This window comes from Lycium barbarum, chromosome 4, assembly GCF_019175385.1.
Source record: "Lycium barbarum isolate Lr01 chromosome 4, ASM1917538v2, whole genome shotgun sequence".
NCBI classification, from domain to species: domain Eukaryota; kingdom Viridiplantae; phylum Streptophyta; class Magnoliopsida; order Solanales; family Solanaceae; genus Lycium; species Lycium barbarum.
The window spans coordinates 99,893,414-99,965,502 of record NC_083340.1 but is presented as its reverse complement, the minus strand read 5'-3'; the positions used below and the strand labels follow the sequence as shown (position 1 = coordinate 99,965,502).

Genomic DNA, 72,089 nt, shown 5'->3' with positions numbered 1-72,089 from the left:
TGTCATTCCAGCATTCAGATGGCCCCGTATGAAGCTCTATATGGAAGAAAGTGTAGATCTCCAATTGGGTGGTTGGAATAGGGGAGGTACAACTAATAGGCCCTCAGTTGATCCAACAAGCGGTGGAAAAGGTCAAGGTTATTCGAGATCAACTAGTGACAGCCCAAAGTTGCCAGAAATCCTATGCGGACAACCGTCGGCGAGACTTACAATTTCAAGTTGATGATTGGGTATTCTTAAAGGTATCACTAATGAAAGGCATGATGAGATTTGGTAAGAAGGGAAAGTTAAGTCCTCGGTACATTGGACCTTATAAGATTGCCCGCAAGGTGGGTCAAGTACCTTATGGACTGAACTTGCCTCCAGAATTCGAATCAATCCATCCAGTTTTCCAGGTATCAATGCTCCATAAGTGTGTCAGAGATCCTACTACGATCGTGCCGGCAGATGATGTTCAACTGACTAAAAAGTTATCTTATGAAGAGGTACCCATTGCCATACTAGATAGGAAAGTATGGAGACTTGGAAATAAAGAGGTAGCCTCAGTTAAGGTCTTATGGAGAAACAATAATCGAGAAGAAATGACTTGGGAAGCGGAAGAAAACATAAAGTCCAAATATCCACAATTGTTTTCACCCCCGGAAGAGATCCAAGATGAGACATCCATATCATGAGGTATGTATGCTTTCTTTTTATGCTTTTGGTCGTGTGTGACAAAAATTTATTGCTATTGTGTTGTAGCCCTGTGAGGCATTGTTATTGTGGGTTGTTGTGACATGATGGTAGCGCCATGTTACAGGGGAAACTCTGGCGAAATTTATATAGAATTCCCGAGAACTTAACATTCGAGGTCGAATGTTTTTAAAGGGGGGAAGGGTGTTACACCTCGAAAACTTTTATGTCGTCATGTGATGGCTAGACTAATGCAGGGTGATATGTATGCGATGTTCCTACAAGTAAGAAAGGTTACTTAATAATTCCCATTAAGATTCCAAACACGTTTGAGGCAAGAAAGTTCGTTGAAGAATGTTAAGTATAAGTCGTGTTTTGGGAAAGGATTTGCAAAGTACCGAGTTAATGTTGATTTTACAATGTCTTGTGAAAAAGTTATACTGCTCTTTAGGTTGTTAATGAAGTGTTAAACAAGTGCTAACAGGGTTCCATAACGATTGGAGATAAAAAGAAATGATCATACAGTGAAGGTCCATCACCGATGGAGTTAAAGTGAAGGTCCATCACTGATGGAGTTAAACGGTCACTTATACGGACCATATAAGTTACCGTATAATGGTTACAGAAATGAAGATTGTTTTTGGGAAATTTTACGGTCACTTATACGGACCGTATAAGTTTATATGGACCGTATAATGCACGACGGGTCAGATTTTTCCAATTATAAATATAAGACCCCCAAGTTATTATTTTCATTTCCTCACTTCTCCACTTTTCTCCACACCTCTAGAACATTCCACACCCTTTATTCAAAAGAAGCCAAGATGAATCAAAGATCAACTTCATTAATCCACGGAAATCAAGTGTAAGGGAGTCTCTAGGGTTGCTTGGAGTTAAGAAATCTCTTTGGATTGAAGCTAGGGTTTTATTAAAGTGAACCATTTCAATCTAAAACTCGTTTCTACATAATCAAAGGTAAGTTTTATGATCATTTCATGTTATTTAGAATATTTAGGGGTTGAAAGACTTGGATTATGGAAGAAAATAAAATATGGAGCTCCAAGGGGAAAATAATGGTATTCTTGAATAGTAGTTGAAATGAATCATGACTCTTGTTTTATTATGAGTATAATTATGTTGTAAATGATATTAAGGATATGGGAGTTGTTATATCATATGGAGGAAGTGGTAGAAACAAGGAAAATGCTGCCCAATTTTCGTTTGCTTTAGCTTAAGCTTGAGTATGTCGTCGATTATCTAATCTTAGCGCGAATTCCCTAGAAGGTAGAATTACGAACTTGGAAGGAAGCGTATAGTCGGCAAGTTAGAAAGGCATATAGGTATGTGAGGGTAGTCCCTCCTTTTCTAAAGCATGATTCCTATGACATGATTCCCTTATCTTTCCATGACTTTCTTACACCCCGGAAACTATGAGTCTATGTTTATAAAGAGCTTCTCATGAGATAAAGATAAGAGACATGTTATGAATATGATAATGATGATGATGAGTCTATGTCTAAAAATTCCAAAGCCTATGATATGATATTCATTGTTGTTACACTCACCTTATGATGCTAGTTCCTTCAAGGTGAGGCAGGATGATTATGACTACTCCATAATGGAATCGGGGTTCTCGACCTTACGTCACCCTGATAGAGTTATAACTTATCCTTTAGTTCTTATGCATGCATTATGACAAGTACATGATAATGAGACTACACCGTGCCTAGATGGCCGAGCAGACACCGCTAAGGCGGGCGACATGTACACCATGTCTAGAGGGCATGGGCAGACACCACTAGTGGGCGGCATGACATGGTTACCCTGGACGCGGGAGGCTTGGACGCTGGCTAATGATGATTACACCGTACCTATATGATCGGACAGTTTATATATGCTTACTTAATATGATGATGTTTATGATGTAAGTTAGCATGCATTGTTCCGTTTTAAGTGATCTTCAGCACAGGTTGTTCCTTACTTGATGTACCTTTATTTATTCGATATGCTATTGTTGTTCATGCCTTACATACTCAGTACAATATTCGTACTGACGTCCTTTCTTTTTTTGGACGCTGTGTTCATGCCCACAGGTAGACAGGGAGGTGGCCCAGATTCATAGGAGCTTATCAGCAGATTTACAGGAGCACTCCATTATTCCGAAGATACCATTTTGATATATTAATTTTGCGATTATACATGGGCATGACGGGGTCCTGTTCCTTCCTTATGTCACAGTATTCTATTAGAGGCTCATAGATACGTATGTATGGGTAGTAGATGTCCCATGATGACTACATTGTATTATTGTATATCATTTTGCAGCCGTGAGACTCTCGAACTATGACCCGGACCAGAATAAATGGGGCGATCAAATCTCCTGCCCGCAAATCGAGGAAGTGCACTAGTCGCAGACTGGCCCGAATATTTGGAATACTATTGCCCTGACCCCCCTCTATACTAACTACTAGCACCGGTAGATCTGGCCCTCTTGCTCTGCCTTCTATCAATATCCTGTTCATCCCGGTATGGCCGCTATTACTCCTCCAAGTTTTGGGCATGAGCCTGAATACGGGAATTGTCCATCCCCTCCTGTAGTGAAGCCGTCAAGTAATCCCTGAACAAATGCGGCCCTAAGACACTCACATATCGATGTACTCTATCTCCCATATCTGCTACCATAGTTGGGGCATACCTAGCCAATGAATTAAAATGAAGGTTGTACTCTCGGTCACTCATATTCCCTTTCATAAGATTAAAAGATTTATCATCACTAGACCGACGGACCTCGGGTGGCAAAAAATGACGGATAAAAGCATTCACGAACTCTTGCCAAACCGGGGGAGGCACATTTTCCCCGCTTGAAGAAATCCAATTGTTATACCATAGAACCGCCACATCCCGCAACCTATAAGATGCGCACGCCACTGACTCGGTATCCAAAGCATGGATGATCCTCAGCGTCCTCAATATCTCATCTATAAAGCCTTGCTCTGCCTTCTATCAATATCCCGTTCATCCCGGTATGGCCGCTATTACTCCTCCAAGTTTTGGGCATGAGCCTGAATACGGGAATTGTCCATCCCCTCCTGTAGTGAAGCCGTCAAGTAATCCCTGAACAAATGCGGCCCTAAGACACTCACATATCGATGTACTCTATCTTCCATATCTGCTACCATAGTTGGGGCATACCTAGCCAATGAATTAAAATGAAGGTTGTACTCTCGGTCACTCATATTCCCTTTCATAAGATTAAAATATTTATCAGCACTAGACCGACGGACCTCGGGTGGCAAAAAATGACGGATAAAAGCATTCACGAACTCTTGCCAAACCGGGGGAGGCACATTTTCCCCGCTTGAAGAAATCCAATTGTTATACCATAGAACCGCCACATCCCGCAACCTATAAGATGCCCACGCCACTGACTCGGTATCCAAAGCATGGATGATCCTCGGCGTCCTCAATATCTCATCTATAAAGCCTTGCGTGTCTTCATCTGGCTTTAACCCAAAAAGTTCTGGAGGATTTAATCTCATAAAGTCACGGGCCCTTGCACTAAGCGCCCGATCACCTGTGCCCGTACTCTGTCGTTAAGCCGGAGCGGTAACTAACTAAGTCAATAGCTGAATAGCCTCGGTCATCTGTTGACTCGAAGCACCCGGTGGAGGAACTGGAGGCATAGGAGCTGGAGTAGAGACACCTTCTTGTTCTCCTAGAATAGGCTGAGTGTGGGAGGTATGGGATGGAGCCTCATTATGGTATTCACCTTTTTCTATATTCGTTGGTGGCTCCCTTTCCATCCGCCTTGCTATCACAGCCTTGCCCTTCTGGGCGGCTGTGCCTTTTCTCTTTACCGACATCGCTGAAACCACAACGCACAATTAGCAAAAAGGAAATCTTATAACATAGCTCTATCTCACGATCTACGGAGAAGAAAAATGGTCATTTTTCCTAAATACCCCGCAACCTCTTGTTTATAAGTGTGGCGCGCTTCACACCCATAAACAAGACTCTACTGGACACGGCTTGTACACACACCCTAGGATAGAACTGCTCTGACACCACTTTTGTCACGACCCAACCAGTGGGCCATGACGGGTACCCGGAGCTGACTACCGAGCACCACTCACCAAGCTAACCATCACTCAACCTGTACACACATAATCTCCAAGGCAATACATACATACATATATATATATATATATATATATATATATATATATATATATATATACACACACACATAAGCCCTTACGGCTGTAAAGAAAATGACATACAAAATATACACTTGTGTATTCATGAGATATCTTCTACCCACGCAAACGTATCTATGAGCCTCTACTGGAGTACTGAGACATAAGGGTGGGACAGGACCCCGTCATACCAAAATATGAACACAAAAGAATGCAACAATAAGTTGCACCTCCGAAGTAGTGGGGTGCTCCTTTATAAGTTGATATAGCTCATAAGAATCTAGGCCGCCTCCCTGTCTACCGGTAGGCATGAACACAGCGTCCATAAAAAGAAAGGACGTCACTACGAACAATGTACTGAGTATGCAAGGCCTACACGATAACACGATAAAGAGATGCAGAAATATGAGATAAAGGGGTAACCTGTAATCGATTGCCTCGGAAGTTATATGAATTGATGAAATAAGGATTTGAGGGAAATAATCTTATGAAACCTTTCCTAAGAGTGCTCTCTTCTCTCTTCTCAAAGTTCATGCAAACCCTAATACTACAAACCCTAACCTAGCCGTAACATGGCCATTCCGGCTCCCTCTAACCTCCTCAATAATATTTCCACCCCTACCTCAATCCAACCGTCCACCTTCATCTTCATCTCAACCAAACCCTAACTCTTCAAACCCTAACGTAAACTTTTCTAAATACCCTACTTCTTCAAAAAGCTTTGCCAATACACTAACAGGTAGAGAGGAAGTCTTTACAGCAATAAAGTAGGAATGTGAGCCTATACCTAGGAAGAATCTAACGTATATTGATGGTATTCCAATGGTGAAGTGGACCGAGGCTGAAATCAAAAGAATGGAGATATTGGAAGATCTTCAACATGCAGTAATAGGCAATTTTTCTCATGGGTGGCCTGAGTTAGAAGAACTACGCAACATTATACCATCACAATGTGGTTTAAAAGGTGACTGTAAGGTTAGTTTATTTAGGCCAAGACGTGTATTGATCAGATGCTCACTGAAGGAAGATTTTATCAATCTTACGTCTAGAGGAGCATATTATTTGAAGGCTAAAGATGGTGTTACAATCAGATGAGGCCCCTTATTTATGATTCTAAGTTCAAAGTGGATGAAGAAACATCACAGGCAATGGCGTGGATTTCTTTTCCAAACTTATTACCTACTTTCTTTGTCAAAGAATCTTTGTTTACTATGGCTTCTGCTGTTGGAAAGCCTTTACAGTTGGAATTGGCAACCATAAACAAGACTCGACCTAGTTATGCTCGAGTCAAGGTTCAAGTTGATTTTCTTGCTGAATTACCTCAGTTTTTGATGTTGGAAATAGAGAATGACGATACAAAGGACATCAGGAAAATGAAAGTGAAAATTCAATATGATTTCTTACCAAAATATTGTACTGAATGTAAGATTCAAGGCCATTCTAGAGATGAGTGTAGAATCCTTTATCCTGAATTGAAGAAAACAGCAGATGTTGAGGTTACATGCTCAAATAAAGGGGTGAAAGATACAGGAAATCAAGAGGCACAAGCTGCTAAGGATAAAGGCAAGCAGGAGGCACGTAGATGGTATCATGGCAGAAATCATCATTGGTGAAGTATGTTCCAAAAACTAACATTTCTGATACGGGGAATGAAAGCAAAGTTGAGAATGCTGATGCAAAGAATAATGCTGATTCAGAAGTACAAGTGATGGTGCAAAACAAATTTGATGTTTTAAACACTGTGGAGGAAGGTGAGATACCAAATACAAGTACATCCACAGCTGAGGGGGAGAATTCTAATGCAAATGGCAACAAGGTTGGTCAAAGTAATCAGGTGGAGACTAGGCTGAATAATGCAGATACTACTCAAGTTTCCACACAAGGTTAGCTATTTGATCAGGAAGTTATGCCAGACATTATTCAGGAAAAAGAAATTCATAGCTCATGGGCTGATGAGGTGGAGGCAAGGGAAGTGAATACAGGAGAAAGTCAATATGAAGATGGAGAACAAGATAATACTGATGGAGACTCTAGTAAAAAGGACATTGTGAAAGAATCATATCATGGTGGCACCAATACAGTAGAAAAGGAATTGAATACAGGAGAAAAGCAACAAGAAGATGGAGAACAAGGTTAAACTGATGGAGACTCTAGTAAAAAGGATAGTGTGGAAGAAGGCACTAATACAGCAGAAAAGGGAACAAGTTTGAGGCAAGTAGAGAGTCCAGACAAAGAGGAAGTGCAAAAACAAATTGTTCATCCAGATCATGATGAACATGTGGATGTTGATGATACAGGATTAGATGGAGTAAAAGAGGCTACAGAGGGTTCTCCCTCAGTGATAATTCATAATCCTGAGCAAAGAGAAGGAAAAATGCAAGAAAATGTGCAATCAATAGAGGCAACAGTAATGGATGCCACAAGTGACAAGATGAAGGAGCAGGTGTATGTGGAGCAAGATGCAGATGCACCAGATCATTCTTCCTCAGAAAAGGCAATGGTGATTTCACATACTGAGCATCAACAGGTGACTTTTTGTAGAAAGTCTTCCCAGTCAAAGAACTACATGATCTGATCTCTCATTATATAGATGGCTTGGAATTAGAAGAGGATGTCAGAGATCTCCATAAAGAAGACAAGGAGGAGAATATTAAGCAAAATAAGGAAAACATTCCTAAGCAGGCTGATATATCTCCTAATAGCAAGTCTAACAATAAGGGTCAGAAGAAAGGCAGGAAGAATGCTATTGACAAGCAAATTCCACTCAGGGTGGTACCAAAGAGGAATGCTATTGAATCTAATGTTAAATGATGTTGAAGTCATTCATTTTGAACATTTGGTCACTGAAGACACAAAAAGCCTTTCATAGGGTACAAATGTTAAACAGACATCACAAATTCTTTTTGATTGCTCTCATGGAACCATTTCAACAGGTCAGGACAATAAACCATTATAGAAGGAGGTTGGGTATATTCTTAGCCAATGCCAACGGTAATGGTAAATCTGTTACTTTGTGGCTGATAATATAGATGTAGAAGTTCTGATGGATTCCCCTCAGCAGATTACTTTGAAGTTGTTTTTACAAGATTTGAATCAGCATCTTATTACTACTTTAGTATATGCTAAATGTAGTGCTTCTTAAAGGCTAGAGTTGTTGGAGCATATCTATCATATTTCCACTACCTTATCTTGTTCCTGGTTAATAGGAGGAGACTTCAATGTGGTTCTGAATGATGAAGAAAAGATAGGGGGTAATCCTATTCAACCTCAGGATATAGAAGACTTTGCTTTTTGCATAAACTCCTGTGATCTTGAAGAGGTAAACTTTAAGGGTAGTCCCTTTACATGGTGGAATGGTAGAGCAGATAAAGCATGTATATTTGAGAGATTTGATAGGATGTTGGTGAATTCACTGCTTCTGGACAACTTTGGAAATATTGAAGTTGAACATCTTGCAAGAACCGGATCAGATCATGCTCCACTTCTATGTACCTATGGTGATAAGAATCAGAATCTGGTCAGACCTTTTAAATTTCTATCATTCTGGATAGAACATGCATCTTTCCTGGATACAGTCAGGATGAATTGGTCCACTTGGGAGCATGATGATCATTTCATAAACTTCAAAAGCAAGATGAAAAAACTGAAAGGAGTGTTATCCAAATGGAGCAGGGAAGTGTATAGTGGTATATTCAAGCAGCTGATCATAAGGGAGGAAATAGTGAGATTAAAGGAACAGTTGTTTGAACAAAATCCAAGCCAAGTAAATAGAGTGTTTTTGCAGAAAGCTCACGTTGAGACTAAGAGATATTTGCATTATGAAGAAGAGTACTGGAGACAAAAATCAGGCATGGATTGGTTTGTAGATGGAGACCAAAATACTAGATTTTTCCATAATCTAGTATCGGGAAGAAGGAAGAAACTGCAGATCAAAAGAATTCAAAATTCAGATGGTTCATGGATTGAGGATGATGATCAAATGGCAGATGAGGCTGTGCACTTTTACTCTCAATAATTTTCACAAGAAGAGTTAATTGGAGATGAAAATTTGTTGTCACTCATTCCTGTTTTGATTGACCAAAATATAAATGATCTTCTTTGTCAAATGCCTAGTGTTGATGAAGTCAAAAAAGTTGTTTTCAACCTTAGTGGATCAAGTGCTAGTGGACCTGATGGTTTTCCTGGAATTTTCTATCAGACGTGTTGGGACATTATTAGCTTGGATGTATACAAGAGGGTGGTGGCTTTCTTTCAGGGTCATACTCTTCCAAAGTCAGTTAATCACACAAATCTTGTTCTACTACAAAAGAAGGAGTTGGTTCAAAGTTACTTAGACTTAAGTCCTATAAGTTTAAGTAATTTTATCAACAAAGTGATGTCAAGAGTGGTTCATGATAGATTGGAGACTGTGCTACCTCAGTTGATATCTATTAATCAAGCAGGTTTTGTTCAATGGAGAAGCATATTGAGAATGTGCTATTGGCACAAGAAATAGTGGCAGACATCAGAAAAAGGGGCAAACCAGCAAATGTAGTGATCAAATTAGAAATGGCAAAAGCCTATGATAGAGTATCTTGATCATATTTCATAAAGGTACTCAGCAAAATGTGATTTGCTAGTCAATTCATTGACATGATTTGGAGGTTGATTGCAAATGACTGGTATTCCATCCTTTTCAATGGTCAGGCCAAAGGATTTTTCCATTCAACCAGGGGTGTCAAACAAGGTGATCCACTTTCACCTGCATTGTTCATCTTATTAGCAGAGGGGTTATCAAGAGCTCTAAATGCAGAATTTGACAATGCTGAGTATGTGGGCTATGGCATGCCTAAATGGAGTCAAAATATCAATCATCTGGCTTATGCAGATGATACTATAATATTTGCATCTGTAGAAGGGGAGTCATTGAAGAGAATTATGAAGATACTGCAGGAGTATGAGGCAATTTCAGGTCAGCTGATCAATAAAGGCAAGAGTGCCTTTTATATGCATCATAAGATTTTTGGTGCACTGTTTCAGCAGGTGGAGCAGATTACAGGATTTAAAAGGGATCAATTTCCATTAAAGTACTTGGGATGTCCTATCATATATTTCATTCAAGGAGTAAAAAGGTATATTACAATGACCTTATCAAGAAGGTGAAAACAAGCTGCAAAATTGGAAAGGAAAATTGCTCTCTTTTGGTGGAAAGGCAGTTCTTATCAATAGTGTGCTTCAGAGTATTCCAATATACATGCTGTCAGCTATTGTTCCCACAAAATATACCATTAATGAGCTTATGGTCAGCCTTAATGTGGAATAAATATTGCAAGAAGAAGAAGCCTACAGAAGTGCAGTGGAAAGGTGGATCACAAGTGTGGAAAAGAATAATAGAAGCAAGGGATCAGGTGTATCAACAGATATGGTGGGAACCTAGAAATGGAGCATGTGATGTATGGGAAGATAATTGGACTAAACTTGGTTCACTCAAGTAGTTAATACCACCAGATTTTCAGATTGACACCAGCATTGAAGAAGTATCACACTTTATGAATGCAGAAGGCTGGGATATACAGAAATTGCATGACAAACTGCCAAGTAATGTGTGTGATCATATCCTACAAGAGTTGAGTATAGTGGAGTATTCAGAGGAGAAAGATAAAGCTTGGTGGATGGCTAGTACTATAGGATATTTCACTATAGGGAGTGCTTGGAATTTTCTTAGGAAAAAGGCTCAAACATCAGCTCACTTTTCAAAGTTGTGGTTCAAAGGAGTTCCATTAAAAATATCATTCTTCCTTTGGAGATTGTGGAAGTTAAAAATACCAGTGGATGATGTACTAAAGGGAATGAATATCAGCATTGCATCTTGATGTAGATGTTGTCTGAACCCTCATCAGGAGGAGACAGTTCAACATCTATTCCTAACAGGTGAATTTGCAACAGAAATTTAGCAATATTACAATGCTGCTGTGGGGATAATTGTGCCAAGGATTCAGATTCATCACACAAAAATGCAATGGTGGTATATGAAAGGTCCTACAAAACTCAAGTCAGTTATGGAGGATGCACCAACATTCATATGCTGACAATTATGGAAGAGAAGAAATACTATCATGCATGGGGGTAAGATGAATAAAATAAAGGTGATAAATGGGATCAACTATAATCTACAACAACAGGTGAAGACTGTTATACCCCGTATATTTATACGTCGAATTATTCGCAAGCAAATCGGCTCAAGTTAAAGACGGGATTACTTTCGGACATGAAATAGGAACTTTTAATTTTCAATTTTAATTAGAACACAAATTGTTCATAAATTTTATTTAGTGTAGAAATATTATTGGAGATTAGGAACTAATTAATTAAGATTTATTAAGTAAGGATTAGTAATTAATTAAAACAAATTAATTAAGTTAATTATGTTAGAGTTGGCCCCACCCGTTAAAAAAAAACCATGACTCATCCAAGTGGGGCACGTGTAATAAGTATAGGCAACATATAAGATCATTAGTGATGACTAACATTAGTCATGCACTTCACTTTCATTCTCAATTCAATTGAGAGAGTTAAGCTTAATGAAGCAAGAGCATGAGCAGCCATGGCTGCTACTGTTCACGGCCAGCCACGGCTGTTTTAAAAAAAATTACTTTGATTTAATTCCAAGGTGATTTACAAGTCCTAGGAGGTGATAGCAACATTGGATGTTGAATTGAGGAAGAAGAAATCGTGAAATTGGAGCAATTAAGTGTAGAAATTCCTCCGAGAAAAATTAAGGTAAGATTTTCTTGTTTTATAGTATAATTGTATTAATGGTGTTGTAATGGAAGGATTAAAATTGGATTGGATGAAATTGGAAGTAAGAAATTGCATGAAACCGTTGTTATACAAAATTGTTGGTTGAAAAGGATTAAAAAGGGTTATTGGATTGTTAGAGTTGTTTATGGGCTGAATTGTAAGTATTCTATATGAATATTGCTATTACTGTCATTTTTTGTATTTCTGTGATAACGGGACGATAACGGGACGATAATTGGAAGTTCGGGTTAGGCAAATATATAGGGGAAATGCTGCCCGATTTCCGTTAAGTCCTTAACTAATGAAAACCCTAATCGAGAAAGTATAAGTTAAAGAATGAGTCCTATAAGCGATGGACTACGGATTTACGAACTAGGAAGTATAGTTACTAACGATAGTGTTAGTTGTATATTAAATAGGCTAAAAGAGCGACAAAGCGAACGGGCTTGCGAATAGTCGTTAAACAGGTATGTAAAGCTGTCCCTTCTTTCTTTTGGCATGTCTTAGATTTAAGTGATGAATGATATGAGCTTTGGGGTAATCTTATTCATAAGTCTTGAATGTGATTCATGATTCTTATTCACTTCTTGATGTTAGAACTCTTAAGTGATTGAGCATCCCTCTTCAGTTTCTTATACGTTGGATAATAGTCGATATATATATATATAAGTTCCTATTCCTAGAAACTCTACGATAACTGATGTCCTTGACTTCTATAAGCTGTTTCATTCTATATTGACATATGTCTATGGTTCCTAAGTCTCTTTTGATATTGTTTATGATGACGTTCGAGGGATATTTGATATGATTGTCGCTATTGATACTCAGGTGTAAATCCCTTCTTCTTATTCTGTTTGAGTCTTGATAATGTTTTAAATTGCATATGGTTGCTCACTACTCTGCTCGTGCATGCCTCAATATGTCTTTCACCGAGTCCCGAGTCGGGTATGTTATCGTGCACAGTTTCACTGCATTGTTCACCGAGTCCCTCACTAGAGGGCCGGGTTCGGTATATATATATATATATATATGATATGTTATGGCGGCCAGGAGAACATATGATGACTCTATTCACCGAGTCCCATAATGGGCCGGGTATGATATATGATATTAACATGCATGATTTATGTTTAAAAAGGCAAGTGTTTTGGTATTCTAGGTGTTATACTTGTCTCCTGCACTCCTTATTTCAGTTATGATCCTTTTTACTGTATTTCATGCTTTATATACTCAGTACATATTCCGTACTGACCCCTTTTCTTCGGGGGGCTGCATTTCATGCCCGCAGGTACAGATAGTCGGTTTGATGACCCTTCAGCATAGGACTTCTATTCAGCTGTCTTGGAGAGCTCCGTTGTTCCGGAGTCTAGACTTTTGGTTCGGATCTTATAATGTATATGTATATGTTTATCCAGGGGTACGGCGGGGCCCTGTCCCGCCATATTTTGCTATCGATACTCTTAGAGGTCTGTAGACATATGTGTGGGTTGTGTATAAGTTCTGTCCAGCTGTGTCTATCCAATGTGCTGTGATATGATGTCTGTCTGCAGTGGCAGCCTTGTCGGCTTGCATATGACATGATGTTGATGTGTAGTGGCAGCCTTGTCGGCTTGCGTATCATTTTATGATTTTATCGGTTGTGACTCCTCAGGAGACAGTTTATCTGAATATACATGTATGATGACGTTATGAACCGTTGGAGTTCTTTTGCAAGTTTCCATATTGTTCCTAGATTCAGTTTGATTATATTTTAACAGGTTCGTATACGGGTGTCCAGCTCGGTCACTAGTCATGGCCCACGGGGTTGGGTCGTGACAAAAGTGGTATCAGAGCAGTTCATCCTCAGAGTGTCTACAGACCGTGTCTAGTAGAGTCTCTTTTATTGGTGTGTTGTGCACCACATCTGTAAACAGGAAGCTACAGGACATTTAGGATGTTACCTTTCTTTCATATCTAAGATCGTGCGATAGAGCCCAGCCATATGAAATGAAATTCCTTATACTAACCTTTGATTTCAGCTGAAGAACGACATAGACAGAAGGAAGTGACTGACGATATTGGAAGTTAAAAAGTACACAGGTAAGTAACGGTGCGAAAGAGGCATGTCGGATAAGGTAAGAATAGTGAGGTATGATTAACATGTAAAGTTGAAGAATGAAAGGGGAGGTAGATCGGAAGGTATAACAGGATAGATCGTTAAAGGATCATGTACGTCTCGAGGTGCGATATGTGAGGTAAGTTCCGACACCTTTATACCTTTTACCGAAAATTGGGAGCCCTGTGTGGCTATGATACGATATGATATATGCGTATATATGTTGGCCCTGTGAGGCATTGTTGGTATTTCCTGCGTGCAGGTTTTGGGATAGTAAGAAGTACAGAGGAAACTCTGCCCAAATTTTCCCAGAAATAGGAAAAAGAAGAGAATGAGATATAAGTTCATAATATGTCTTGAAAGTTGATACCGATATGGTTAATTTATTATGTTGGACTAAAGCTTTAAGAGGTACCCTCCGTGTCATCCGTAAGAGGCACCATTCTTAATTGGAAAATGTTATTTCGAAAAAGCATATATGAGTAGCAAGGTTTGGAATTCATTCGAACGGACCAAAATACTTTCCAACCCCATTTTGCCTTAGAAAAAGGCTTACGTTGAAAGGGAAAAATGTCCAGCAATTAAGTTTCACTCTATTGGAAGAGTACAAAGCATACAACAAGTAGTTTGTGAACTAAATAGTTCATTTATGACCCAAAAAAATATCCTGAGGGTAAACTATGTGAGCTAAGCGATGGAAGTCTTGTGGTGTTTTTCGAATTCTAGTTCTTCTTGTGTGGTTTCGGAGGACGCTTCATGGTGATGTAACCTTGGAGTGGGAGTGTTCTTGTGTTCTTTGAGTTTATTAGTTTTAATCAACTAATTGGAGATGGAATTCTTGGAAGGAAAACTCAAACTTGTGAGCTGTCATGGATCATGTGTTCCATGTGTTATTGATGAAATACTAGGATGATTCGGAAGGGCTTATGATACTAAGGGATAATTTAGGAAAAGGTGGCAAATCTTAACAAAACATTTTATTGAGGTATCGAGTGAACTGTTAAGTAGGGATAAATTATGACGAGTTTACAGTTAAAAGGAGTGATAGGATGATTGAGATAAAAGTACGGAGGAGGAAGAATTATGACAAATTATGAAGGTATTAATAAGACAGCTTGTGAGATACTAAGGGCAAGATTGATCAGAAAGGGCGAAGAGTTAAGTACGCCTAGTCCACAGAGTGTAATTAAAACATAGTAAGAATCGTGAATAAGGTTAAGGGGTGTTACGTTATAAGATGGATTACGAACATGATATAATGTGAATACCATAAGGATTGTTATAGAAATGAGTAAAGCCTAGCAAGGAAGTAACTAAAGGATATGATGTGATCAGTGTGAAACGGAAAAGAAAATATAGAACAAAAAAAAACCTACAAAGTCTTATAGGGAAGTTCAGAATAGAGATCAAGTGGTAACGAAAGTGACAGCGAGCACAGGAAGAGAAGGGGTTAATATAAAGAAGAAGATAAGAAGAAAGCGAGTAGGATTACAGTGTAGCAATGTGTTATGACACGTATAGCTGAGAAAATGAGTAATATAAGCGACAAAATTGTGAAAGACCGAACTAAAGGAAGATGAGCAACGGGACAGAATGAATGCCAGAAATGACTGGTATGATAAGAACAAACAGGGATGAATAAAATATACTTTGAAAATGAGAAAGGGGTTATGTAGAAGTAGTGTTTTCCGAAGGATACGGGAGTAGCATGAGACTCCTCGTGCACAAAATAAAAGATGGACATAGACTGGAGAAATGAAAGGAATACTAAAGGAAGCACTCAAGACAGACATAATTAATTGAGTATGAGTATAGGATAAAAGAGAAACATATAGCTACGAGCTTAAAGGTGTAATGCAACGACAAGGCGATAAGATAAGACTATCATTAAGACGAACTTGATACGATTTTGAGTAAGTTAGAAGTCAGTGTTGGGTAAACAACAAGGGTGAAAGAGCATAAGGCATAAAGGAATACTGCATACATATGACTTCACCTCGAAAATAGTGAAACCCTTAAAGGACAAGGATTGTGGATTTAAGAAACAACTGAGGTATGGTAAATTTATTAGAGGAGACAGATTATATCCGTTGGGATAAAGATACCGTTATAAGAGAGCTTGGGACACTTATCATTAGAATATAAGTGCTGCCTAATTGAGAATTGGAACGACTGCATGTACTAATTAATTATTGATTGGAGTAAGTGGAATGTGGCTTTGGATAAATTGCTACATTAATTACATTACTCGAGTACCAACCATCAGATAAGATTTTGTGCTATATATCAAGAGTTCTCATCGCTTCGTGATTTGGTTAAGGTTTCGTACGTGGGGGATCAAAGTTATAAATGAAAAAAAAAAGACATGGATATAGTATAAGTACAACCCCAAAGGGAGGAAGAGGGTGAAAGCAAAGTAAGTACGAGTGGGAACAATTGACACTATAGTATATCTAATATGGATACTCAAACTTCAAGTGAGATCCCATGCTGAAACAAATTGGTAAGATTTGAGAGCCAGCAATAAACGGATAGAAGTCAAGATGGTATTTGAGACAGTGCTGAGAATTATTGGTAAATACCTTGGATAATATGACATCAGAAGGTGGATGCTTATAAAAAGGAAGAATACGACAAGAGAATGGTAACGACTAACTTAAGAGCAAATTTGAGTAAAGGGGCAATCGAAGAGTTTGAGTCAAAAATAGAGAAATGACACGAGATAATATGTCTAAAGTATTGACAGTTAGGGTAAAGGAAATTACGAAATGATTTAACCGAGACAATCAGAACAAGCGAGTTACGGGATGACAGTGAAATTATAATATGAGGGAACTCTAGCGCTATTTGATAGCCAACCCTAAAGATCGATATCAAGAACTAAAAGCAAGTGATAGTTAAAAACCTTTAAAAGAATGTCAGAAAGTGACACATGATGCTGAGGATTCCAGAATACGGACTGTAACAGCAAAGTAAAGCAAAAATATTAGAGTGGAAAAATGTTACCCTCTGGGAAATTCCGTTTTACTCGTAGAACCTGCGAAGGGTCTACAGGTTACCAGAGGCATGCAATACTCCAGGGATATTAAAATCTAATGAACCGACGAGGGATGTCTACGCGTCATAAAAATCATATTTAAAGATTAAGAGGTAAGATGAAGGGAACGATATCTGAAGGGAGTAACTATAGAAAAAGAAAGAGTCGAGTTAAGACTAAGCGCACAAGCAAGAGACAGTAACATTTCAGCAGAAAAGCCCGCAACACTACTGACAACCGACTGCGAAATAAAGAAGAGAGTAAAGACAGACATGGAATTATTACCTCGAGAAGCAACAAAAAGAGGAAATATTACAGGAATGACTATGTAGAGATCTGGGATGCATTATAGTAAATTATAGCGAATCGACAAACAGAAGAGGTATGTGAAGGGCATAATTAAATAAGAGAACACTTAAGGAAGTATTGAGAGTTCAGGACCAGTTTAACATTCGAGGACGAATGTTCTAAAGGGGGGAGGGATGTTATACCCTGTATATTTATACGTTGAATTATTCGCAAGCAAATCGGCTCAACTTAAAGACGGGATTACTTTCGGACATGAAATAGGAACTTTTAATTTTCAATTTTAATTAGAACACAAATTGTTCATAAATTTTATTTAGTGTAGCAATAATATTGGATATTAGGAACTAATTAATTATGATTTATTAAGTAAGGATTAGTAATTAATTAAAACTAATTAATTAAGTTAATTATGTTGGAGTGGGCCCCAACCGTAAAAAATAAAAAAAAACAAAAAAAAAACCATGACTCATCCAAGTGGAGCACGTGTAATAAGTATATCCAACATATAAGATCATTAGTGATGACTAACATTAGTCATGAACTTCACTTTCGTTCTCAATTCAATTGCGAGAGTTAAGCTTAATGAAGCAAGAGCATGAGCAGCCATGGTTGATACTGTTCACGGCCAGCCATGGCTGTTTTTTTTTTTTTTTTAAATTGCTTTGATTTAATTCCAAGGTGATTTACATGACCTAGGAGGTGATAGCAACATTGGATATTGAATTGAGGAAGAAGAAATCGTGAAATAGGAGCAATTAAGTGTAGAAATTCCTCCGAGAAAAATTAAGGTAATATTTTCTTGTTTTATAGTATAATTGTATTAATGGTGTTGTAATGGAAGGATTAAAATTGGATTGGATGAAATTGGAGTTGAAAAGGATTAAAAAGGGTTATTGGATTGTTAGAGTTGTTTATGGGCTGAATTGTAAGGATTCTATATGAATATTGCTATTACTGTCATTGTTGGTATTTCTGTGATAATAAGTGGATAATTGGAAGTTCGGGTTAGGCGAATATATAGGGGAAATGCTGCCCGATTTCCTTTAAGTCCTTAACTAATGAAAACCCTAATCGAGAAAGTATAAGTTAAAGAATGCGTCCTATAAGCGATGGACTACAGATTTACGAACTAGGAAGTATAGTTACTAACGATAGTGTTACTTTTATATTAAATAGGCTAAAAGAGCGACAAAGTGAACGGGCTTGCGAATAGTCGTTAAACAGGTATGTAAAGTTGTCCCTTCTTTCTTTTGGCATGTATTAGATTTAAGTGATGAATGATATGAGCTTTGGGATAATCCAATTCATAAGTCTTGAATGTGATTCATGATTCTTATTCACTTCTTGATGTTAGAACTCTTAAGTGATTGAGCATCCCTCTTCAGTTTCCTATACGTTGGATAATAGTCGATATATATATTTATATATATATATATATAAGTTCCTATTCCTAGAAACTCTACGATAACTGATGTCCTTGACTTCTATAAGTTGTTTCATTCTATATTGACATATGTCTATGGTTCCTAAGGCTCTTTTGATATTGTTTATGATGACGTTCGAGGGATATTTGATATGATTGTCGCTATTGATACTCAGGTGTAAATCCCTTCTTCTTATTCTGTTTGAGTCTTGATAATGTTTTAAATTGCATATGGTTGCTCACTACTCTGCTAGTGCATGCCTCAATATGTCTTTCATCGAGTCCCAGGTCGGGTATGTTATCGTGCACAGTTTCACTGCATTGTTCACCGAATCCTTTACTAGAGGGCCGGGTATGGTATATATATATTGACATGCATGATTTATGTTTAAAAAGGCAAGTGTTTTGGTATTCTGGGTGTTATACTTGTCTCCTGCACTCCTTATTTCAGTTATGATCCTTTTTACTGTATTTCATGCTTTATATACTCAGTACACATTCCGTACTGACCCCCTTTCTTGGAGGGGCTGTGTTTCATGCCCGCAGGTACAGATAGTCGGTTTGGTGACCCCTCAGCATAGGACTTCTATTTAGCTGTCTTGGAGAGCTCCGTTGTTTCGGAGTCTAGACTTTTGGTTCGGATCTTATAATGTATATGTATATGTTTATCCAGGGGTACGGAGGGGCCCTGTCTCTCCATATTTCGCTATCGATACTCTTAGAGGTCTGTAGACATATGTGTGGGTTGTGTATAAGTTCTGTCCAGCTGTGTCTATCCGATGTGCTGTGATATGATGTCCGTCTGCAGTGGCAGCCTTGTCGGCTTGCGTATGAAATGATGTTGATGTGTAGTGGCAGCCTTGTCGGCTTGCGTATCATTTTATGATTTTATCGGTTGTGACTCCTCAAGAGACAGTTTATCTGAATATACATGTATGATGACGTTATGAACCGTTGGAGTTCTTTTGCAAGTTTCCATATTGTTCATAGATTCAGTTTGATTATATTTTAACAGGTTCGTATACGGGTGTCCAGCTCGGGCACTAGTCATGGCCCACGGGGTTGGGTCATGACAAAGACAATATATCCTTGGCTGAGAAATATTCCACAAGATTGGCCTCACATGGTGAAATATTTGGAGGATTACAGGCCTAGAATCGGATATAAGATGGTGCAATGGAAATTTCCTGATGTTGGCTGGTTAAAGTGCAATATAGATGGGGCCTCTAGGGGTAATCCAGGGTTGAGTTCAGTTGTTTTCTGCATTAGAGATGAGGTTGGAAACCTGATATATGCTGGGGCAAGAAGAATAGCTGATACAACTAACATCACATCAGAATCTGTAGCTATATTGGATGGAGTTGAGTTCTGTATTAAAAATGATCTGGTGCCTGTAATGATTGAATCAGATTCTCTGTCCATGATAAACATTATTCAAAGACTATGGGAGATTCCATGGAAGATCAGTATGGAATCTAATAAGATCAAATTCTTGAGGAACAAGGGACAAGTGCAGTTTGCTCATATCCTTAGGGAAGGCAATGCACTTGCTGATTTTTTAGCTAACCTGGTTTTTGATTTTGCATGTACAATTCATTTTCATTCATTTGCTGAGTTGCCAACAGGTACAAAGAAGATTCTCAAAACTGATAAGATGATGATGCCTAGTTTCAGAAGCAAGATCTACAGAAATAGAGAACCAGATTGATCATATGCATCTGATGACACAAGATTCAGTTACATAAGGAAGTAAAGGTTCATGATAACAGTTTCATAGGATTGTTGAAGTCTTGTTTAGATGACTAAGGTTATCCTTATTAGTGTGTGGTAATAACAGAAATGTTCATCCTACTAATAGGATCTCCTTAGTTACCTAATCCAGCTACAAACATTCAACATGACCTCAGGTGTAAGATTGATCAGAGACATTGGACAGCAAAGGACAGCAACCATGAGGAGCTTCATACCACACTTCTTCTTGAAAGATTTTCAGTGAGATTAGATACCATAGCACCTGGTGAGAGCTTGAGGTGACTGATAATGGCATCAATCCAAAGAAGGAGTGTTCTTGTTTGCAGTTTTTTCATTGTTACACTTGGTTGTTCAAACAAGGCTTAGACTTTACTTTCATCTCCTAGGATAGACTAGTACAGCTTTTTTCATCTTTCTTTCATTTCATTTCATTTTCATTTCTTTTTTTTCGGTAAATATCTTTGTTTATTTTAATAAAATCCAACAGCATCAGGCTGATTGGCTTTGCTTAAAAAAAAAGTAACTGATTGCCTCTTAAGGCGGAGTCAAGCATGCCAACTTATATATTAATCAACATCATATTATATAAGCATGTATATAACTGGCCGACCATATAGGTACAGTGTGATCATCATTAGCCCGCGTTCGGGGTAAACATCTCAAGCCCTCCACTAGTGGTGTCTGCCCATGCCATCTAGACACAGTGTAATCATCATCATAGTTGCCCACTACGCCTGTCGTGGTGGTGACTGCCCGACCATGTAGGCGCGGTGTAATCATACATATACATAATATAAGGCATGCATGGGAGCTTAAGTAAAAGCTATAAGTCTATCGGAGTGACGTAAGGTCGGGAACCTCCGATTACATTATAGAATAATCATCATCGCTATGCCTCACCTTGGAAGAACTAATATCATGAGGTGAGACAACAACAAGAAGTAACATCAATGAAATCATAAAAATAGAATTATCAAACTCGTGAAAACATCATTATGATGATCATTATCATAGAACATATCTCATTTCTATCTCATGAGAAGCTCTTAAGAATCTTTAATTTTCGTCTTTTGGGATATAAGAAAGTCATGGAAACATAAGGAATCATCATATAGGAGTCATGCCTTTGAAAGAAGGGGACAAGCCTTACATATCTTTGGGTCTCTTTAACTTTGCTGACAAAACGCTTCCCTCCAAGTTCACGATTCTACATTCAAGAGAATTTGTACTAAGATTAGATAACCGGAAACATACTTAAAGCTAAGCCCAGGCGACTAAGGGCTAACGAAAATTGGGCTGCACTTCCTTTGTTTCTACAATTTTCTCCGTATAATACAACAACTCCCAAACATTAATAACAACATCCATAATATCATACTTAATAACTTCTTCAAGTTAGGCATTATTTAATCCTCACAATTCTCTTTCAAATCATCCACACCCATTACTACAATACAACAACATATTCATTTTTCACATAATAATCCCCCAACGACATTAGCATCATTCATAACAAAACTATACTCATTTCATGCTAAGAATCATGACTCAATTGAAATTACTACTCAAAATACCAGTATTTCCATATTTGAGCTCATATTCTATATTCTTCTTTAATCCAAGTCTTTCAACCACTCAATACCTCTAATAACATGAAATAAGTGAAAAAATCACCTTTGAATATGTAGGAATGGTCTTTTGATGAATATTTTCCACTTGAGAAAAACCCCAACTTTAACACTAAAGAAGTTCTTGACTTGTATCAACCCTTGAGCATTCATATTCTTGATTCTACCAACTCTTGATGTTGAACCCTTGATTTCTCTTGGGTATATGTTAAAATGGTATGGAGAAGATTCTAGAGGTTTTGAGAGAGTTGGAGAAGGTGAGAAATAAAAGAAATGAATTTGGGGTCACCCTTATATAAAATTTAAAAGCTGCCCGTCGGGTGTTATACAGTACGAATGACGAAGCATCGACCGGATCAACGGGGCGACGATCTGACCGTCGAAGTCGTAAAATTTCCAGTGAGCAACTTTTGCTTCTTTACATTCTATGTTGAGAAGGACGGTCCGTCGAAATGATCGACGGAGCATCGATCTGCTCCGTCGAATGGCCTTTGCACTAAATCAATTCTACGGCACAATCGACTAAGCGTCGACCCGTCCGACGGTGCAAAGAACAACCTTCAAACCCCCCTTTCGCAGAACTGCAATGAAGTTTCATTTTGACGAACTTTCCTATCTTGCCTCAAATGTCTTTGGAATCTTAATTAGAACCATTAAGCATCCCTTCTTACTTATAGGGACATCATATACACCTTAACTTACGTCAATCTATTCACCCCTCAGCAACCTAAAATTTCGAGGTGTAACAAATCTATTACCTGATACTCAGCCAATATCCATCCCTTTTTATATAATGGCACCTGCCGAGTTGAAGCAATTAAAGGAGCAACTGAGGGATTTGCTAGAGAATGGATTTATTAGTTCTTGTACAGCACCGTAGGGAGCACCAATATTATTCGTAAGAAACAAATATGTATCCTTGCGAATGTGTATTGATTATAGGTAACTGAATAAAGTGACTATAAAGAATAAGTATTCACTTCCGAGGATCGATGACTTATTTGATCAGCTGCAGGGTGCCAAGTATTTCTCAAAGGTAGACTTGAGATCGGGATACTATCTGGTTAGAGTGAAGGCAGAAGACTTTCCGAAGACAGCATTCAGGACTACATATGGGCACTATGAGTTCCGTGTCATGTCATTCCGATTAACTGATGCCCCAGCTGTATTTATGGACTTGATGAATAGCATATTTAGACATTTCCTAGATATTTTCGTGATCATGTTCATAGATGATATTCTTGTCAATTTATCGTGAGAGACTGAACATGCAGATCATTTACGTGCGGTGCTTAGAGTTCTTCGAGATAGAGAGTTATATGCGAAGTTTTCCAAATGTGAGTTCTGGTTGAACTCTATGGCTTTTCTTGGTCATATTATTTCAGATGAAGGCATCAGAGTGGATACTCAGAAGATTGAGGATGTAAGGAATTGGCCATGACCCAAGACCCTAATAGAAATCCGTAGCTTTTTGGGTCTGGTAGGATATTATAGGAGGTTCATAGAGGGATTTGCTTCTCTTTTAGCCCCCATTGACCAAGCTGACTCAGAAATCAACTAAGTTTCAGTGGACAGATGCATGTGAGCGGAGTTTTCAAATATTAAAAGATAAATTGACCTCAGCAGTCGTCTTGACTCTTCCGGACGGAACAAATAGCTATGTGGTATATTATGATGTCCGGTATTAGATTGGGTTGTGTATTAATGCAACACGATAAGGTTGTTGCTTATGCTTCTAGATAGCATAAGAAGCACGAGAAGAACTATCCAACTCACGATCTCGAGTTAGCTGCGGTGATCCATGCCTTGAAAATGTGGCGGCACTACTTATATGGTGTTCACGTTGATATGTATACCGACTGTAGGAGTCTTCAGTACATCCTTGAGTAGAAGGACTTGAACTTACGTCAAAGGCAATAGTTAGAGTTGTTAAAAGATTATGATGTTGATATTCTGTACCATCCTGGGAAGGCCAATGTAGTAGCTGATGCTCTTAGTCATAAGTCCATGGGTAGCCTATATTATGTGCGACCAGAGAAAAGGGAGATTGTCCGCGAAGTTTGTCAGTTGGCTAGCCTTGGAGTTCGATTGTTAGACTCAGGTGATACAAGAGTTACAGTCCAAGATATAGTGATGTCATCTTTGGTGGATGAGATAAAGGAACACCAGTACAAAGATCCTGTTTTAGTTCATTACCGGGACACAGCTCCTCAAAAAGAAAAGACACCTTTCGTGATCACAGGATATGGATTACTCAGGTATCAAAGTAGATTGTGCGTTTCTAAGGTTGCAGGCCTCCGTCAGCAAGTTATGGGGGAAGCTCATTATTCTCGCTATTCTATTCATCTGGGAACAACAAAAATGTACCATGATCTCAAGAAAGTTTATTGGTGGGATGGTATGAAAAGAGATATAGCAGAATTTGTGGCTCAGTGTCCAAATTGTCAGCAAGTTAAGATAGAGCACCAGAAGCCTGGAGGTTTGTTACAGGCTATGGAGGTTCCGACATGGAAATGGGTGGGTATTAATATGGATTTTATTACAGGGTTTCCCCGTACTAAGCGGAATGGGTCATAGTTGATAGGCTTACAAAGTCATCCCACTTCTTACCTATCACGACTACTTATTCAGCTGAGTATTATGCAAGGCTTTATCTTAGGGAAATTGTACGACTTCATGGTGTTCCTACAACCATTATTTCAGATAGAGGAGCGCAATTTACAGCTAACTTATGGAAATTATTCCAGAATGGATTAGGGACTCAGGTGAGCCTTAGCACCGCATTTCATCCGCAGACAGTTGGACAAGCGGAGCATACTATACAGGCACTTGAAAACATGTTGAGAGCTTATGTGTTGACTTCCGAGGTAGCGAGGATGATCATTTGCCTCTTATTGAGTTTGCATATAATAAAAGTTACCATTCCAGTATCCAGATGGCTCCTTACAAGGCTTTATACGAGCAGAGATATAGATCACCTATAGAATGGTATGAGGTTGGAGAGAATCAATTAGTAGGCCCATACTTAATACAACAAGTAGTTGACAAAGTGAAAGTGATTCAAGAAAGGTTATTAGCAGCGCAGATTTGACAGAAATCCTATGCAGATAATCGGCGGCGTAAACTAGAGATTGAGGTAGGTGATTGGGTTTTCTTAAAGGTTTCTCCTATGAAGGGAGTGATGAGATTTTGCTAGAAGGGTAAGTTGGGCCCTCGATACATTGGGCCATATAGAATATTCGTACAGTGGGTAAGGTTGCATATGAGCTAGAGCTACCTTCTGATTTAGAGTCTGTACATCTAGTGTTCCATGTTTCCATGTTTCGTAAGTGCATAGGAGATCCGTCAAGAGTCGTACCAGTAGATGATATCCAGGTGATTGAGCAATTATCATATGAGGAAATTCCTGTGGCTATATAAGATGGGAAAGTCTATCGGCTATGAACCAAGGATGTGGTATTACACCTCGGAAAAATTTCATATCATCATGGGATGGATAGACTAACGCAGGGTGAGTTGTATGTGATGTCCCTACAAGTAAGAAGTAGTACTATACGATTCTAATTAAGATTCCAAAGACGTTTCAAGCAAGAGGAAAAAGTTCGTTAAGAAAGGCGAAATATACGTTGTGTTTCGGAAGAGTTTTGTAAAGTTCCGAGCAAATGATGATTTCATTAGGTCTTGAAAAAAAGTTATAATGCTTCTTAGATTGCTAATGAAGTGTTAAACAAGTGCTAAGAAGGTTCCATAAGGATTAGAGATCAAACGAAACGACTGAATTAATCTCGGAAAAGTGGAGTTATACGACCACTTATACGGTCCATATAACTTTATACGGTCCGTATAAGGGTCCGTATAACCCAGCAGGACGAATGTTTTCCATGATGGTGAACCACGGTCACTTATACGGACCGTATAAGTGTCCGTATAAGTCCCGATAGGCTGAATTATTTTCAAGTATATAAATGTGTTCCCACTTTTATTTTCTCATTCTTTCACTTCTCCACTTCTCTCCAATTCTCCAGAACATTCCAAACATTTCATATACAAGAATTAAAGGGAAATCAAGGATCAACTTCATCAAACCAAGAGAATCAAGTGTAAGGAGGCTCCTTAGGGTTCCTAGAAGTCAAGAAATTCTTTGGAAGAAGAACTAGGGTTTTCTTCAAGTGGAGCATTTCCATCCAAAACTCATTCCTACACAATCAAAGGTAATGTTTATGATCATTTCAGGCTATTTGGAATATTGAGGGGTTGAAATACTTGGATTATGGAAGGGGGTAGATTATAGAGCTTAAATGTGGAAGTGAGGGTGTTCTTGAATAATAGTTGATATGAATCATAACTCTTGAGACATTATGAGTATAATTTTGTTATAAATGATATTAAGAGTTTTGGAGAAGCATGATATGAGAATGAATATGATGTTGGGTGACCACCATGGTTATGGATGACTTTGAGAGGAAATTGGAAGAATTGAATAATGGCCAACTTAATAAAGTCTATTGTTTATGATATTGCGGGTGTGTTGTTGACACTTGGAAGTTGTTATATCATATGGAGGAAGTTGTAGAAATAAAGGAAATGTTGTCCGATTTTCATTAGCTTTAGCCTAAGCTTAAGTATATTTCCGACTATCTAATCCTAGCACGAATTTCTTTGAATGTAGAATTACGAACTTGGAAGGAAGCGTATAGTCGGAAAATAGAAAGGCATCAAGGTATGTAAGGCTAGCCTTTTTTTTTCTAAGGCATGATTCCTACTACATGGTTCCCTTTATGTTCCCCTGACTTTCTTACATCCCGAAACTATAAGTCTATGTTACAAGGAGCTTCACATGAGATTAAGATAAGAAATGTATTATAAATATAATGATGATGATGATTAGTCCAAGTCTATAGATCTTAAAGCTCATGATATGCTACTCCTACGAAGTAAATGATCCTTATATGATTCTTTGATGTTGCTCATTATTGTTACACTCACCTTATAATGTTAGTTCCTTCAAGGTGAGGTAGGATGCTCATGATTATGCCATAATGGAATCGGAGGTTCTCGACCTTATGTCACCCCAATAGAGTTATAGTTGTCTTTGAGTTCTTATGCATGCATTATGATAAGTATACGATGATAAGATTACACCGCGCCTATATGGCCGGGCAGACACCGCTAAGGCAGGCGGCATATACACCATGTCTAGAGGGCATGAGCAGACACCACTAGTGGGCGGCATAAGATGTTTACCCCGGACGCGGGCTAATGATGATTACACCGTACCTATATGGGCGGACAGCTTATGTATGCATACATGATATGATGAAGTTTATGAACTAAGTTAGCATGCATTATTCAGTCTTAAGTGATAGTCAGTTGCAGGCTGTTCCTTACTTGATGTCTCCTTATTTCATCGATGTAGTATTGTTGTTTATGCCTTACATACTCAGTACAACATTCGTACCGACGTCCTTTCTTTTTTGACGCTGTGTTCATGCCCACAAGTAGACAAGGAGGTGGCCCAGATTCATAGGAGCTGATCAACAGGTTTTCAGGAGCACTCCATTATTCCAGAGCTGCTATTTCTATACATTATTTTGTATACATATTTGGACACGATGGGATCCTGTCCCCGTCCTTATGTCTAGTTGTCACGACCCAACCCCGTGGGCCGCGACTGGTACCCTAACTGGGTACCCGTACATACCTACCTGACCGAATTTCGTATCATACAGGTTTTTTTTTTTTTCAAACAGATGTTACAGAAGTAGGCCGATACAGATACGGCACGCGCGCAAACATATATATATATATACCTGGACAAGCAGACATTTACAGATAAGCCGATAAGGCTAACATACAGACGAAACCCGTAACCCACACATCTATCTACAGGCCTCTACAGACATACAGAATCAGATGACGGGACAGGGCCCCGCCATACCCAGAATTTCCACACATACAGAACATACGGAAAACAGAAGGTATATACCAAAAGTGTACGCTCCGGATCAAAGGAGCTCTTCGAACAGCAGAGTCAGAAACCTACGCTGGCGGCATATCACCTGGTGCGTCTGTACCTGCGGGCATGTAGCGCAACCCCCGAAGAACGGGGGTCAGTACTAAAAATGTACCGAGTATGTAAAGCAGAAACATAACAGATACAATCATAGTCCGAACTGGAGTGACAGAAACATAACGGACAGAACCATACATCAGAGTCATGATCCAGACAGACATACAGAATCGTGGTCCATACAGATAAACAGAATCATGGTTCGGACAGACCGACGGAATCATAATCCGGACAGACGAGCAGAATCAGAATCCATACGGACATACAGAATCAGAATCCATACGGACGTATAGAATCAGAAGCCATACGGACATACAGACATAGTCGTAATTCAGACGGACAGACAGAATTATGCATGCAGAGTAGTGCAGAGTCATACTGAACCATACAGAATCATACAGAATCATACAGAGGCATGTGCTTATATAGATATTGATGGCACATGCATATAGACATACAGATTCCGGCCCTGTCTGGGGGCGCGGTAACAGAACCCGGCCCTCTTAGTACGGGACGCGGTGGACAAACAGAATCAGATCAGATCAGATCATATCAGATGCCATCCTGGCCGCCATCCCCATACACAGATCAATATATCATAATCATATAGATATAACAGATCCCGGCCCGCACACCGAGGGACGCGGTGAACAATGCAGAGGAATATGCACGATAACAGAACCTGGCCCGGGACGCAGTGAAGGAATGCATTGAGACAGCCACGAACAGATCCATGAGAAACCACATACATACAGACTAACATACCGACTCAATCAGACTGAAGGGTGCCAAATGGCGAGCCAAAATCAGAGTATCCAGATAGTATGCATAGTACGCGCCTACATTCTACTTGGGAAGGCACGACAGATCGTTATCAGAATCGAATTCTCAGATGTTCAGAAGTCATTTTGTAAGAATTTCATAACAATAGTTGTATCATAATCAAAATAATAGTTCAATTGTTTTCTGAGAAAATCGGACAAAATGGAAGTATTTAAAGTATTACAGAAGATATAGGGCGTTGTGGGCCCGCCTAGGACCAACTCGAGGCAACATATGTAATTTACCGACAATAGACCTTATGAGGTCATCCGTAATCGTTTGGAAGTGTTCCGACTCCGTTTAGGGAAGTTTCATACAAAAATTCATTTTAAAGGCAATTGTAAGAAAATAGCTTCAATTGGATTGAAGGAATTGGAGCGGTTTTCCGTCTCGAATTCCGGGGAACGGAGTCGTACTTAAGGCTCGCGGCCGAGCCTATCACATCCAGAACATGCCTAGGAACAAAGGGAAATGCTTCACATACCTCGATAGCGCCTTACGCTCGCTTGGCGTCGACTTCAATTTCGTCCAAAATCTAGAAATGGTCAAGTTTACCATTTGTTAGTTTCAACTTTTCAATAGTCCAACTTAACACATACTTGCCTACCGAAATTTCGGCAGCATTTCCTCTGTATATATGACATCCCCAAAAGTTAAACACAGCCAAACAATCAACACAACCCAACAACAATATTCATAATAACGACAAGTAGCTCGAAATACATAATAAGGCACAATTTGCCAACTTTCCGTCATAACTTAACATTTTCCGTTCCGACCTTACACTTCCAAACCAAACTTATTAATTTGATGTTCATTACCCATCAAATTCATTACAACACGATTTGGAGGCATATCACACCATTCTCACAAGATATACATAAGATATGCAAACTTACAAACTTTCCATCAAAGCCACAATTTATCCAATTCTCCTAACCTTCAACATACAAGTTCATTATACCATTCCATCTTCCAAATTCATCAACATTACTCATAATTTGCCTCTTAACACTTCCATTTCCATTTTTACATAAGCTATAACAAGGTTGCATAATTTCCTTCAACAACTTAGTAACCATTTTTCCATGACAACAAAGACTATTATTTTTCCATTCATTTCACCATAACACACTTAACATATTAACAAGATTAAATTCATATTCCATCACCACACAACACCACACGGCTACAACCTATGTTTCTCCAACTTCCACAATTCATTCCACTTTCATTTCTAATACAATTTCTACCACACTACAACTAAATTTCAACATGAATTCAAGTCACCATAATCATGCAATATATATGCTTATATTCGGCCAACATACATACAACCACAACACACAAAATTTTCATGTTTTTCATTCATTCCCACACACTACAACATATATACATATATTCCATGGCTTAAAAATGATAAAATTCTTACCTATTCTCAACTCTTCCACTTGCCACAATTGGTAGTTTCTTGCCAAAATAATTGTATCACCTTGAAGAGAATCTTGAGCTAAGTAGAAATTCCAAAAGGGATGGATTTTTGAACCAAGAATCAAGCTCCAAGAATTTTTTCTTCTTTCTCCTTTCTCTTTTTCTCCTAGGCCGTGAGCTCTTTTTTCTTTTTCTCTTATTTTCTTTTGTTCTTTCTCCTTATTTCTTGAAGCTTCTTACAAGCTTATCCAATATATATAATTAACAATATAAGAAGAATTCTTATGGGTTTGGACCCCCTATAGCCGGTTGGGCCTCACCCTTTTGGGCCTCATTTTCTAACTTATTTTTTGAGTCCAATTGTAGGCTAAATAAATTGTAATTCATGGAACAAGTTTCCAAAATTCCAATTTTGTCCTTGGTCTCCTTTCGTAATTCCACACCAACGTTATCATAGCCGACACATTCATACCAAGTAAGGTCCAAATATGGCCTCATTCATTACAAATCAAGTTATCTCGAATTTTTCTGAATATTCAAAAATGTCGGATATAACACTAGTACTCTAGTAGAGGCTCGTAGATACGTACGTGTGGGTAAATTGTGTCCCGGGATGATGTCAGTGTAAATTTTTTTATACGTACAGGCTTATGTACATTTATGTATAGTTTTGGGGTTTATGTATGTTCAGGTTGAGTATGATGAATAGGCTAATGAGTGGTGCTCGATAGTTAGCTCCGGGTACACGTCATGGCCCCCCCTAGTCGGGTCATGACAAAAGTGGTATCATAGCAGTTCCTTCCTAAGGTGTGTCTACAAGCCGTGTCCAGTAGAGTCTCGTGTATGGGTGTGAAGCACCCCACCACACTTATAAACAAGAGGCTGCAGGGCATTTAGGAAAAATGACCATTCTTCTTCTTACTAGATTGTGCGATAGAGCCATGTTATAAGATTTTCTCCTCCCTAATTGTGCGTTATGATTTCAGTGATGCTGGTAAAGATAAAAGCCACAACCGCCCAGAAGGGCAAGGCTACGATGGAAAGGCGGGTAGAAAGGGAGCCGCCAACGAATGAAGAAGAGGGTGGATCCTATAATGAGGCTCCATCAAATGCCTCTCACACTCTACTTAATCTAGAAGAACAAGAGGGGTCTTCAGCTAGGTCTCCTATGCCTCCAGTTCCTCCACCGGGTGCTTCGGGTCAACAAATGACCGAAGCCATTCAGCTATTGACACAGTTAGTAGCTGCTCAGGCACAGAGGCAGAGTACGGGTCCAAGTGACAGGGTGACTAGTACTCGAGCTCGGGATTTTATGAGTTTAAACCCTCCAGAATATTTCGGGTCAAAGCTGGATGAAGACCCGCAAGGTTTTATTGATGAGATGCTGAGAACGTTAAGTATTATTCATGCCGCCGATACTGAATCTGTAGAGTTAGCATCTTATAGACTCCGGGATATGGCGATTCTTTGGTATAATAACTGGATATCTTCGAGGAAGGAAAATGCACCTCCCCCAGTTTGGCAAGAATTCGTAGATGCTTTCATCCACCACTATTTGCCACACAAGGTCCGTCGAGCTAAAGCGGATAGATTCATAAATTTGAAACGGGGGAATATGAGTGCCCGGAAGTATAGCCTTCACTTTAATTCATTGGCCCGGTATGCTCCCACTGTGGTAGCCCATATGGGAGGTAGAGTGCACTAATTTGTGAGTGGCTTTGGGCTACATTTGTTTAAAGATTGCTTGACAGCTTCATTGCAAGAGGGGATGGATATTTCCCGTATTCAAGCCTATGCCCAGAACTTAGAACAGCAGAAACATTTGCAAGGGGGTAAGCGCGATATTGACAGAGGGCAGAGTAAGAGGGCCAGATCAGTTGGTGCCGGTAGCGACTATAGAGGGGGATCAAGGCAGTCATATTCTAGATATTCAGGCCAATCAGTTACTAGTGCACCTCCTCGGTTTGCAGGCAGGAGATTTTACCGCCCCATTAATTCAGAACAGGGTCAGAGTTCAAGAGTCTCGGGGTTTCCCAGTTTGGAGGTGATCCTAGTCAGCGGAGACCACCGGTACCACGATGCAGCCAGTGCGGTAGATTACATTCTGGTCTGTGTCGCCGAGGTTCAGATGCTTGCTATGCCTGTGGTCAGGTTGGGCACATGATGCGAGACTGTCCATCGATGAGTGGTAGAGTTGGGGTTCAGCCCACAGGATCAGCAGCTGGTTCGTCTTCGACTTTGCGCCCGGTAGGGCAGACTCCCCAGATTCCAGCAGGTCGTGGTAGGGGCAGGGGAGTAGCATCCAATTCGGATGGCACCCAACCCCGCATTTATGCTTTAGCCGGACGTCAGGATCTTGAGTCCTCCCCGGATATTATCCATATTTTCTTATGACATTTATGCATTGACAGATCTGGGTTCCACGTTGTCTTATATTACTCCTTATGTTGCTGGTCGTATTGGGGTGAAATCCGAGCCAATTAAACCTTTTGAGGTATCTACTCCGGTTGTTGATCTCGTAGTAACTAGACAAGTATACAAGAATTTTATAATTGTGGTATGTGATCGTCAGACTAAAGTTGATTTAGTTGAGCTGGAAATGTTAGATTTTGATGTAATTATGGGTATGGATTGGTTTTCCTCATGTTATGCCAATGTTGATTGCCGAATGAAAGTAGTTCGATTTCAATTTTCGAGAGAGCCCGTGCTTGAATGGAAAGGTAATATAGCGTCTCCAAGAGGTGGGTTTATTTCCTACCTTAAGGTGAGCAAGATGATAGCTAAAGGCTATATTTATCACCTAGTCCTAGTTCATGACACTGAAGCCAAGTTACAGACTTTTCAATTCGTCCCGATAGTGAGTGAATTTCCGGATGTATTTCCAGATGAACTTCCAGGCCTTCCCCCGGAAAGAGAGATTGATTTTGCTATTGATGTGTTGCCGGACACCAAACCTATTTCTATTCCACCTTACCGAATGGCTCCTACAGAATTGAAAGAGCTAAAGGCACAACTGAAGGATTTGCTTGAGAAGAGATTTATTAGGCCCAGTTCATCACTGTGGGGAGCACCTGTCCTATTTGTGAGGAAGGAAGATGGTTCCCTACGGATGTGCATTGATTATAGGCAACTGAACAAGGTGACGACAATGAATAAATATCCTCTCCCGAGAATCGATGATTTGCTTGACCAATTACAGGGTGCCAAATGGTTTTCCAAAATAGATCTGAGGTCAGGCTATCATCAAGTGAGAGTCAGAGAAGAAGATATTCCTAAAACTGCTTTCTGAACGAGATATGGCCACTATGAATTTCGGGTAATGTCATTTGGGTTGACTAATGCTCCGGCAGTGTTTATGAATCTGATGAATAATGTGTTCAGGCCTCTGTTAGATTTGTTCGTAATAGTGTTCATTGATGACATTCTAGTATACTCTCGGACAGAATTAGAACATGCAGACCATTTATGCATTGTCCTTGGGATTCTTCGTACTCGTGAATTGTATGCAATATTTTCAAACTGCGAATTTTGGCTGAATTCTGTGACTTTTCTGGGCCATATTATTTCAGCTGATGGCATTCGAATGGATACTCAGAAAAATTGAGGCTGTGAAGACTTGGCAAAGGCCTACAACGCCTACAGAAGTTCGTAGTTTTCCGGGATTGGCAGGTTACTATAGAAGATTTGTGGAAAGGTTTTCCTCTATTTCAGCACCATTGACAAAGCTAACTCAGAAGTCAGTAAGATTCCAATAGACTGATGCTTGTGAACGCAGTTTCCAAGAATTGAAGGATAGATTAACTTCAGCCCCAGTCATTACACTCTAGAAGGGCCAGATGGTTATGTTGTATATTGTGATACCTCTGGTGTTGGGCTAGGATGTGTGTTTATACAGCATGGTAAAGTCATTGCCTATGCTTCAAGGCAGTTGTAGAAACATGAAAAGAATTATCCGACCCATGACCTTGAGTTGGCTGTGGTTATCCATGCACTAAAGATGTGGAGACACTACTTGTATGGTGTACATGTTGATATTTATACAGATGACAAGAGTCTCCAGTATATTTTCCAACAAAAGGAGTTGAATCTTCGACAGATACGGTGGTTGGAATTATTGAAAGATTATGATGTGAGTACTTTATACCATCCTGGGAAGGCGAATGTAATGGCTGATGCACTTAGCCGCAAATCAATGGGTAGCCTATGTGAGGTTCCTCCGGATAAGAAATAATTAGTCTGTGAGATCCACCAGCTAGCCAGCCTCAGAATTCTCTAATTGATTCAGGCAATGCAGGAATTGGTATTCATAACCCAGCTGTTTCCTCCTTAGATGTGGAAGTGAAGGATCGTCAATATGAATATCCTCAGTTGAGTCACCATAGAGATACACTTCATGAGAAAGAGAAGTCGCCATTTCAAGTTTCTACAAATGGAGTTCTTAGGTACCGAGACAGGCTATGCGTTCCGAATGTGACGGGAATACGTCGTCGGATTCTAGAAGGAGCTCATTTATCTCGGTATTCTATTCACCCAAGAGCGACAAAGATGTACCACGATCTCAAGTTAATGTATTGGTGGGATAGAATGAAGAAGGACATAGCGGAATTTGTAGCTCAATGTCCAAATTGCCAACAAGTGAAAATCGAGCATCAAAAGCCTGGAGGATTATTGCAAGTTATGGAGATTCCAACCTGGAAATAGGAAGTGATCAACATTGATTTCATTGTAGGGCTACCCTGTTCCCGAAGCAAGTATGACTTAATATGGGTGATCGTGGACAGACTCACGAAATCAGCTCATTTTTTTCCAGTCAGAACCACATATTCGGCAGAAGATTATGCAAGGTTGTACCTTAAGTAGATTGTGCGACTTCATGGTGTCCCGATATCCATTATTACTGATAGAAAATCACAATTTACAGCTAAATTTTGGAAGTCTTTCCAAGAAGGTTTGGGTACCCAGGTAAGGCTTAGCACAGCATTTCATCCACAGACTAATGGGCAAGCCGAACGCACTATTCAGACCTTGGAAGCTATGGTACGGGCATGTGTGCTAGATTTCGGCGGTAGCAAGGATGACCACTTACCTCTTATTGAGTTTGCATACAACTACAGCTATCATTCTAGTATTCAGATGGCCCCGTATGAAGCTCTATATGGAAGGAAGTGTAGATCCCCAATTGGGTGGTTTGAAGTAGGAGAGGTATAGCTAATAGGCCCTGAGTTGATTCAAAAAGCGGTGGAAAAGGTCAAGGTTATCCGAGATAGATTGATGACAGCCCAAAGTCACAAGAAATCTTATGCGGACAACCGTCGGCAAGACTTAGAATTTTAAGTTGATGATTGGGTATTTTTAAAGGTATCACTGATGAAAGGCGTGATGAGGTTTGGCAAGAAAGTAAAGTTATGTCCTCGATATATTGGACCTTACAAGATTTTCCGCAAGATAGGACAAGCAGCATATGAACTGGACTTACCCTCATAACTTGAACCAGTCCATCCAGTTTTTCATGTATCAATGCTCCGTAAGTGTGTCAGAGGTCCTACTAGGATTGTTCCAGTAGATGATGTTCAAGTTACAGAAAGGTTGGATTATGAAGAGATACCCATTGCTATACTAGATAGGCAAGTACAGAGACTTAGAAACAAAGAAGTAGCTTCAGTCAATGTCTTATGGAGAAATAATAACCGAGAAGAAATGATTTGGGAAGTGGCAGAAAACATGAAGTCCAAGTACCCACACTTGTTTTCAACCCCGGAAGAGATCCAAGATGAGACATCAATATTATGAGGTATGTATGCTTTCTTTTTATGTTTTTGGTCATGTATGGCCATAGTTTATAGCTATTGTGTTGTAGCCCTGTGAGACATTGCTATAATGGGCCGTTGTGATAGGATGGTAGCGCTATATTACAGGGGAAACTCTGGCAAAATTTTTGTAGAATTCCCAAGGGCTTAACATTCGAGGACGAATGTTTTTAAAGAGGGGAAGAATGTTACAACTCGAAAAAATTTCATGTCGTCATGGGATGGATAGACTAACACAGGGTGAGGTGTATGTGATGTCCCTGCAAGTAATAAGTAGTAATATATAGTTCTAATTAAGATTCCAAAGACGTTTGAAGCAAGAGGAGAAAGTTCATTAAGAAAGGCGAAGTATATGTTGTGTTTCGGAAGAGTTTTGTAAAGTACCGAGCTAATGATGATTTAATTAGGTCTTGAGAAAAAGTTATAATGCTCCTTAGATTGATAATGAAGTGTTAAACAAGTGCTAAGAAGGTTCCATAAGGATTGGAGATCAAACGAAACGACGGAATTAATCTCAGAAAAGTGGAGCTATACGACCACTTATACAGTCCGTATAAGGGTCCATATAACCCAACAGGAAGGATGTTTTCCATGATGGTGAACCACGGTCACTTATACGGACCGTATAAGTGTCCCTATATTGTTATACGGAGTCCCGACGGGCTGAGCTATTTTCAAGTATATAAAGACCGTATAAGTGTCCGTATAAGTCCCAACGGACTGAGTTATTTTCAAGTATATAAATGTGTTCCCACTTTTATTTTCTCATTCTTTCTCTTCTCCACTTCTCTCCAAGTCTCTAGAACATTCCACACATTTCATATACAAAAATATAAGGGAAATTTCCATCCAAAACTCATTCCTAGAACATTGTACTTAGAAGTCTCTAGAACATTGTACTTAGAAGTCAAGAAATTCTTTGGAAGAGGAACTAGGGTTTTCTTCGTGTGGAGCATTTCCATCCAAAACTCATTCCTACACAATCAACGGTAAGTTTTATGATCATCTCATGCTTATTGGAATATTGAGGGGTTGAAAGACTTGGATTATTGAAGAGGGCAGAATATAGAGCTTAAATGTGGAAGAGGGCAGAATATAGAGCTTGGACTCATCATCACCATCATTATATTTATAATACATTTCATATCTTCATCTCATGTGAAGCTCCTTGTAACGTAGACTCATAGTTTCGGGATGTAAGAAAGTCATGGGAACATAAAGGGAACCATGTAGTAGGAATCATGCCTTAGAAAAAAAAAGGGCTAGCCTTACATACCTTGATGCCTTTGTATTTGCCAACTATACACTATCCTTATATGATTCTTTGATGTTGCACATTATTGTTACACTCACCTTATAATGTTAGTTCCTTCAAGGTGAGGTAGGATGCTCATGATTATGCCATAATGGAATCGGAGGTTCTCGACCTTATGTCACCCCGATAGAGTTATAGTTATATTTGAGTTCTTATGCATGCATTATGATAAGTATACGATGATAATATTACACCACGCCTATATGGTCGGGCAGACACCGCTAAGGCAGACGGCATATACACCATGTCTAGAGGGCATGAGCAGACACCACTAGTGGGCGGCATGGGATGTTTACCCCGGAAGCGGGAGGCCTGGACGTGGGCTAACGATGATTACACCGTACCTATATGGTCGGGCAGCTGATATATGCATACGTGATATGATGATGTTTGTGAAGTAAGTTAGCATGCATTATACCGTCTTAAGTGACAGTCAGTTATAGGTTGTTCCTTACTTGATGTCTCCTTATTTCATCGATGTATTATTGTTGTTTATGCCGTACATACCCAGTACAATGTTCGTACTGACGTCCTTTCTTTTTGGACGCTGTGTTCATGCCCACAGGTAGACAAGGTGGTGACCCAGATTCATAGGAGCTGATCAACAGGTTTTCAGGAGCACTCCATTATTCCGGAGGTGTCATTTTGATACATTATTTTGTGTACATATTTGGGCACGATGGGGTCATGTCCCGTCCTTATGTCAAGTACTCTAGTAGAGGCTCATAGATATGTACGTGGGTAAATTGTGTCCCATGATAATGTCAGTGTAAATTTTTGTATATCTTTATTTGTAGCCGTACGGGCTTATGTACATCTATGTATAGCTTTGGGGTTTATGTATGTTTCGGTTGAGTATAATGAATAGCCTAATGAGTGGTGCTCGGTAGTCAGCTCCAGGTACCCATCATTGCCCCCCCTAGTCAGGTCGTGACATGTGGTGTCTGTTAAAGTACTCTGGAGAAATAATAACGTTGGGGAGATAACTTGGTAGGCGGAAGAGGAGATGAAGACTAGGTACCGACACTTTTTTCCGTTGTCCCAGGAGGCCCAGTTTGAGACATCATCATCCCCAGGTATTGGATTTATTTAATGTTATTGTGATTGGTCCTGTGAGGCCATATTGTTTTATATTTTATCATGTGGCCCTGTGCGGAATTATTTTGGGTTGCTATGCAGGATGGTAGTGGTATAGTTACTGGGGAAAATCTGACAAAATTTTCGTAGAATCCCTACGATTTTTAACATTCCCGGACCAATGTTTCTACGGGGGGAGGATATTACACCTTATAGTTTTGGACGTTGAGGTCCATTAGCTGTTAATTGTTTTAATTCTAGACACTGGAGTTACTGTCGAGGATATATGATATTGTATGTGCCTATCTTGTATGATTATAAGGGTTTAAAGATTTCGTACGATAATTTTGGTCCAATTAGGGAAAATAATACCTTTTAGCATACAAAGAGTTTTGAGGTAAAGTAAAAGCCTAAAATGAAGTTCATGAAGTATAGTTTCCAACGCAACAAACCTTGCATCGATCATACATTGTAATTAAACGTTATGAGCATTATGAGATGGGCTGTCAGAGTAGGAAATTAACCATGCATGAACGCGCCAAAAGGTGGCGCGAACGCGCAGAGGAAAACCCAACAACTCAGCACAAACACGCCATAAGGCAACGCGATCGCGATGAGAAATTTTTGAGTCGGTCTAGGCAGACTCTGGAACATTATATAAGGGGGCTTACCCCCTATTTTTTCATCCAAACACCCCAAAAACTCCTCCAAACTTCTGGAAAATTTTCTCAACCTCCAATCATCAAATTTTAGCCCAAATCAAGTATAATCACCGGATTCAGGTTCGGACAACGTATAGTTGCGATTATAATATCGTATTGCGGTAAATATTGGTTTGAAATCAAGGGGATATTGAAGATATTGCGGTTATAAAGAGATCAAGGTATGAATATCTCTTTATTGATATTTATTTAAGTTTATTTACGAAGATAGAGTTATTAAATCATCGTATGATAGATAAATTGGTTGAGAAATCGGGTGAACATCGTGTGCGATGTTTTATGGTGTATATTGGTGTTGATAATGATGTTGTTTTTGTTGTTGTTGGTTGTTGGTATTGTGATTTCGGTTAGCGATATAAACAGGGGAGATGTCGCCCGAATTTCGGCAGATTCTGCATAGATTTCATTTGAAGGCTTAAGACAAGTATATGATGATAAGCCTAACAATAGTATAATTTTCTTGAATACAGATTTACGAGCTTGGGAGGACAAGCGTTAAGTAGTTAAAGTTAAGGCAGCCGGAAAGGTATGTTAAGACTGTGCCTTCTTTCATTTTTGCAATTATCCAATGATATGAACGAACAAGCGAGTAAACGAGCTTCCATATTACTCTACTCTTAGAAGTATTAGGAATACTTCAGTCTTTGTTGATCCTTTACCCCTGTTTATCTTCCTTCTATTCATGGGTCCTAATATTTCATGTATTATTAATGTTAGCTCAGCAGTTGTCCACCAGATTTAGTGTGACATCATATTATTCCGAGAGTTCTATGTATTCATTTCATTTAAGCATTGCATTCATATTCATATGCATATTGACCCGTGACCAGAAGGCGTTATATACGCATATATTATATGTATATAGGGTATGGGGAAAGGGATAGGCGTTATATACGCACTACCACCTAATCAGCTGGTGCACCATGATGACGTTATAGGGATCGGGTTGCACGTTCCACCTGCAATGTATATGATGATAATGATGATCGCTGCAGAGAGGCCGAAGGGGTATGAAATAATGGATCGGGCTGAACGTTCCCCAGCACTATGACCTGCATATATATATATAATGGATCGGGTTGAACGTTCCTCAGCCTTATGACCAGTATATTTATACATGAACATCATTATCATTGAGAGCATTCTTGTTATGCGCCCAGAGAGGCATTGTCAGTATACAGATTTATGCAAATACTTCTAGATACCCAATCATACAGATGCATAAAGACAGTCAGTTGATTTTGAGTTGAGATTCAGTTCATGATTCTGATGTTTATATTACTTCTATGCCTTACATACTCATACATTATCCGTACTGACTCCCCTATTGCTCGGGGATCTACGTTCATACCTGCAGGTTTAGATAGACCGAGAGACGATCCAGCCCAGTAGGACTTCCCCTCAGCTGTAGTCGGTGCGCTCCACTCGATCCGGAGCTGCGGTCTATTTTGGTATGTTATTATGGGATGTATATGCATATATGGGTATGACGGGAGCCCTGTCCCGTCATCTCTACAGCTTGTACTCCATTAGAGGTCTGTAGACAATTGTACATAGTTGGGATGTTATGTAGCCTTGATGGCTCTTATTTTGTTATACTACATATGTAGCGGCCTAATCGGCTTGCATCGCTCTTTCCATCTTATATATGTACAGGTTATGCAGAGTTCATGATGACATCCTTTCATGAGTCAGTATAAATTTGGTTTGAGCTATTTATGGGCCCTTGTTATTTAATACGAGTATAGGGTCGGTTGGTCACTAGAGATCAGGCACCCGTCATGACTCATTGATTTGAGTCGTGACACCTGAAATGACTAGTTCATAACCAAAGGATTCCACTAAATACAGGTATTCTTTTATAAGGACATTAATACAACATTTGTAATATAAACACATAAATGAAGAGATAAGTTAGGCTAGGGGCGTACCAAGCCCTTAGTTAATGATTTTTACCCATGGTTGGGCCTTCAGCGCAATCCCGTTTGATATTAGCTTCCCTTTCCTTTAGCCCGAACTATTTGTGTTGTGAACGAATGGACCTGTTGGGACATAGCCTAACATACAAGGTTTGACCTGGCCCAAGTGGCCATAAGGTGGGGAGGAGGAAGGATAAAAGGAAATAGGTTAGAACAAACACTACTGAACTTATCACAACATAAAATATATACATATACGTATGAGGGCACATAACATTCGACTTCAAGAAAATGAGCCTGGCAGTCCAAGTGTTCACTTTAATAGGCTTACCCGAACCCTTCTTTCATTTCTTGTTTTAGCTAAGTGAATTTTATGGACTTCTATGATAAAAGCTGAAATGGGTCAGGCCCAATTTCCTCCAAAATTAAGACTAGGCTAAGTATTGAAGCCAGAACGAGGTTCTATCCCATTATTCATTTTATGTACAGTCCACAGGACTTAAGGGTTCTGATATATGCATGATATACCTTGGATATACATAATTGATATGTATATCGCATGTATATTGTGTATACACAGCCCGCTACTGTCACGACCCAACCCCGTAGGCCGTGACTAGTGCCCGAATTGGACACTCATGTCACTTGTTAACTATAATCATTTATAACTAGTATGTCATGAACTTATTTGTATAAAAAGGTATGGTGTTTTTTTAAAGCTGTCAAAATATTTTTTTTTGTATGTCGTAGGCACCTGTCTCCTGAATAATTAAAATTTTTAAACAACAACATATATATATTCCTACGCAAGCCGACAAGGCTGCCACGATATGCAACATACCAAACATACATATATATGCAAGCCGACAAGGCTGCCATTACGAATGGGTACGCCCCAAACATATGTGATAATCATAAAACGCGTCAACAACCATAAACAGACCCACACAAATGTCCACAGACCTCTAAGAGTAATGACCGTATCATATGGTGGGACAGGGCCCCGCCGTACCCAAATAAACTCATATGAATTCAACATAAGGGAGTTATACCACAAGCTAGGCTCCGGAACAAAGGAGCAGTCAAAATAGCTGAATAAGTGTCCTAAGCTGGCGGATCTCCGAAATGAACGTCTGTACCTGCGGGCATGAACGCAGCCCCCCAAAGAAAGGGGGTCAGTACGGAATATGTACTGAGCATGTAAAGCATGAAACATAGTGATAGACTCATACTGAGATAAGATGTATAGGACTCAATGCAACTAACAGAATTTCATAAAGACTTGCCTTTGAACATATTTCATCTGTATCATTCTCATATCAATGTCAATATAGTGTTTTGTAATCAAAGTTGCATAATCATTCTGTATATAACATGTATACGTGTCCTGGCCCTCTAGTGAGGGGCTCGGTAATTAAAATCATAGTATCATAAACATGCACATAGACGTGTCCCGGCCCTTTCGTAAGGGACTCGGTAATAAGGAATATATATGCCCTCCTGGCCACCATCTCCATATCATCATATCATCACATCATCATATCATCATATATATATAACGTGTCCCGGCCCTCTAGTGAGGGACTCGGTGAATATAGTCATAGCATCATAAACATAAACATATACGTGTCCCGGCCCTTTAATGAGGGACTCGGTAATAATATAGTAGATGTGCGCACGAGAACGTGTCCTGGCCCGGGACTCAGTGAAGGATATAGCGATAAGCACGAGCAGAATAATAAGCAACCACATATATGAAATGCATCTTTTGAGACTCAATAGATAAGCAACTAACCAGCTCTAAAGTATTGGGATAATAATCATATTCAATTCTTTTCAACTCTCATTATAAGCCATAGCAAGGAACGTTTCAGCTTTCATGTACATGTATCAATTTTCATGATGTAGCTTTTGAAAATCAAGTATACTTCTATTCATGCCATTCTTTTAAGAGTAGGAACTTCTATACATCATTCATTAGTCAATCATGTAGTAGGCTCGTGACAATAGCATTAAGGAAATATAGAATCATAAGTCATGCATGGAACTAGAGAATAGAATTTACCCCAAGGTTCATATCATTTCATACTTACGTCTAGGACATGCCAAGAAAAGAAGGAATAAGCTTTACATACCTTTAGCGTTTAGTCGTATTATAACTTGTACTTGCTGCCCAAAAACACTTATCCTATATCAAGACATCAAGAGCTACAATTAGTCTACGAGGGAATTCAATACGTACTTTAACGTCAACAATCCCTTTCAAACATTTAGACGACGTTTCGTTCGCATTCAAATCAACTACATACAACCACCCCAACATCAATAATCATATGTTCAATACCAATCCGGACAGCCCACATAACATTCCAAATAGCCCACATTCACAACATTCCATAACGATTCACATACGGCTACTACATTCTCAAGTTACTCCTAATAATCCGTAGCCTTAACGTTTTCGTGTAACAACTTTACAACAACCCAAACAACGTAAATACAATATATATTCTTAACTATCATTAGTATTTCCAATTTAAAGAATACAACATGTCCAAAACAGTTCCTAACCACAACACGCCCAAAACAGTCCCTAACCAATCAACACGCCCAAAACAGTCCCTAACCAACAACATAAAGGTGCCCGGAATTCTTGCAAACGTTTACGAACATACCAAGCAAACCACATATGATTCTTACACATTATTTCATGTCTTCATTTCATATAATTTCAGTAAAATACGACCAGCAGTCACAAGATAAATATATCACCAAATTCGTACGCAAATAGCTACATTGTCGACACTAAAACCTTACAACGACAACAACATGTTTAATGACATTACTTTCATGATCCTTGGAACTGTTTTAGCATCATTTACATTCTTATAACAGCCCACAATTCATTCCAATTTCGACCTGAATCATTGCACTTCACTTTCACTAAACGTTCACAACAACAATCAACACTCAACACATACAAATTCACCTCTAGCACTAAAACAGTCCACTGTTTTGGACTGCTTATATGCTTCAACATAATTCATTTCTTTAACACCTTAATTCACATATTCAACATGCACACAATACACCACAATGTCCATAACAACAACAATCAAAATGTGACACAAAACAGTCCACAAATTCCTCTAAAACAGCCCCCTCACACGGCTTCAACACAACTACAGCAACTTCATGATTTTCATTCATTTATCCATACTACAACACATTCAATCCATTTCCAATACATGTACAAGAATATTAAGCATCATTTCACCTAAGTTTATAGCACACAGCCCACTTCAACTTCAACAACAACAGTCCCTAACTTACGATAACATCTAAGTCCATATATCGCTTGTATATCAACGTTTCCTCCATGTATACACCATATTAAACCTTTAATCCAAATTAATAACATGAGTAGGAGGTTGAAATTACCTTTAACAATCAGAATCTTCAAGAATCTTGTTCCTCTTTCCAGCTTCTTGCTTACAACACAAGGAAAACTTAGGCTACAACTTCTCTTTAACTAATATCATGTCAAGGGTCTAGGATTTAACTTATATGATGGCTCAATTAGAAAGGGGGTTTGGGAGAGAAAATAAGGGTTCTTGGATCTGTTTAAGTCGTGTGAAGTGATATAGGGAAAAGTGGTGGCTTATATATTAAGTTTAATGGGCCTCATGGGCCGAAATATGAGTGTTTGGGTCGGGTCCAAACTTGCTGCCCTGCCAGCCCAAATTGAATCGTCCATATCTCCTTATCCCGATATCATTTTGATGAGCGGTTTGTTGCGTTGGAAACTAGACTCGATGAACTTAATTTTAGGCTTTTGAAACACCTTAAAACTCCTCATATGCTAGGAGATATGCCTCCTACAATATAGGCTAAAATCGGGTCCGAAAGTTTTACTGAAGTTGTTCCGATTCATTTCGTTTAACTTCTAATCCTCTTCCAACCTCATGTAACCTCTTATACATACATATACACACTCATATACATACTCATTACATGATTTCAAATCCTTTAGGCTACCATGTCACCTCGGGATACTTAAGGCAACCATATATATAACAATATTCTTACTAACTCGACTAACTTTCCTTGAACCTTCATAACTCATTTTTTTCTTGTTTTACTTCAAGTAGCACGGATTATTATGGAGTGTAACATACTTCCCCCCTTAGGAACATTCGTCCTCGAATGTTAAATTAGTGTTGTATAAGCATACTTAACCTGTTACCCTTCCTAGTCAATCTTATCCTTCACCACCTCACAGCCTGTCTTACCAATACATTCGCATCCGTCACAATTCGTTTTTCTCTGTACTCTCATCTTAATCATACTACTACTTCTTTTACTATAAACTCGTCATAATTTATCCCTGCTTATCAATTCAGTTGGTACCTTACTATAACACGTTATCAAGATTATCCAGCCTTTTCTAAATCATCTCTTAGTATCATAAACCCTTTCCAAATTCTTCTTTTTACCATATCGATATCGACTTCCTAATTACTATTACCATCGATTCGGTAGTCGACTTATTTCTCGAGGTCATCCATATTGGAAACTTAGTCAAATCCTATCCTTACTATTGACACAACCTTTCAAAACATATTACAAACCTATACCTCATTCTCTTTTTCTATTTCTCGGAAAATTTGGGCAGCGTTTTCTCTGTACTTCTTACTATCCCAAAGCCTGCACGCAGGAAATACCAACAATGCCTCACAGGGCCAACATTTATACGTATATATCATATCGTATCATAGCCACACAGAGCTCCCAATATCAACAACAATATAAAAATGATGAACATAACTCGTATGCCCTACTCAAACTGCACCAGTTATACTTTCTCTTTCAATTTTCAACTTTACATTTCAATCGCACTTCCATACCTTACTCGACATATACCTTTCGTACCTTTGCTTACCTGCGTACTTTGGAACTTCCAATATCGTCAAACACTTTCTTCTGTCGATGCCGTCCTTCAGCTGAAATCAAATGTTAGTATAAAGAATTTCATTTCCTATGACTGGGCTCTATCGCACGATCTGTGATATGAAAGAAAGGTAACATCCTAAATGCCCTGTAGCGTCCAGTTTATAGATGTGGTGCACAACACACCGATAAACAAGATTCTACTAGACACGGTCTGTAGACACTCCAAGGACGAACTGCTCTGATACCACTTCTGTCACGACCCAACCCCGTAGGCCGTGACTAGTGCCCGAATTGGACACTCATGTCACTTGTTAACTATAATCATTTATAACTAGTACGTCATGAACTTATTTGTATAAAAAGGTATGGTGTTTTTTTAAAGCTGTCAAAATATTTTTTTTTGTATGTCGTAGGCACCTGTCTCCTGAATAATTAAAATTTTTAAACAACAACATATATATATTCCTACGCAAGCCGACAAGGCTGCCACGATATGCAACATACCAAACATACATATATATGCAAGCCGACAAGGCTGCCATTACGAATGGGTACGCCCCAAACATATGTCATAATCATAAAACGCGTCAACAACCATAAACAGACCCACACAAATGTCCACAGACCTCTAAGAGTAATGACTGTATCATATGGCGGGACAGGGCCCCGCCGTACCCAAATAAACTCATATGAATTCAACATAAGGGAGTTATACCACAAGCTAGGCTCCGGAACAAAGGAGCAGTCAAAATAGCTGAATAAGTGTCCAAAGCTGGCGGATCTCCGAAATGAACGTCTGTACCTGCGGGCATGAACGCAGCCCCCCAAAGAAAGGGAGTCAGTACGGAATATGTACTGACCATGTAAAGCATGAAACATAGTGATAGACTCATACTGAGATAAGATGTATAGGACTCAATGCAACTAACAGAATTTCATAAAGACTTGCCTTTGAACATATTTCATCTGTATCATTCTCATATCAATGTCAATATAGTGTTTTGTAATCAAAGCTGCATAATCATTCTGTATATAACATGTATACGTGTCCTGGCCCTCTAGTGAGGGGCTCGGTAATTAAAATCATAGTATCATAAACATGCACATAGACGTGTCCCGGCCCTTTCGTAAGGGACTCGGTAATAAGGAATATATATGCCCTCCTGGCCACCATCTCCATATCATCATATCATCACATCATCATATCATCATATATATATAACGTGTCCCGGCCCTCTAGTGAGGGACTCGGTGAATATAGTCATAGCATCATAAACATAAACATATACGTGTCCCGGCCCTTTAATGAGGGACTCGGTAATAATATAGTAGATGTGCGCACGAGAACGTGTCCTGGCCCGGGACTCAGTGAAGGATATAGCGATAAGCACGAGCAGAATAATAAGCAACCACATATATGAAATGCATCTTTTGAGACTCAATAGATAAGCAACTAACCAGCTCTAAAGTATTGGGATAATAATCATATTCAATTCTTTTCAACTCTCATTATAAGCCATAGCAAGGAACGTTTCAGCTTTCATGTACATGTATCAATTTTCATGATGTAGCTTTTTAAAATCAAGTATACTTCTATTCATGCCATTCTTTTAAGAGTAGGAACTTCTATACATCATTCATTAGTCAATCATGTAGTAGGCTCGTGACAATAGCATTAAGGAAATATAGAATCATAAGTCATGCATGGAACTAGAGAATAGAATTTACCCCAAGGTTCATATCATTTCATACTTACGTCTAGGACATGCCAAGAAAAGAAGGAATAAGCTTTACATACCTTTAGCGTTTAGTCGTATTATAACTTGTACTTGCTGCCCAAAAACACTTATCCTATATCAAGACATCAAGAGCTACAATTAGTCTACGAGGGAATTCAATACGTACTTTAACGTCAACAATCCCTTTCAAACATTTAGACGACGTTTCGTTCGCATTCAAATCAACTACATACAACCACCCCAACATCAATAATCATATGTTCAATACCAATCCGGACAGCCCACATAACATTCCAAATAGCCCACATTCACAACATTCCATAACGATTCACATACGGCTACTACATTCTCAAGTTACTCCTAATAATCCGTAGCCTTAACGTTTTCGTGTAACAACTTTACAACAACCCAAACAACGTAAATACAATATATATTCTTAACTATCATTAGTATTTCCAATTTAAAGAATACAACATGTCCAAAATAGTTCCTAACCACAACACGCCCAAAACAGTCCCTAACCAATCAACACGCCCAAAACAGTCCCTAACCAACAACATAAAGGTGCCCGGAATTCTTGCAAACGTTTACGAACATACCAAGCAAACCACATATGATTCTTACACATTATTTCATGTCTTCATTTCATATAATTTCAGTAAAATACGACCAGCAGTCACAAGATAAATATATCACCAAATTCGTACGCAAATAGCTACATTGTCGACACTAAAACCTTACAACGACAACAACATGTTTAATGACATTACTTTCATGATCCTTGGAACTGTTTTAGCATCATTTACATTCTTATAACAGCCCACAATTCATTCCAATTTCGACCTGAATCATTGCACTTCACTTTCACTAAACGTTCACAACAACAATCAACACTCAACACATACAAATTCACCTCTAGCACTAAAACAGTCCACTGTTTTGGACTGCTTATATGCTTCAACATAATTCATTTCTTTAACACCTTAATTCACATATTCAACATGCACACAATACACCACAATGTCCATAACAACAACAATCAAAATGTGACACAAAACAGTCCACAAATTCCTCTAAAACAGCCCCCTCACACGGCTTCAACACAACTACAACAACTTCATGATTTTCATTCATTTATCCATACTACAACACATTCAATCCATTTCCAATACATGTACAAGAATATTAAGCATCATTTCACCTAAGTTTATAGCACACAACCCACTTCAACTTCAACAACAACAGTCCCTAACTTACGATAACATCTAAGTCCATATATCGCTTGTATATCAACGTTTCCTCCATGTATACACCATATTAAACCTTTAATCCAAATTAATAACATGAGTTGGAGGTTGAAATTACCTTTAACAATCAGAATCTTCAAGAATCTTGTTCCTCTTTCCAGCTTCTTGCTTACAACACAAGGAAAACTTAGGCTACAACTTCTCTTTAACTAATATCATGTCAAGGGTCTAGGATTTAGCTTATATGATGGCTCAATTAGAAAGGGGGTTTGGGAGAGAAAATAAGGGTTCTTGGATCTGTTTAAGTCGTGTGAAGTGATATAGGGAAAAGTGGTGGCTTATATATTAAGTTTAATGGGCCTCATGGGCCGAAATATGAGTGTTTGGGTCGGGTCCAAACTTGCTGCCCTGCCAGCCCAAATTGAATCGTCCATATCTCCTTATCCCGATATCATTTTGATGAGCGGTTTGTTGCGTTGGAAACTAGACTCGATGAATTTAATTTTAGGCTTTTGAAACACCTTACAACTCCTCATATGCTAGGAGATATGCCTCCTACAATATAGGCTAAAATCGGGTCCGAAATTTTTACTGAAGTTGTTCCGATTCATTTCGTTTAACTTCTAATCCTCTTCCAACCTCATGTAACCTCTTATACATACATATACACACTCATATACATACTCATAACATGATTTCAAATCCTTTAGGTTACCATGTCACCTCGGGATACTTAAGGCAACCATATATATAACGATATTCTTACTAACTCGACTAACTTTCCTTGAGCCTTCATAACTCATTTTTTTCTTGTTTTACTTCAAGTAGCACGGATTATTATGGAGTGTAACATCTACACTACTTATTTTACCTATCTCATGTATATGGTTGATGTATACCATCTTAGGACATCGATTCAGCTTTCAACTTATTCTAAATTTTGGATTGGTTTAATCCTCAATCCTCTTTTTAGGTACTGTTCCAACCTAGATTAAGGCCAACTTAAACTCAATTTATTCAAATATTCAACACTGGAAGCAAGCTCACAACAATCAAGCCCTCATATGGGCCCAACTCAGCCATCACCAGGTTCTGAATGCCTCTTAATAATAATACTCAATAAGATGCCAAGTCACTTAGTCAAAACCAAACACCATAATATCCAACATTAGAAACAGCATAGAAGAGTACTGGCTTAACCAAATGAGGACAGACCACAGATGGCTATTTGCATCCTAACCACTCACCTAACACACCAGAGGTGTGTAAGAGAGTGATGAACCAATAAGCCAAGACACAAAGAGTATAGAACTCAGCAGTTTAGACAGCATAGAGTTAATCTCAATGGCACAAGACTTATCATATTTGAATAAACAAACATAATAGAGGGATGACCCTTTTCACTTCAAACCTTTCCAAACAAAATAGGCAATGGGGTATGCAAACAAAGTATAATGCCTTCCAAGCTATAGTTGTTTTTTAAAAGTGAAATTTGTATCTTTTTTTACCTTTAGCAGAGTCTTAAAAAAAAGAATGGGAAACACAAAGAACTCCAAGCAGATCATATGATTTTGGACTTAGTATTTAATTTCAATACGAGACTTAATACCAAACCTTCAGCCTAACTAAATCCCTCATTGTTTCCATAAATCAACAACCTCAAAATGGACAGACTCTCTTTTAATTATACAGCCTATTTGGGCAGTATCAGTTTCATTTTTTATTCCCTCCCTCTGGTCTGATGATTGGAGTGAAAGATCAAGGATATATATATGGTAAAACGCATCCTATTGACCTTTAAGGCATGCCATGGCACCTTTTATTTGGAGGAAAGATACCATGAGCCAAGTTATACTTAGCCCTTTTCAATCCTCTCCTCAAGGTGCCTTTAAAAGGCTTCCTCAGGTCAAGTGACTCATAGTTTGTCCACATACACTTATGGCCTTGTCATTTCATCATTAAACCAATCCCAAAGCTTAACTAGTGATGATGTGGTTAGTATTTTCAATCAACTTAACCTAGACTTCTAATCTTGAAGTTGGTTTTAATCTCTTTTGATCATGACATAGTTAAAAAAAACACACACACATATACATCCATTTTTTCAAGGTTGATTTTAAGATGGCACAAATCAGGACTGGACCACAACAACATATTTCATCCTCAAAGAAGACCAAACATCACCATCAATCTCATCTTTGACTATGTTCACTAAATTTTTAACATTTCTACACATCACTTTATAAAAGAACACCAAACAGTTGACATAAAGAGGGCCTAGATAAGCTCACATCAAACTTCTTTTCCCCTTTCCTTATTTACATCTTTTAGCCTTAAATTATTAGGTGATTAGTCCTGGAGAGGTATCATGGATACAAACAACATATAGAAATTTCTTGTTAACCTGTTTAGCTTTTCAAATCCCTTCTTGATATCATTCATGCAGATTTCTAGCATTATATGTTCAAACTCAAACTAAACCTCAATTACAAAACTCAAGTAATTCAAATTCTTTTTCTTGATTAACCATTTCAAAAACCAGAAAGCATATTAGGACTCAGAGACCCATTCAGTGTTGCTAGTTTTTTTTAAGACTTAGGCATGAACAAGATGTAGAGGATGGCAAGGTCTTGTGATATAGACAACAGGAATAGCCCCTATTCATATATACAGTTATCTCATGTAATTAGCATGGTATGATCTAGGTGTTCTAGCTTGGCCTAAGTGATGCTATAGCTTCATAAGCCTATGTTAACCTTCAAATGAATTGTTCATAGCCAAAGGTCAATTCAAAATCCTTCCATTCCCAGTTTCAATATAAGCTTAGGAGCCTCAAATTAGAAACTTCTACCTAGTTAAGCCAATTACTCTTTAAGACTGTTTCAAACAAGTCTTCACAGATTCATTTAAGCTAAGATATTAGAGCTTATAACTAAGTATAACCTTATCAATGATCAAAATAAATATTAGTTCTTTAAAAAAGATATTCAAGGCGGGATGGGGTGGGGGGGTATTTAACCTTAACAAGATGTTCAGAACATAACATTTAGCAACCAACAGTCGATTAGAACACATTACTCCATTGAACAAGTTAGAGACTAAGCAAGATAGCATTAAGCAGCAAAAACATGAGCTAACTAATAATATATTACTACACTAAACACCATTAGACTTAAATAAAAATAGAAATTTAAAGCAAAGCAAAAACAAGATAGTAAATTACCTTTTTTAAACGCAGCCAGAGAATAATTGATTTGAAAGCCTTTGTGCTTTTTCTCCTGAACTCAACCACCATACAAGAAAATAAAATAAAAAATTTTAAATTTGAAAACTCAATCTGTAACAGTTAAGTGCAAAATTTTACTAATAGCTTTTAAAAATTCGAGTCAAAGTCTCAAAATAAAGCTTTTCATCTCTTCCAAAACATGTCCTCTTTGAGAAATGGGGTTCTATTTATGGAACCCCAAAATTCATCCTAAAACCTACACTACCGATGTGGGACTAGCAATTTTTTCAGAAAATTAAGCTTGTGCTCGAAATGAACAATCCAGATCAAAGCAAAACCAACATGGATGACTCGATTTTACTTTTTCCCCTTGATCTAGTTGACCCTCAAAGGAACCAATGAGAGTCAAGGGTTCAACATGGTAAAACAAAAACTAATTAATGCATATGTAGATGATTCAGACGAAAAAATCAAGAAAAAGAGAGTGTATTTTACCTTTAGGTAGTGTTTGGTGAGAGATGGTGGAGAGAAGACGAGATAGCATTAAATGCTACCCGTTTTTGGCATGCAAGGACTAGCTAGTGACTATGACGCCTAGGATTCTGCCACTTCTGGCAAAGAAGTGGCAGAGGAGAGAGAAGTGAAGCGAGGCGGCGGCTATTAGGGTTTAGGGTCAGAGAGTAGAGAGATGAGAGAGGAGGGGGTGTGTTTGGTATGAATGAAATATTTTTAAGGGTATTATCCCCACCTTATCTGATTTTGTTTTGGGTCGGGTCAATCCATCTCATTGGACTCGGCCTAGTTCGAATTTTTAGAAAGAAATGGGGCCTCTTCTACACGTATACTATACATTTATAGATATGTATATTAGGTGTGTATAGGTATATGAAGGGGAAGATGGGTGAAGAAAACAATGGGCAAAATTGAAACATCGATTATTGACCATAACACTTTAATTATAACAAATTTAGGACATAATTATCCTAGCTACTAATTAATTTAAAAGTGCGGGCAATTAGGCAAATGGGCTTAATTTGCAAATATGACCTTAATTGGTTTAATCCTAAGTTTTTATTTCAATTATTGCCATATTTAGCAGATTAAAAATTAAATTACATTAATGGCCTTAATTAATTTGAACCAATGGATTTGTTTATTTCAATCAAAGGCTCGAGGAGGCTAAATTTTGTAAGAATGACCCTAATTTCCTTAAACCATGAATTGATTAATTCAATTATGGTCATAACTAAAACAAGTAAACAATTAAAACTCAATTTGCAATAATAATCCTCTAATTGTGTCACGACCTAGCCAGTGGGCCATGACGGGTACCCGGAGCGGACTACCGAGCACCACTCATCATCATACCCAATCTGTACACACCCAATCACCAAAACAATACATATATATATATACATAAGCCCTCGCGGCTGTAAAAGGATACATATAACAATATACATTGGGGCGATCATAAGCGTCTACTACCCACACATATCTATCTATGCACCTGTAACTAGAGTACTGAACATAAGGACGGGACAGGAGCCCTTCGTGCCCGAATATATATATACACAAAAGAATATATCAGAAACTGCACCTCCGGAGTGGGGAAGTGCTCCCGTGCAAGCTGATCTGCCTCCTAAGGATCTGCACCGTCCCCCTGTCTACCTGTGGGCATGAACACAACGTCTAAAAAGAAAAGGACGTCAGTACGAACAATGTACTGAGTATGTAAGGCATATATGATAATATAATAAGGAAACATAGAAATCATAAGAAGAAAACGTAACTGTAGCTGCCTCTTGAGGCGGAATTATGCATGCTCACTTTTACCTTTCAAACATATCACATATACATACATAATCAGTCTGAATCAGTAACATCATTAGCCCGTGTCCAGGGTAATCATCTCACGCCGCCTACTAGTGGTGTCATGTCCGGCCAACTAGGCACGGTGTTATCATATGCCGCCCGCCTTAGCGGTGTCATGCCTGGCCGTCTAGGCACGGTGTAATCATACACATGTACTTATCATGAAGCGTGCATAAGCGCTCAAATAAATGTTGTCCTCTATCAGAGTGACGAAAGGTCAGGAACCTCCGATTACATTATGGAGCATCATCATCGCTATGCCTCGCCTTGAAAGAGCTAGTATTATGAGGTGAGGCAACAACAAGGAATAACATCAATGAATCGTAAACATAGGATTCTCAAGCTCATGAAGGCATCATTATCATCATCACCAACATAGAACATATCTCATAAGAAGCCCTTAAGGATCTTTAACTTTCATCTTTAGAGATGTAAGAACGTCATGGGAATATAGGGGGGAAAATTCATAAAGTAAGAGTCATTCCTTTGAAAGAAGGGGAATAGCCTCACATACTTGAACATCTCCTCAACTTTATCGTCTAATTGCTTGCCTTTCAAGCTCGCGATTCTACCTCCAAAAGAATTTGTACTAAGATTAGACAATCGAAAACATGCTTAAGCTTAAGCTAAAACAACTAAGAGCTAATGAAGATTTGGCGACATTTTCTTAGTTTCGGCAACTGCCTCCATGAAATAAGATAACCCTCAAACATCAATAAGAACACTCATGATAACATAATCAATAGATTCTTTAAGTTAAACATTGTTTGCTTCCTAAATCCACCTTCAAGATCATCCATAACCATACCTCTATTACAACATCGTATTCATTCTCATAAAATACTCCTTTAATATCAATCGTATCATTCACCATAAGTTTGTGCTCATAACATGTCAAGAACTATTATTCAAGTTAAGTCATTAATCAAGAGTATCACTATTTCCATATTTGTACTCCCTATTCTCCTCCCTTCCATAATCCAAGTCTTTTAACCTCTAAATAATCTTATTAACATGAATTGTACATCAAACCTACCTTTGATGATGTAGGAATGGACTTTGAATGGAATTACTTCACTTGGAGAAAGCCCTACTTCAACACCAAAGAAATTCTTCGTTTCCACAAACCCTAGAGAGTATCGTTGCACTTGATTCTAAAAATTCTTGGTGTTTACTCCTTGATTTCCCTTGGATATATGATGATATGATGAAAGAATTTTTCTAGAACCTTCAAGACTTAGAGAGAGACAGAGATCTGAAAATTTGGAGCTCAACTCATATATTTATAGCTAAAACTGGAAAGTTTCAGAGAAGCGGTTCGACGAGCGGGTCGACGGTCCGTCGACCTGCTTCTACAGATCAGAAGTTGCGGAGTCCTATTGACGGTGCAGATCAACGGCCCGTTGACGTGTCACGGTCTGTCGACGTATCTCGTCGATCTTCTTCTGCAGATCAGGATTTTTTCAGAACATAGTGACGGTGCATATTGATAGTCCGTCTACATGATCGATGGTCCGTTGATAATGTCTGATGTTTGTAGGCTTCCCTGAATCTGCTCAGCCTGCGTCGGTTCAATTCGTTAATCTTCTAATCCTGTAATAGGCCTGGAATACCTATTAGTGCCTCCATACGCAGGGTAAAAATACTTAGCATGTCAATACTCGAGTACAAATCTCCATTTCAAGGCATGCTCAACTAGGGAGCTGTAAGTTTTTCCAACAATGAAAACGAGAGGTGTAACATTCTCCCCCCTTAAAAACAATCATCATCGAATGTTGAGTTCTCGGGGATTCTACAGAAATTTTGTCAGAGTTTCCCCTGCAATATGGTACTACCATCCTGTCACAACACCCAAAATAATATCGCCTCCTAGGGCTACAATAGCAATAGCCAAAAGACATGGCCACACACGACCCAAAAGCAAATAGAGAAGCATTTCATACCTAGAGATAATGACGTCTCATCTTCAATCTCTTCAGGGGAAGGAAATAAATGCGGATATTTAAACTTCATGTCTTCTTCCACTTCCCAAGTCATTTCCTCTCGGTTATTGTTTCTCCACAAAACCTTAACCGAGGCTACCTCTTTATTTCTAAGCCTCCGTACTTGCCTATCTAGTATGGCAATGGGCACCTCTTCATAAGCCAATTTCTCGGTAACTTGTACATCATCTACTGGCACGACTCTGGAAGGGACTCTGACACATTTACGGAGCATCGACACATGAAAAACTGGATGAACTGGCTCAAGTTCTGAAGGTAAGTCCAGCTCATAAGCCATTTGGCCCACCTTGCGTACAATGTTATAAGGTCCGATATATCGTGGACTAAGATTGCCTTTCTTGCCGCATCTCATTACTCCTTTCATCGGCGACACTTTTAAGAACACCCAATCACTAATTTGAAATTCCAAGTTCCGTCGGCGATTATCTGCATAAGATTTTCGGCGACTTTGAGCTGTCAATAATGGGTCTCGGATAAGTTTGACTTTTTCCATTGCTTGCTGAATCAATTTTGGACCTATCAGATGGGCTTCTCCGACTTCAACCACCCAATTAGCGATCTACATTTCCTTCCATACAGAGCTTCATACGGAGTCATCTGGATGCTAGAATGGTAGCTGTTGTTGTAGGCAAACTCAATAAGTGGCAATTGATCATCCCAATTGCCTCCAAAATCTAATAAACATGCCTGCAACATGTCTTTCAAGGTCTGAATAGTGCGTTCAGCTTGTCCATCAGTATGTGGATGAAATGCCGTGCTAAGCCTCACTTGAGTTCCCATACCTTCCTGAGAGGATTTCCAGAATTTAACAGTAAATTGTGCTCCTCTATCTATGATAATGGATACTGGAATACCATGAAGTCGCACTATTTCTTTAAGATACAATCTTGCATAATCTTCTGCGGAATGTGTGGTTCTGACCGGAAGAAAATGAGCTGATTTCGTGAGTCTGTCAACAATCACCCATATGAAGTCATACTTGCGTCGGGAACGAGGCAAACTTACATTTAAATACATATTGATCACTTCCTACTTCCAGGTTGGAATTTCTATAGCTTGTAACAATCCTACTGGGTTTTGACACTGAGCTACAAATTCTGCTATATCCTGCTTCATTCCATCCCACCAATACATTAGCTTAAGATCATGGTACATCTTGGTTGCTCCTGGGTGGATAGAATAACGGGAGTAATGCAATATCTGGAGCACATAGCCTGCCTCGATACCTAAGAACTCCATTTATAGAAACCTCAAACGGTGACTTCTCTTTTTGAGGAAGTGTATCTCACTAGTGACCCAACTGGGGATCTTCATATTGACGTATTTTCACCTCTATGTCCCGGAATGAAACAGATGGGTTGTGAACATCAACTCTCACATTGCCTGAATCGATTAAACGAACTCTGAGGTTAGCTAGCTGGTGGAGCTCATGAACTAATTCTTTCTTCTCCGGCCGAACACCACATAGACTGCCCATGGATTTGCGGCTAAGAGCATCAGCCACCATATTTTCTTTTCCTGGATGATATAGTATACTCACATCATAGTCATTCAATAACTCCAACCATCGTCTCTGCCGGAGATTCAACTCCTTTTGCTTAAAAATATACTGGAGGCTCTTATGGTCTGTATAAATATCAACATGGACGCCATACAAATAATGTCTCTATATCTTCAAAGCATGAATAACCGCCGCCAATTCAAGATCGTGTGTCGGGTAATTCTTCTCATGTTTTCGCAGTTTCATGGAAGCATAGGCTATAACCTTCCCGTGTTGCATCAACACACAGCCCAATCCGACGCCGGAGGCATCACAATAAACAACATAACCTTCTGATCCTTTTGGGTGTGTCAGGACTGGAGCTCAAGTCAATCTATCTTTCAATTCTTGGAAAGTGCGCTCACAAGTATCGGTCCATTAGAATTTTGCTGATTTTTTATTTAGCTTCATTAATTGTGCTGAAATGGAAGAAAACCCTTCCATAAATCTTCTATAATATCCTGCTAATCCTAAAAAGCTACGGACCTCTGTAGGTGTTGCAGGTCTTGGCCACGTCTTCACACCTTCAATCTTCTAAATATCAACTCGATTACCTTCAGCCAAGATAATTTGGCCCAGAAAAGTCACAGAATTTAAACAAAACTCACATTTAAAAAATTTGGCATATAATTCACGAGTCCGAAGAATTCCAAGGATAATACGCAAGTGATCTGCATGCTCGGTTTCTGATCGAGAGTAAAGTAGAATGTCATCAATGAACACGATCACAAACAGATCTAGAAAGGGCTTGAATACATTATTCATCAGATTCATAAACACTACCGCGGCGTTAGTTAACCCAAACGACATCACCAGAAATTCATAATGGCCATATCTAGTTCTGAAAGCCATTTTCGTAATATCTTCTTCTCTAACCCTCACTTGATGATACCCCGACCTCAGATCAATCTTGGAAAACCACTTGGCACCTTGTAGTTGATCAAACAAATCATCAATTCTCGGAAGTGGATATTTATTCTTTATCTTCACCTTATTCAGCTCCCTATAATCAATGCACATTTGTAGAGAACCATCTTTCTTCCTCAAGAATAAGACAGGTGCTCCCTATGGTGATGAACTAGCCCTAATGAATCCCTTCAAGAGCAAATCTTTCAATTGCGCCTTTAGCTCTTTCAATTCTGCCGGAGCCATTCAGTAAGGAGGAATAGACATGGGCTCCGTGCCTGGCAACACATCTATAGTAAAATCAATCTCCCGCTCTGGTGGAAGACCTGGAAGTTCATCCGGAAATACATTTACTACCGGGATAGACTGCATATTTGGCGGCTTTGCTTCGATATCATGAAACCGGACTAGGTGATAAATATAGCCCTTGGCGATCATCTTCCTCGCTTTGAGATAGGAAATAAACCTGCCTCTTGGAGATGCTGTGCTACCCTTCTATTCAAGCATTGGCTCGCCCGAAAATTGGAACCCAACTATTTTCGTTCTGCAGTCCACATTAGCATAGTACGAGGCCAACCAATCCATGCCCATAATCACATCAAAATCCAGCATTTCTAGTTCAATCAAATCAGTTGTAGTCTGGCGGTCACAAACCACAACCACACAATTTTTGTATACTTGTCTAGCTATTACTGAATCACCAACTGGAGTAGATACTTCGAAAGGTTTAATTGGCTCGGGTTTTACCCCAATACAGCCAGCGATATAAGGAGTGATATAGGACAACGTAGAACCCGGATCAATCAATGCATAAACATCATAGGAGAATATGGATAATATAACTGTAACCACATCTGGAGAGGACTCAAGATTTTGGCGTCCAGCCAAAGCATAAATACGAGGCTGGGTGCCACCTGAAATAGACGCTACTCCTTTTCCCCTACCACGACCTGCTGAAATCTTAGGGGTTTGCCCAACAAGGCATACAGACAAGGAAGAACCTGCTGCTGAACCCGAACTCTACCGCCCATCGGCTGGCAATTACACATCATGTGCCCAACCTGACCACAGGCATAACAAACGTTTGAGCCCTGACGACAGAGATCCGAATGTAACTTCCTACACTGGCTGCATCGTGAAACTGATGGCCTGCTCCAACTATAATCACTTCCAAACTGGGAACTCGAAACTCTCGAGCTCTATCCCTGACCTGAATAAATTGGGCGATCAAATCTCCTACCCGCAAATCGAGGGGGTACACTAGTCGCGGACTGACCCGAATACCTAGAATATTGTTGCTGACCCCCCCCCCCCCATACTCACTACTAGCAAATCTGGCCCTCTATAAACATCGCGCTCACCCCTCTGCGGCTGTTGCTGTTCTTATAGATTTTGAGTGTGGCCCTAAATAGGGGAGATGTCCATCCCCTCCTGTAGTGAAGCTGTCAAGCAATCTTTGAACAAATGTGACCGTAAGACACTCACAAATCTATGTACTCTATCTCCCATATCGGCTACCATAGTGGGAGCGTACCGGGCCAATAAATTGAAATGGAGACTATATTCCCGAGCACTCATATTCCCTTGCTTTAAATTAAGAAACTTATCAGCTCGGGCCCTTCGAACCTCATGTGCCAAATAATGACGAAGGAAGGCATCTATAAATTCCTGCCAAATTGGGGGAGGTGTATTTTCCTTCCTTGAAGCTATCCAATTATTATACCATAGAATCACCACATCATGGAGCCTATAAGATGCCAACTCCACGGACTCCGTATCGGAAGCATGAATAATCCTCAGCGTCCTCAACAACTCATCTATAAAACCTTGCGGGTCTTCATCCGGCTTTGACCCAAAAATTTCGGACGGGTTCAAACTAATAAAATCACGGGCTCTAGCACTAGTAGCTCTGTCACTTGGACCTGCACTCTGCCGCTGAGCCTAGCTGGCAACTAGCTGTGTCAACAACTGAATGGCCTCGGTCATCTGTTGACTCGAAGCACCCGGTGGTGGAGGCAGTGGAGCTGAAGCTGGAGCCTCTTTGTACTCCTCCAAAATAGGCGGAGTGTGAGAGGTGTGAGATGGAGCCTCATTATGGGACTCACCCTCCTCTATATGTACCGGCGGCTCCTGTTCAACCCGCCTTCCTGTCGCAGTCTTGCCCTTCTGGGCGGCTGCTGCTTTTCTCTTTACCTCCATCGCTGAAATCATAACACACCACTAGGGAAAAAAATCTTATAACATAACTCTATCGGACGATCTATGGAGAAGAAGAACAGTCATATTTACTAAATGTCCTGCAGCCTCTTATTTATAATTGTGGCGCACTTCACACCCATAAGCAAGACTCTACTGGACACGACTTGTAGACACACTCTAGGATAGAACTGCTCTGATACCACTTATGTCACGACCCAACCAGTGGACCATGACGGGTACCCGGAGCGGACTACCGAGCACCACTCATCATGCTCATCATCATACCGAATCTGTACACACGCAATCACCAAAACAATATATATATGTATACATAAGCCCTCGCGGCTGTAAAAGGATATATATAACAATATGCACCGGGGTGATAATAAGACATAAAATACCCACATATATGTATCTACGAGCCTCTACCTTGAGTACTGAACATAAGGACGGGACAGGACCCCGTCGTGCCCGAATATATATATATACACAAAAGAATATATTAGAAACTGCACCTCCGAAGTAGGGAAGTGCTCCCGTGCAAGCAGATCTGGTTCCTAAGGATCTGGACCGTCCCCCTGTCTACATGTGGGCATGAACACAACGTCCAAAAAGAAAAGGACGACAGTACGAACAATGTACTAAGTATGTAAGGCATACACGATAACATAATAAGGAAACATAGAAAGCATAAGAAGAAAAGATAACTGTAGCTACTTGCCTCTTGAGGCGGAATTATGCATGCTCAATTTTACCTTTCAAACATATCACATAGACATACATAATCTGTCTTAATCAGTAACTTCATTAGCCCGCATCCGGGGTAATCATATCACACCGCCCACTAGTGGTGTCATGTCCGGCCGACTAGGCATGGTGTTATCATATGCCGCCTGCCTTAGCGGTTTCATGCCCGGCCATCTAGGCACGGTGTAATCATACACATGTACTTATCATGAAGTGTGCATAAGAGCTCACATAAAAGTTGTCCTCTATCGGAGTGACGTAAGGTCGGGAACCTCCGACTACATTATGGAGCATCATCATCGCTATGCCTCGCCTTGAAAGAACTAGTATCAAGAGGTGAGGCAACAACAAGGAATAACATCAATGAAACGTAAACATAGGATTCTCAAGCTCATGAAGGCATCATTATCATCATCACTAGCATAGAACATATCTCATAAGAAGCTCTTAAGGATCTTTAACTTTCATCTTTAGAGATGTAAGAAGGTCATGGGAATATAGGGGGAAAAATTCACAATGTAAGAGTCATGCCTTTGAAAGAAGGGGAATAGCCTCACATACCTTTACGTCTCCTCAACTTTATCATCTAATTGCTTGCCTTTCAAGCTCGCGATTCTACCTCCAAAAGAATTTGTACTAAGATTAGACAACCGGAAACATACTTAAGCTTAAGCTAAAACAAGAAAGAGCTAATGAAGATTTGGCGACATTTTCTTTCTTTTGGAAACTTCCTCCATCAAATAAGATAACCCTCAAACATCAATAAGAACACTCATGATAACATAATCAATAGATTCTTTAAGTTAAACATTGTTTGCTTCCTAAATCCACCTTCAAGATCATCCATAACCATACCTATATTACAACATCGTATTCATTCTCATAAAATACTCCTTTAATATCATACGTATCATTCACCACAATTTTGTGCTCATAACATGTCAAGAACTATTATTCAAGTTAAGTCATTAATCAAGAGTATCACTATTTCCATATTTGTACTCCCTATTCTCCTCCCTTCTATAATCCAAGTCTTTTAACCTCTCAATATTCTTAATAACATGAATTGAACATAAAACATACCTTTGATGATGTAGGAATGGACTTTGAATGGAATTACTTCACTTGGAGAAAACCTTACTTCAACACCAAAGAAATTCTTGGTTTTCACAAACACTAGAGAGTATTCTTGCACTTGATTCTAAAAATTCTTAGTGTTTACTCCATGATTTCCCTTGGATATATGATGATATGATGAGCGAATGTTTCTAGAACCTTCAAGACTTAGAGAGAGACTGAGATCTAAAAATTTGGAGCTCAACTCATCTATTTATAGTTGAAACTGGAAAGTTCCAGGGAAGCGGTTCGACGAGCGTGCTGATGGTCACGTCGTCGTGTCGATGGTCCGTCAACCTACTTCTACAGATCAGAAGTTGCAGAGTCTTATTGACGGTGGAGATCGACAGCCTGTCGACGTATCTTGTCGATCTGCTTCTGCAGATCAGGATTTTGAGAACATAGTGACGGTGCATATTGACAGTCCGTTGACATGATTGATTGTCCGTCGATAATGTCTGATGTCTGTAGACTTTCCTGAATCTGCTCAGCCTGCATCGGTTCATCCGTTCATCTTCTAATTATGTAATAGGCCTGGAATACCTGCTATGTCATGACCCGGCTAGGGGCCGTGACGGGTACCAGGGGCTAACCACCGAGCACCACTTGTTCTGCTACTCATCATACTCATTAAGCCTTCTTTTATCAAATTCATATTCAAATCATAAGAAAATCATCTTTCAATTGAAAACATAAACACTTTTATATACATAAACCTTTCGGCCATCAAAATAATATATATATATATATATATATATATATATATATATATATATATATATATAATAGCAACCTCGTGAGACCATATAACCCATACTGCGTATCCACGAGCCTCTACTGGAGTACTACCATATGGACGGGACAAGACCCCGCCGTGCCCAAAATACATATACATATACATATATATACACAAAAGAATGAACCAAGTAGCACCTCTGGAATAATGGAGTGCTCTTAAATCAGCTACTAGCTCCTACGAGTCTGGATCAAGCTCGCCTCCCTGTCTACCTGTGGGCCTGAACACAGCGTCCAAAGAAAACGGACGTCAGTATGAACATTGTACTGAGTATGAGAGACATAAATAATAATGATACGTCACTGAAATAAAGGAAACATCAATAAGGAACATCTGTATCTGACTGTCACTTATAAAAGAAATAACACATACTGGCTTACTCGTAGTCATCATCATATCATATATGCATGAATGTATAAGCTGCCCGTCCATATCGGATCGGTGTGATAATCATTAGCCTGCGTCTAGGCCTTCCACGTCCGGGGTACCATATCATGCCGCCCACTAGTGGTGTCTGCCCATGTCACCTAGACATGGTGTATACATATAGCTGCCCGCTTTACCGGTGTCTGCCCGGCCATGCAGGCGCGGTGTGATAGCATCATGTACATATAATAGACTTATCATATTCTCATCATATTATTATCATAATGCATGACTGGAAACTCGAGACAGTTATACTCTATCGGGGTGACATAAAGTCGTGAACCCCCGATTCCATTATGGAACATTTATACATATTCTGCCTCACCTTGAAGGAAATAGTTTATAAGGTGAGTGTGTACAATAAATGACATCATTAAATTTATAGGACATCATATCATGGACTCTAGAATCTTTATACTTAACTCATCATCAACTCCACTGGCTCATAACATATCTCTTATCTCATATAGTCATTCATGAACACGGATTCTTAGCTTTCCGGAGTATAAAAGATTCATGGGAAAGAAATAATAATCATGTCATAGGATTCATGCCATAGAAATAAAGGACTAGCCTCACATACCTTTTACGTTTATCTAATCTATCGCTTGCTTGTTCTCCTTCAACGCCCACGTTTCTACCTTCAAGAGAAGTCGCATGAACATTAGCTAATCGGTTACTTAAACGTACTTGCTAAAACTAGATAAAATTGGGCAGCATTTCCTTTGTTTATACTATTTTTCCCATATTCTATATCAACTCTCAAACATTCATAACAACGTTCACAACATCATAGACAACAATCGTCATCCATCTATATTATCCATAATCTCACTCCAATTTCTCCATAATTGTGATTAAGGTTCATCATCGCACCTTTTCACATATAATACTTATTCCATGTTCTAAATGTCATTCATAACATATTTACAATCATAACATACCAATATTCATAATTCAATCCAAACCTTCACCCAACAATGTCACTATTCACATTTTCATGACCCATTTCCTATATCTTTCTACAATCCAAGTGTTTTCAACTTTCAACACCTTAAACAACAAAGAATGATCATAAAAGTCACCTTAGATAATGGATGAACAACCTTTGAGTGGGAATTCTCTTCTTGCACAAAACCCTAACTCACTTCCGTTGAGATTTCTTGTCTTAGATAGACCCTAGTGAGCTTTATGCACTTGATTCACTTTGAGTTCTTGATATTGATCTTTGTTTTCCTTTATATTCTTGTAGATGAAGTTTGTGGAACCTTCTAGAGGCCTTGAGAGATGAAGAAGTGTGTGGGAAAATGAAATTAATGAAGTGGGATCACATATATATATAATTGAACTTGCTCAGCCCGTCGAGACTTCCACGGACACTTGTACGGTCTGTGGAACATTGTACGGTTTGTACAACCAAACCATCATTTCTGCGGGGTATTATATAGACCAGTGTACGGTCCGTGGAAAGTTTCACGGTCTGTGCAACATGGTCGTGGAACTCACAGCTTTTTCCGAAGTTAACCGCGTTGTTTCATTAGATCTCCAATCCTGATACAACCTTCTTAACACTTGTTTAATACTTCATTAATGATCTAAACATCCCTATAACTCGTCCTCAAGACCTTACCAAACAATTATTAACGCGATAATTTGCAAAACCCTTCCTGAACCTCACTTATACTCGACTTATCTTTATCGATCCTTATTCCATCAATTCATATAGCTTCAAGATCTTAACGTACGCATTCTAAGACCACCAAGTATTTGTCTTATAGTCTCAAGAGCTTCCTATTACCCTCAAGCTCGCATTGGTTCATTCACTATGCAACGACATGAAATTTCCAAGGTGTAACACTCTCGCCACACTAATAAACAAGAGGCTACGGGGCATTTAGGAAAAATGACCGTCTTTCATCTTAAGAGATCGTGAGATAGAGCTGTGTTATAAGATTTTCCCCTCTTAATAGTGTGTTATGATTTCTGAAATGCCGCCAAAAGGAAAAGCTACAGCTGTCCAGAAGGGCAAGATTACGACAAAAAGGCGGGTAAAAAGAGAGTCGCTAATGAATGTAGAAGAGGGCGAGTCACATAATGAGGCTCTATCTAATACATCCTCTACCCTGCCCAATGTGGAAGAACAAGGAGGAGCTTCAGCTCCAGTTCCTCCACCGGTTGCTTCGGGTCAACAAGTGACCGAGGCCATTCATCTATTGACACAGTTGGTTGCCACCCAGGCACAGTGGCAGAATGTAAGTTCAAGTGATCGGGTAGCTAGTACCAGAGCCCGCGATTTTATGAGTTTGATTCCTCCGGAGTTTTTCGAGTCAAAGCCGGATGAAGACCCGCAAGGTTTTATTGACGAGATGTTGAGGACATTAAGGATTATTCATGCCTCCGAGACCGAATCTGTGGAGTTGGCATCTTATAGACTACGAGATGTGGCGGTATTGTGGTACAATAATTGGCTAGCATCAAGAAAAGAAAATGTGCCTCCTCCCGTGTGGCAAGAATTTGTAGATGCTTTCATCCGCCACTATTTGCCACCCGATGTCCGCCGAGCTAGAGCGGATAGGTTCTTAAATCTGAAACAAGGGAATATGAGTGCTCTGGAGCATAGCCTTCAATTCAATTCATTGGCTAGGTATACTCCAACTATGGTGGCCGATATCGGAGATAGAGTGCATCACTTTGTGAGTGGCTTAGGGCCACATTTATTTAAAGATTGCTTAACGGCTTCATTGCAAGACGGGATGGATATTTCCCGAATACAAGCCCATGCCCAGAATTTAGAGGGACGACAACAACCACAAAAAGGTGATCGTGATATCGATAGAAGGCAAAGCAAGAGGGCCAGATCTATAGGGGCAGGCAGTGATTATAGAGGGGGATCAAGGAAGACGTATTCAAGACACTCAAGCCAGTCGGTGACTAGTGCACCTCCTCAATTTACGGGTAGGAGATTTGACCGCTCCTTTCGGTCAGGACAGGGACAGAGTTCGAGGGCCCCAGATTCTCAATTCAGGGAAGATTATAGTCAGAGGAGACCCCCAGTACCGCGATGCAGCCAGTGCGGTAGGCTACATTCCGGACAGTGTCGCCAAGGTTCGAATGCTTTCTATGCCTGCTGCCAGGTTGGGCATATGATGCGAGATTGCCCGTCGATGAGTGGTAGAGTTGGGGTTCAGCCCACAGGGTCAGTGGCTGGTTCGTCTTCAGTGCGCCCGGTAGGGCAGACTCCCCAAATGTCAGCAGGTCAAGGTAGAGGCAGAGGGGGAGCATCTACTTCAGGTCCCACTCAGCCCCGTGTGTATGCTCTCTCCGGACGACAGGATCATGAATCCCCCCCGGATGTGGTCACAGGTACATTGTCTATATTTTCCCATGATGTATATGCAATGATAGATCTGGGTTCTACTTTCTCTTATATTACACCATATGTTGCGGGAGGTATTAGGGTGAAACCTGAGCCAATCAAACCTTTTGAGTTATCTACTCCGGTTGGTGATCCCGTGATAGCTAGACAAGTGTATAAGAATTGTGCACTTGTGATATGAAACCGCCAGACCAAAGCTGATCTAATTGAGCTGGAAATGCTAGATTTCGATGTGATAATAGGTATTGATTGGTTGGCTTCATGTTATACTAATGTTGATTGCCGAATGAAAGTGGTTCGATTTCAATTTCCGGTAGAGCCCGTTCTTGAATGGAAGGGTAATACAACCACTCCAAAAGGTAGGTTTATTTCCTACCTTAAGGCAAGAAAGATGATAGCTAAAGGTTATATTTATCATCTAGTCCGAGTTGATCACACCGAAGCAACGTCGCCAACTTTTCAATCTGTTCCGGTAGTGAATGAATTTTCGGATGTATTTCCAGAAGAACATCCAGGCCTTCCTCCAGAAAGAGAGATTGATTTTGCCATTGCTGTGTTGCCAGACACCAAGCCTATTTCTATTCCTCCTTACCGAATGGCTCCGGCAGAATTAAAAGAACTAAAGGCACAGTTAAAAGATTTGCTTGAGAAGGGGTTCATTTGACCCAGTTCATCACCGTGGGGAGCACCAGTCTTGTTTGTAAGAAAGAAAGATGGTTCCCTACGAATGTGTATTGACTATAGGAAATTGAATAAGGTGACAATAAAGAATAAATATCCTCTTCCAAGTATTGATGATTTGTTTGATCAACTATAGGGTGCCAAGTGGTTCTCTAAAATATACTTGAGGTCAGGTTATCATCAAGTGAGAATTAGAGAAGAAGATATTCCCAAAACAGCTTTCAGAACGAGATACGACCACTATGAGTTCCGAGTGATGTCGTTTGGGTTGACTAATGCCCCGGCAGTATTCATGAATTTGATGTATAATGTATTCGGGCCACTCTTGGACTTATTCGTGATAGTATTCATTGATTAAATTTTGGTATACTCTCGCACAGAATCAGAACATGCAGATCATTTACGTATCGTTCTTGGAATTCTTCGAACCCGAGAATTGTATGCAAAATTTTCAAAGTGCGAGTTTTGGTTGAATTCTGTAACATTTATAGGCCATGTTATTTCAGATGATGTCATTCGAGTCGACACTCAAAAAATTGAAGCTGTGAAGACATGGCCAAGGCCTACGACTCCTACAGAAGTCCGTAGTTTCCTGGGATTGGCAGGATACTACAGAAGGTTCGTAGAAGGGTTTTCGTCTATTTCAGCCCCATTGACGAAGCTAACCCAGAAGTCAGTTAAATTTCAATGAAATGATGCTTGTGAACGCAGCTTCCAAGAGTTGAAGGACAGATTAACCTCAGCTTCAGTCTTAACACTTCTAGAAGGGCCAGATGGTTACGTTGTGTACTGTGATGCTTCCGACTTTGGGTTAGGATGCGTGTTAATGCAGCATGGTAGAGTTATTGCATATGCTTCGAGACAGCTGCAGAAACATGAAAAGAACTATCCAACTCACGATCACGAATTGGCTGCAGTAATTCATGCATTAAAAATGTGGAGACGTTACCTGTACGGTGTGCATGTCGATATCTATACGGATCACAAGAGTCTTCAGTACATTTTCAAACAGAAGGAGTTAAATCTGCGGCAGAGGTGGTGGTTAGAGTTGTTGAAGGATTACGATGTGAATATTTTATACCACCCTGGAAAAGAAAATGTAGTAGCTGATGCGCTTAGCCACCGATCAATGGGTAGCCTATGTGAATTCCCTCCGGAAAAGAAAGAAATAACTCATGAGCTTCACTAGCTAGCTAATCTTGGAGTACATGTAATTGATTCGGATAGTGCAGGGATTGGTATTAATGATCCCGCAGTTTCGTCCCTGAATATGGAAGTAAAAGAGCGTCAGTATGAAGATCCTCACTTATGCCATTATAGAGACATATCTCACGAAAAAGAGAAGTCCCCATTTGAAACTTCCATGGATGGAATTCTTAGGTACCGAGGCAGGCCATGTGTGTCGAATGTTGCAGAACTACGTCGTAGAATTCTAGAAGAAGCCCATTTCTCTAGGTATTCTATTTACCCAGGTGCAACAAAGATGTATCATGATCTCAAACTAATATATTGGTGGGATGGCATAAAGAGAGACATAGCAGAATTTGTAGCCCAATGTCCCAATTGCCAGCAAGTGAAGGTCTAACATCAAAAGCCAGGAGGATTATTGCAAGCAATGGAAATCCCTACTTGGAAATGGGAAGTGATCAACATGGATTTTATTGTAGGGTTACCTCGTTCTCGAGGCAAATATGATTCTATATGGGTGATCGTGGACAGACTCACGAAAGCAGCTCATTTTCTTCTAGCCAGAACCACATATTCAGTGGAACACTATGCAATGTTGTATCTCAAAGAAATTGTGTGACTCCATGGTATACCGATATCCATTATCACAGATAGAGGAGCACACTTTACAGCCAAGTTCTGGAAGTCCTTCCAAGAAGGTCTAGGTACCCAAGTGAAGCTTAGCACGACATTCCATCCGCAAACTGATGGGCAAGCCGAGCATACTATTCAGACCTTGGAGGATATGCTAAGAGCATGTGTTTTAGACTTTGGTGGTAGTTGGGATGATCATTTACCTTTGATTGAGTTCGCACTTAAGAATAGCTACCATTCCAGTATCCAAATGGCTCCGTATGAAGCCTTATATGGAAGGAAGTGTAGATCCCCGATTGCATGGTTTGAAACAGGAGAAGTAAAGCTGATAGGCCCTGAATTGATTCAGCAAGCGGTGGAAAAAATCAAAGTGATCCGAGATCGATTGTTGACAGCCCAAAGTCACCAAAAATCTTATGCGGACAACCGTCGGCGAGACTTGGAATTTCAGGTTGATGATTGGGTATTTTTGAAAGTGTCGCCAATGAAAGGGGTGATGATATTTGGCAAGAAGGGGAAAGTAATTCCTCGATACATTGGACCCTATAAAATTATTCGCAAGGTGGGTCATGTGGCTTACGAATTGGACTTGCCTTCAGAGCTTGAATCAGTCCATCCAGTCTTTCATATCTCAATGCTCCGCAAATGTGTTGGGGATCCTACGAGGATTGTCCCAATAGATGATGTTCAAGTGACAGAAAAGCTAGCATATGAAGAAGTGCCCATTGCCATCTTAGACAGACAAGTACGAAGGCTTCGAAATAAAGAAGTAGCTTCAGTCAAAGTCTTGTGGTGAAATGACAACCGAGAGTAAATGACATGTGAAGCGGAAGAGAGTATGAAGTCCAAGTATCCGCAATTATTCCAACCCCCAGGAGAGATTCAAGATGAAACACTAACAATATAAGATATGTATGCTTTCTTTTCATATTTTTGGTCGTGTGTGGCAAAATTTTAGTTCTATTATGTTGTGGCCCTGTGAGGCAATGTTATTGTGGGTTGTTGTGAAAGGAGGATAGTGTCATACTACAGGGGAAACTCTGGCGAAATTTTTGTAGAATTCCCGAGTGCTTAGCATTCGAGGACGAATGTTCCAAAAGGGGGGAAGAGTGTTACACCTTGGAAATTTCATGTCGTCGCATAGTGAATGAACTAATGCGAGCTTGAGGGTAACAGGAAGCTCTTGAGACTATAGGACGAATACTTGGTGGTCTTAGAATGCGTACGTTAAGATCTTGAAGCTATATGAATTGATGGAATAAGGATCGATAAAGATAAGTCGAGTATAAGTGAGGTTTAGGAAGGGTTTTGTAAATTATGGCGTTAAGAATTGTTTGGTAAGGTCTTGAGGATGAGTTATAGGGATTTTTAGATCATTAATGAAGTATTAAACAAGTGTTAAGAAGGTTGTATAAGGATTGGAGATCTAACGAAACGACGCGGACAATATTGAAAAAAGCTGTGAGTTCCACGACCATGTTGCACGGACCGTGAAACTTTCCACGGACCATACACTGGTCCGTATAATACCTAGCAGAAATGATGGTTTCTTGTGGTGAACCATGACTGGTTGTACGAATCGTACAATGTTCCACGGACCGTACAAATGTCCGTGGAAGTCTCGACGGGCTGAGCAAGTTCAATTATATATATGTGATCCCACTTCATTAATTTCATTTTCCCACACACTTCTTCATCTCTCAAGACCTCTAGAAGATTCCACAAACTTCATCTACAAGAATATAAAGGAAAACAAAGATCAATATCAAGAACTCAAAGTGAATCAAGTGTATAAAGATCACTAGGGTCTATCTAGGCCAAGAAATCTCAAAGGAAGTGAGTTAGGGGTTTGTGCAAGAAGAGAATTCCCACTCAAGGGTTGTTCATTCATTATCTAAGGTGATTTTATTATCATTCTTTGTTGTTTAAGGTGTTGAAAGTTGAAAACACTTGGATTGTAGAAAGATATAGGAAATGGGTCATGAAAGTGTGAATAGTGACATTGTTGGGTGAAGGTTTGGATTGAACTATGAATATTGGTATGTTATAATTGTAAATATGTTATAAATGACATTTAGAACATGGAATAAGTATTATATGTGAAAAAGTGCGATGATGAACCATAATCACAATTATGGAGAAATTGGAGTGAGATTATGAATTGCGGATAATATAGATGGATGACGATTGTTGTCTATGATGTTGTGAACGTTGTTATGAATGTTTGAGAGTTGATATAGAATATGGGAAAAGTAGTATAAACAAAGGAAATGCTTCGCAATTTTCTCTAGTTTTAGCAAGTACGTTTAAGTAAGCGATTAGCTAATGTTCATGCGACTTCTCTTGAAGGTAGAAACGTGGGCGTTGAAGGAGAACAAGAAACCGA

General features: G+C 39.4%; 1 long non-coding RNA gene across 1 annotated transcript; it reads right to left on the bottom strand.

Moving 5' to 3' along the window:
- Positions 1-46,398: 46,398 nt before the first annotated feature.
- Positions 46,399-49,380, bottom strand: LOC132638490 (uncharacterized). The gene is made up of 3 exons (XR_009581763.1): positions 49,113-49,380; positions 47,807-47,859; positions 46,399-46,810 (listed from the first exon to the last, which is right to left on the bottom strand). It is a non-coding gene; the product is annotated as an uncharacterized LOC132638490 (long non-coding RNA).
- Positions 49,381-72,089: the final 22,709 nt, after the last annotated feature.